The sequence below is a fragment of the Mobula birostris genome, unplaced genomic scaffold, assembly GCF_030028105.1.
Source record: "Mobula birostris isolate sMobBir1 unplaced genomic scaffold, sMobBir1.hap1 scaffold_672, whole genome shotgun sequence".
Lineage (NCBI taxonomy): Eukaryota > Metazoa > Chordata > Chondrichthyes > Myliobatiformes > Myliobatidae > Mobula > Mobula birostris.
In genome coordinates this window covers 89,820-150,767 of record NW_027278391.1, presented here as the reverse complement: position 1 = coordinate 150,767, position 60,948 = coordinate 89,820, and the positions used below count along the sequence as shown (strand labels likewise).

The 60,948-nt window shown below is 43.1% G+C and overlaps 1 long non-coding RNA gene across 1 annotated transcript; it reads right to left on the bottom strand.

Moving 5' to 3' along the window:
- Positions 1–2,378: 2,378 nt before the first annotated feature.
- Positions 2,379–12,743, bottom strand: LOC140193649 (uncharacterized). The gene is made up of 3 exons (XR_011884907.1): positions 12,462–12,743; positions 11,797–11,941; positions 2,379–4,114 (listed from the first exon to the last, which is right to left on the bottom strand). It is a non-coding gene; the product is annotated as an uncharacterized lncRNA (long non-coding RNA).
- Between the last annotated feature and the right edge of the window lie 48,205 nt (positions 12,744–60,948).

The window sequence follows — 60,948 nt, the reverse complement described above, 5'->3', positions numbered from 1 at the left end:
AACACATGATAACTTATGAAGGTAAGGATAAAAATCTACAGATGAATCACACATAAATAACAAACTAAAGTGCTTTAATATTAAATATTGTAAGATACCAAACAGATGAACCAGTGACACTTTGAATATGATGTAGCAGGGAATTCAAAAAGAAAATGGCCTGGGGGAAAGAGCTGTTTCTCATCCCAACTGTTCTTGTTTTTATGCATCAGAGTCTCCTACCTGATGGTAGAAAGTCAAAGAGGATGCTGGATGGATGGGTGGGATCCTTAATAATGTGTACTCAGTATTCCTGATAAATGTCCCCGATGGATGTTAGGGAGACTCCTGTGACCCCCTCAGCTGTTCTCATAGACCTTTGTAGGGACTTCTGGTTTGATGCTTAGAAATTGCCCAGGACATTGCTTTTAAAGTAGCTTGTGGTCAAGCCCTCTGGGGAAAAGGCAGTTCTGGATTGGGTGTTCTTTGATGAACCAGATTTGATTAGGGAGCTTAAGGTAAATGAAAATGTAGGAGGCAGTGATCATAATATATTAAAATTCACCCTGCAATTTGAGAAGGAGAAGCTAAGATTGGGTGTATCAATATGAGTAAAGAGAGCTACAGATGGATAAGAGAGGAGCTAGCCAAAGCTGATTGGAAGGGGAGACTAGTAAGGTTGCCAGTGTGTTCGTCCATCGTCATCATCGATGAGGACCTCAACACCATTTGATGGTGTCGAGACTAGCACATGATTTGGATTTAAGTGAGGGAGAGTTGCGCAGTGTCAGCCTCACTCTCTCTTCCCAATTCCCATCTGGATCCAGTGGCAAGACAGAGTCGAGACGGCCGGAGATGGGACTAGGCGCAGTGGATGACCAGGACGCCTTCTGTGTCTTGTTGTGCTCTACATGTTCCACGACGCTTGCAGACCGCCTTCTTGACCGTTGGACCTTCCATTGGTCTCGTCCGCTCAATCCGCCGGAGTCTGTCTTCACATGCTGGGATAGACAACTCCCTATCTCACCGAGGGTTTGAGACCCGTCGGCTACCCTCATCTGGTTTAGCTGGCTTGTCGAAGCCGTTGCCCGGGGTGTGGCCACTGTCGCATGCAAACAGCTATGGAGAGCCATAGGTAAGAGCTGAGTGCCAGGTGGGGACCAAAGGTGGACAAATTGCCTGAAAAGGATATGACATGTTCCCACACCAGAGGTGCTACCCCTCCCTGACACCCCATACACCCCAAGTAAAGGTTGCCAGTAAAGGAGCAATGGCTGCAGTATCTGGGAGTAACTCGGAGGATGCAGCATCAGTTCATCCCAAAGAAAAAGAGACATTCCAAAGAGAGGGTGAGGCCACAGTGACTGGGAAGGGAAATCAAAGACAGCATAAAAGCAAAAGAGAGGACATACAATATAGCAAGAAGCTAGAGGATTTGGAAGCTTTAAAAAACAACAGCAGAATACAATTTTTTTTTAAAAGAGAAAAGATGAAACATGAAGTCAGTCAGTAATATTAAAGCAGATATCAAATGTTTTTCAGATATGTAAGGAGTGAAAAAGAGACAAGTGGGCATTGGACTGCTGGTAAATGACACTGGAGAGGTAGTCGGCGGGGGGATAAAGAAATGCAAATGAACTGAATAAATATTTTGTGTTAGTCGTCAATGTGGATGACACCGGAAGTATGCAGAAATTCAAGTGTGTCGGGGAGCAGATGTGAGTGCAAAGACTATTACTACAGAGAAGATGCTTGAAAAATTGAAAGGTCTGATGGTAGAGTAGATATGTCACCTGGATGAGATGAACTGTACCCCAGGGTTCTGAAAGAGGTAGTGGAAGATTACTTGAGGCAGTACTATTGATCTTTTAAAACTCACTAGCTTCTGGAATGGTTCCAGAGGTCTGGAAAATTGCAAATTTTACTCCACTCTATAAAAAGGGAGGAAGGAAAATAACAGCTAATTATAGGTCAGTTACCTTGACATCAGTGGTTGGCAAGATGTGAGAGTCCATTATTAAAGATAAAGTTTCAGGGAACTTGTCGGCACAAGATAAAGGAAGTCACCATCAGCAAGGTTTCATTAAAGGGAAATCTTGTCTGACAAATCTGTTGGAATTTTTTGAAGAACCAGCAAGCAAGATAGACAAAGGAGAATCAGTGGATGTTATTCTTTTTTAAATTATGAGGACACACAGTCCTCTTTTATTGTCATTTAGTAATGCATGCATTAAGAGATGATACAATGTTCCTCCAGAATGATATCACAGAAACACAAGACAAACCAAGACTAAAAAAACTGACAAAAACACATAATTATAACATATAGTTACAACAATGCAAAGCAATACTGTAATTTGATAAAGAACAAGCCATGGGCATGGTAAAAAAAAGTCTCAAAGTCTCTCGAAAGTCCCATCATCTCACGCAGACGGTAGAAGGAAGAAAAACTCTCCCTGCCATGAGCTTCCAGCGCCACAAACTTGCCGATGCAGCACCCTGGAGTATCAGTGGATGTTATTTTCTTAGATTTTCAGAAGGTCATCAACATGGTGGCACATGTGGGGTGGTAAATTAGATAGCAGCCCATAGTGTTATAAGAAAGACACTACCATAGACAGAAGAAGATTAGCTGATCGGCAGAAGGCAAAGAGAGGAAATAAACGGGGCTTTTCTGTTTGGTTGCCGGTGACTAGTGGTGATATGCAGGGTCAATGTTGGGTCTGCTACTTTCCACTTTCTATATTAATGATCTGTATGATGGAACTGATGGCTATATGGCAAGGTGTGTGGATGATACAAAGATAGGTGGAGAGTCAGGTAATGTTCAGGAAGTAGGAAGTCTGCAGAAGGATTTAGACAGATTAGGAGAATGGGGAAAGAAGTGTCAGATGGAATACAATATAGGGAAGTGTGTTGTTATGTACTTTGGTGGAAGGAATTAAGGGATAGGCTATTTTCTGAATGGGGAGTGAATTCAGAAATTGAAGATGCAAAGGGACTTGGGAAGCCCATTGAAAGGTTCCATAAAGGTTATCTTGCAGTTTGAATCGGTAGTGAGGAAGGTATATCCAATGTTAGCATTCATTTCCAGAGAACTAGAATAATGCTGGGTATGTAAAGCCAGAATGTAATGCTGAGGTTTTATAAGGCATCGGTCAAGCTGCATTTGAAGTATTGTGAGCAGATTTGGGCCTCATATCTAAGAAAGGGTGTGCTGGCATTGGGAGGGTCCAGATGAGGTTTGCAAGAATGATTCCGGAATGGAAAGGTTAAAGTATGAGGAGCATTTGATGGAGCTGGAACAGTACTCACTGGAGTTTAGATGAGGGAGGATCTCATTGAATCCTACCAGATATTGAAAGGCCTAGGTAGATAGATAGTACATACTAAGGATACTTCCTATGGTGTGGAAGTCTAGGAACAGAGGGTACAGACTCAGAATAAAAGGACATCCCTTTAGAACAGGGATAAAGAGAAATTTCTTTAGCCAGAGGGTGGTGAATCTGTGAAATTCATTGCTACAGATGGCTGTGGAGGCCAAGTCATTAGGTATATATAAAGCAGAGGTTGATAGGTCTTGATTAGTAAGGCTGTCAAAGGTTATGGGAGAAGGCACACAATGAGGTTGAGAGGAAAAATAAATCAGCCATGATCAAATGGCAGAGCAAATTTGATGGGAGAATGGCCTAATTCTCCTCCTATGTTTTATGGTCCTTCATGTCAGCCTATTTTATTTTCATTAGAAGTTAGGAAAGAAAGTAAATAATTCAGGATAATAGATCTCAGCCATGGTTGTGAATTTTATCAATGTGTTTTATAATGTATTCATTTTTTTAATTAGTTTGCTACAGCAATCTAATTTACACAATTAATTGCAAAGCCTCTAAAAGTGATGGAACTTCTTGATTTATAAACTTTTTATTAAATTATCACCATTTAGTAATCTGACTTTGGGCTACCCTCTAAGTATTTAAGCTGATTTATATCAAGACGTTTAAAATCTTATCATTAAGCGTTCTTCAGATTCACTCTTGGCTGGGAGGGTCTATGTTTGAAGGTTCAGTCAGATAAACTTGTTTGAAATATAAATGACAATGACCTTAGAGGAAAGGCTGGAATTGTCCTCCAAAACCTGAAATAGGTAAACAAGAAATAAACTTTGTGATAAGTACTGCAGTTCAAAAATAGTGCAGAATCTGCACGAAGGATTGTTTGCAATATGTAAGGGAACAGTACATTGATAAAACAGGCCCATGTACTTACTAAAGACAAAACTTTTCACATGTGCTAACATAATTAGAATCAAGTTATTATCTCTGTCTTATAAGACTGAAATTTTGGTTTTGAGATAGCAGTATAGTGCAAAGACATAAAATTATTATAAATTACAAAATAAATAAATACTGCAAAAAAAAGAATAACAATTTCACGTTCAGATTGTTAAGAAATCTGATTGCGGAGGGGAATATACTGTTCTTGAATCATTGAATGAGCTTTGATCATTGTGGCAAGACAACAATGAAGAAGCATGGGACAGGTAGAACAACCAGTATTCCATGTAACAGCAGAGCACGGCCAAGGTGACCAATGAGGAAATGGTGATACAGCTGACCACATGGCCATAACTGTGGGTAATTAAAATAAACATCCATAAATATGCATATTAGTACTGGAGTTAGAGCAGGATCCAATCTAGTCAGGCAACTCAATTAAGTGCCTTAAGGCTAGAATGACTGTTTGCCAAGTTGGAATTGTTTAAATGTATTGAAATCATAATAGTAATTTATAAAATTGTAAAATTTTTGGAAATATCTGTAAAGAGTACAACACACATCTCTACTTTGTTACAAGATTCTACTCAACTATATTGCCTTAATTGCAAAACCGCCCCTCTTTAAGAGACAGAGGGTTTGACATATACTGTTCTATCAGAAAAAACAAAAGAGTGCACTATACTAGTTCCTTGAAGATTGCAGGAGAGATCAATAAGATTGTTAAAATATATATATTTTTTAAATTCTTTTATAAACTGTGCCATATAATGTATAAGCAGGGAGATTATGACAAAATTATATATAACATTAGGTAGATCCTTGCTTGACTACAATGTAAATCTGCCTTCTGTTCCCTCCTATGAATGGTCACCACATTATAAGAATGATGTGATTACAAAAGATAGAATGCAAATGAGATTTACAAAGGTTTACAAAGAAAAATTGTATCTATCGGGAAAGAATGGATAAACTCGAGTTGTTTTCTTTAGAAGCTGAGGGGAGACTTAATTGAGGAGTATAAGGTTTTGAAAGACCTAGATAAATAAACAGAAAGGATCTATTTCCCACAGCAGAGGGCTCTGAAAGAAGGATTAAATAATTGCAGAAGGATTAGAAAATGTAGGCAGATTTCGTTTCACCCAGAGGGTAATAGGGATTGTCTGAAAAGTGATAGAGGCAAAAATTCTCATTAAGCATTGGACTTGTACTTGAAGTACCATGAGCTGAAAGGCTACAAACCTGGTGCAGAAAGTGGAATTAGGTTGAGTAGTTCTTTATTGATCAGCACAAGCAGAATAGGTTGAATGGCCTCCTTTTGTGTCATTTGTTTTCTCTGACTCTTTTATTTCTTTGAATTTAGTATGACCTCTGTATCTAAGGGGAACTGGAAGATTCTAGTTTGTAGCTCCTCAATTTTAACCACAGCTTCCCTCTGCACTCAGTCTGGCCCAATTGATTAAATGTGGCCAGTTCATTCCCTTAACTCCTCTTTAACTTTAATTTCCTCCTCCTGTACCCTGCCAAACCTTTTGTTTATCATAGCTTCTGCAAATTTCTCTTCCACTATTCAGAGCACTTACAGAGACAGGTATGTAAAAAGGGCACGAAGGATCATTGAGGACCTGAGTCACCCCAACCACAAACTGTTCCAGCTGCTACCATTCGGGAAATGTTACCGCAGCATAAAAGCCAGGACCAGCAGGCTCTAGGACAGCTTCTTCCACTAGGCTAACAAACTGATTAATTCATGCTGGTACAAAATTGTATTTCTATGCTATATTGACTGTCCTGTTGTACATACTATTTACTACAAATCACTATAAATTGCACATTGCACATTCAGACAGAGTTGTAACGTAAAGATTTTTACTCCTCGTGTATGTGAAGGATGTAAGAAATAAAGTCAATTGAATTCAATTGTAAACACTCGTGCAGAGTCCTCATTTAGTACTTCACATATGCTTTATTCCTTCACAATCTCATTACTGACTCGAACAAATAACACCGTTTTTTTACTCAATGTGCCTACATATTTAGGTCTCCTTTAAGTTAGGTGCCAATCGATTTTATTTGATTTTTCCACTCCACATTTTACTTTCTTACATCTTCTATAGACTTTTAACATGTAGCCTGTTGTTTTCAAGTATCATGAAGCTGACATCTGTCTTATCTAACATGGTTCTGCTTAATCCTACATTTTATCTCCTTTATCATACTGGGAACTCCACTTTTATTTGCCCTCCCTTTTCTCTTTTCAATGAAAATAGCCAGACTGTAGACAGATCATCTCTTCAACGGTGGACCATTGATCTACTGTATTTCTCCTTGGCTGCTCTTTGACTATTTATCTGGATCAAAGGTTTAGTCAATTTGCTGAAATTGGGTCTGCTCCAATGAGCAATTTTTAAAATTCTGGAACACTCATCATCCTTGCCATTAACCAATCTAAATGATATGATGCTGCAATCAAAATCCTAGAGATCCTCCCCACTCTTATATCCTCCATTTGACCCACAGAAATTCTCAGACCTAGATCCCACAAATATCTTCCCCATTTGGCAGAAAGTACATTAATTTAAATAGTGTTCCCGAACACACATCTTTCTCTGCCTCTTAAATATGACCACAGCCCTTTTTTAATATGGAGATTGTATAAAATATAGGTGTTATTTCCTATTATGATTATTCTATAACCACTCCATGTACTTGTTCCTTTCATATAGAGCGTTGTAGTTCCACTACTTTTCTTAATTCCATTTTTGAACCCCTCAAAGGAATTTTCTTCTCCTAAATGAGTATTTTCACCACTGCTTATCTTTCCTTTACTTTCTTTAATACTTCATAATACAAATATGAACCATCCAAACTATGTTGAGCTAAACTTCCATTCCTACCATTGCCAATGTGTTTTATGTCACTGTTTTCATTTGCGGCTTATCAACCATTTTAAACAAACTGTGCAGATACACAGCTACATTTCAAGAGACTACGACCTCTGTATTGTCTATAATCACATGCAGCTCTACATTATTTCCATGCGAATTCTCTGTACCAATTGTCTATACGCCTTGTTGACATCCAATGCCCAGCTCTCTTCCAGCGTGAACCTTTCCCCTCTGCGCAGAATCAAAAGAAGTTGGACAAGAGCCCCCCACCGTCGAGGGCATCTTCAAAAAGCAGTGCCTCAGGAAGACAGACTCTTGCCAGCTAGGATATGCTCCCTTCTTATTACTACCATTACCGAGGAAGTTCAGAAGCCTGGAGTTGCACACTCAACATTTCAGGAAGAGCTTCTTCCCCTCTGTCATCAGATTTCTGTGCAGTCCATGAACGCTATCTCACTGTTCCTCCTTTGCAGAATTTATTTATCTTACCTTTATGTCTCACACTGTACCACAAAACAGCACATTTCGCAACATATGTTAGTGATAATAATCTGATTCTGATACTGACTCCCAGCTCACCAGTGCAGTGTTTCCAGCTTGGGTAGAAGAGACCTGTAGAACACATCCAATATGTACAGGTCTCTTCTACCAACTAAATATTACAATATACCAAACCCTCTCCTTGTGCACTATGTTTCTACTGATATATTAACCTTTTAAAACTCTCGCCGGCTCATCTGAAAATTACGTTGTCTCATTAAATTCTCCACATCTCCTTGAACTCAGATTGCAGAAATCCACCTTGATTCTCTTTGGAACTGGACCACGAATCTATCCTTCCCCCTCCAGTTCTCGGAACCCTGCACCTTTTCCAGAAGGTTCTGCAGTTTATCCAGGCACTTTAAGATGCTGTCACCTAAAACTAGTTAAAGAGAGCTGTTGTTCCGAAGGACTCCTTTTGTATTAACATCTTTCAACCCAGTTGCTATTGTGAACTGCTCCTTGATATAAAAACCGCACCTCCTGAAACCTGTGATCTGGGTTAAACCCCGCACGAAATCCAGCTTTCCTCAAATTCAGAAACCCACGTTTTGAACATTAGGTTATATATAACATTAGGTAGATCCTTGCTTTCTCACTTCGAGCGATCACCTTTGTGCAAGAATTGTAGGCTAATATTTCACAGCTGTCTCCCCATTCTGATTACAAACTTCCAAAAAGCTTTTGTAAAGTAGATCTACACTTTAAATTACGCTTGTTACTTTTCCGTATATCTCTAAACATAGGAACCATTTTAATCACGAAACAAAATAAACCATTTATTTGTTAACTGCTGATTTATAATCATCGGGTTCTGCCTACAGGACGTAAAACCGCGGGCATCGTTCCAGCCAATTTTCACTCTCGCCGGATTCTCAGCTTCTGATCCGCTTGCGATCCACAATTGTGATCATTCCAGCTGCGTCCAAGTTCACATTGAAAAATCCACATGGCCCAAGTTAAATGAATAAATACTTAGCGTAATTATAATTACTTACGAACAAATAGTTATTAAATATTCTCAGTAAACATTTTCCAATTAGACTAAAAAATACAAAACGTGTTGTTCGTGGCGGTTGGCAGGAAAGTAAACAGTTATTGTTCTCCCCATCTCTGGTTCTACCACCAGACAAAATGCAGATGCTATGTGGAAGTGCTTTGAAATATGAAAAAGACGTTGCCATTAATCGGGTGTCGACGGGCACGAAGTGAACTTCTAATCTAAGTACCTCAGTGTGGACAAAGCGCGTTTCGACAGTGGTTGAATTTTGATCCTTCCGGCCACCCGTTTCAAAACTCCAGCTGCTACGAGCAGAACCTACCAAAGGCGAAGGGGAACCCGCGAAGCAAAATAAACTCAATGACCACCCGGGGTATTTGCCTCCTGAGCCGCTCTCCGTTTTCCAAAGGGGAAGGCTTTTTTGCGCGGCAGGGCGAGTACGGGCACCTGGCGCCGGGCTGCGGTAAGGGCGAGAGTGTGCGCGACGAGTGCGGGTGCGGCCCCGCGTCGGGCGGTGGGCCGGTCCCGCGGGGGGAATGCGGCAGATCGTGTTGTCGGCGCTGGAGCACGGTCGGTGGGAGAGCCGGGGGAGCGGCGCTGCTGGCCTGGCCTGCCCTGCCCGTCGGAGCCACATTGACACGGAGGACAGGCACACTACCATCGCCACCGCCGCTCTTCGGGGTTTGGCTGTGCGGGGCCCGGCGGCACCTTGCAGCGGGGTTTGAGCACCGGAGACACTGCCTTTTTCTTTGCGCAGGTCCCTGTTGTAGAGGATGGTGAATTGATTGTGTGATTCTCCTCAAGTTTGTAGAATAAATGATAGAAGATACAATGACTCTGTTGTCTCTTTTAGGCCGCATCATGCGTTATTTTCTTCTGAGACCGGAAACTTTATTTCTATTGTGCATCAGCTTGGCTCTTTGGAGTTATTTCTTTCACACAGATGAAGTGAAGACCATAGTGAAATCGAGCCAGAATGCGGTGAAAATGATGAAAGGGAAAGTGGTGGAAATCATTCAGAATGATCGGTTCGGGGGGTTGGACGTTCTAGAAGCAGAATTTTCCAAAACCTGGGAATACAAGAGCAACAATGTGGCCGTTTATTCCATCCAAGGCAGGAGAGATCACATGGAGGATCGATTTGAAGTCCTTACTGATCTGGTCAATAAAAGTCATCCTTCTATTTTCGGGATATTTGATGGACACGGAGGAGAGGTGAGTCCCTATATATTCCCAGAGATGTGTTATTTGAATGGCTCTTCTATCAATGTCAAACAAAACGCTAGAATGATTTAAACTTGGGGAGAACAATATGGTAAAGTATTAGACGCTGATGAGAAAGTGACTTGTTAAAGCGGCATCATCATTGAAGTTAATGCATTCGCGGGATTGTGACATCCCCTCTGCCTTAAGCACTAAGATCACCAGTTGATTTGCCCTTAAAAGTACAGAGGAAAGCGACAATGTTTGCATACGGGATTTGGAGCCGATCATGGTTTGGAAAAATCACGAGATGAGTCTTGTTTAAGATAGTTGTCATTTCATTATGGCGGTGGCGATATATACTTCACATTCGGTTATTATATATGTACCATTGCTTTTTTTGATGCGGTAAGTGTGAAACACACACAGGAGAAAATCTTTTGGACTCGTGCAGTAGTATCTGTGATGCTTCTGTTAGATACATGCGAATTGCTGTGTTGTGAACGTGCGGGCAGTGTGATTAATCGGATGGAAGAAGGTTGTATGTTTAGGAAGAGCACGGGGATTTAGGCATTCGGTTTCACACAAGATTAGAATAGTGTGAATGCACAAGTACACAGAAAAAAAAATGCTGGGATACTTCAGCATAAACACTACAGAATACCGGGTCTATTCTCGAGAGTCATAGAAACAAAAGGCTGCAAGCAAAAAAAAATGGATTTGTTGGGATGTCAGCTGGCAATGGGGAATACAAATAAAGAAAGCTGTAAATGTAAAAGGGCAAAATGCTGAAAACCTGAAGCAAAAAAGAAACAAGTTGTTGAAAACACTCGCATGTCGTGCAGCGATTGTGCAGAAATAAGGACTTAACTTTTCAGAGGATGACCTTTCATCTCAACCGGGGGAAAGCAGAAATAAGATAAATCGTAAATTACAGAGCAAAGAGGGGGTGGGGTAGTGCGGTGTAGATGGGATGGCGATCAAGAGAGAAAAAATATTACATTCATTGCGCACTATACAGTTTCTGCTACACAAAAACAGATTGGATGGTCTAAATCAAACGTGTTCAATCCACAGGGATGACCCACACCTTTCATCTGGCTGCCCTTAACTCACGAGCCTGCCATCTCTTCTAACCACTCTTTCATAAGTTCAAGTGCTACATTTTCCTGATCCAACATTGAATTCACCAATCTCAGATAATCAACCTGTTCAACCTTAAAATATTAAATCTGCATTCTATTCCTGTCCTCTCCTGGTAATTTCGGAGTTCAATGTTCCCTACACCCCTCTCCCCATACACACACTATGCTTTTCACCACATTTTGCACCTTCAGCTCGCATAAACATCATTTGTCTAATCTAGACTTGCCCTCTTTTGCACTCACTCACTCTCCTCCTTCCCACAAATTTTAACTTGCTTTATTTGTACTATTTCATAGTTTTAGTTAAAGGTCACCGATCTGTTACTCTCTCCGCAAATACTGCCTAAAATGTATTTACAGCATTTTCTCTTTTTTCATATATATGAAAGTATAATGCTATTTTATTAGAAGATGAAGTATGTGTTGAGGCGTTTTAAATTTGTTAGACTGAACAATGAGCAATTCTCTGCAGGCGCTTGCGTGTGTTAAATAGGGCAAAGAGCAGGGAAGTTTTATATTCATAAAGGATTTTTTGTTAGTGATAAAGACCGAGCCATTGTGAACGTTTAAGAATGGTTTAGAAAACTGGTTGAGGGAAATATGAGCTGGTTGGTTCAATCGAAGGGAGGGGGGGAGGAACCTGCAGATACTGGAGATTTGAAATGGACGCAGTAAAAAAGGCCATTCAGCGGGCCTGGCAACTTCTCAGGAGGGAGAAAAAACAGTTGACGTTTGAATTGACTTTATTTCTTACATCCTTCACATACATGAGGAGTAAAAATCTTTACGTTACGTCTCCGGCTAAATGTGCAATGTGCAATTTCGGGTCGATCGTTCATCAGAATTTCTCCGTGTTGCGTTGAGTTTCCCACTTTTCTCAATTTTGTCATGTTCAGATGTTGGTATTCGAATCTGCAAAAAAAAGGTAAATGTTTGAAATGCTTCATAGGATGAACTGCTAATTTGCCTTTTGATGATTGATTTTGTATCACAAGAGCCTATATTGTTGCCTAATAGTTTGACGAACCCGCAGTGGGGTAAAAACGATTGCAAAGCCCTTTTCCCCGTTTAAAAAAAAGACTAATAGTTCACTTCCTATAAAGAAGCACTCCATTATTTTTCTTCGGATCTATTTAGAAAGTTTTTTGGAGTAGAAACAATTTGTCCTGACGAAGGGTCTCGGCCTGAAACGTCGACTGTACCTCTTCCTAAAGATGCTGCCTGGCCTGCTGCATTCACCAGCAACTTTGATGTGTGTTGCTTGTGACAATTTGTGCCTGATGGTAATTTATAGGTCTTCTAACACACGAACTACATTTGTTGAACTGAAATCCAAATGTAATTTCCAAATCAGAAAATGTACGACTGTAAAATGAAATTCTGCATGAAATAATGTTAGATGTTTGCGGTGGATCGAAACTTCGAAACTCACGTTGTCCCTGTGCGCCTGATGTGTCTGTTTAATCAAGACCCTGCGCAGGGTCAATGTGCGCTCGCGGTCGTCCTCCTCACAAAAATAAACACTACGTTGCCATGATTTTGAAGGCTGCTATCTGTGCTGCAGAATGCTTTTATTTGCTTGTGGGCGAAGTAAATAATAATAAAAAAGACTTCTCTGGAATAGCCGGGGTGACCTTTTTCGGTCAGTCTGGGGAATTGTATTTATCGTGTTTTTTTCCCCCCTGTGGGTTTTGTTTCCTGCAGCATTGTTGGTCATCAGTTACGATCGCCTTCTACCGTGACTACTTTAATGGATTCTATTATTATCTCATTTGAATTTCTGTCTTGAAGTTGAATGATTTTATTTTTAGAGGTTGTAAAACAAATTCCAGAATTCTCGTCAACCTTGAAATAAGCTCGTGTGTTGCCGAGTGAAATGGGAGAACGCGCCTGTCCTGATCTCGACCTTCATGAGTGTTCCACTGTGAATGTTTAACCACAGCAGACGAGACAGTACAGAAGTGTAACCTTCATGGAGGCTAACACGCCTCTTGGTTCGTCACCACGATTTTGAGGAGATGGCAGTGATGGGAGAACTAGTCACGTTGGCAGGGGATTTGGGAGGTGGAATAGCAGCAGGTAGATACAGCTGTGTGTAGCTTGTGTTAGTGTTTAGGGGATGGCTGTTTTGGATAGATGGTGCACCTCTGTTCTGACTTCATCGATTGAGCTCAACATATGCGACCTTGCATTTCACAGTTCTGCAAGCAGCTGTGCCCTACAACCAGATTAAAACGTGTTCGGATTACTAAATAATATCTACACTATCAATCACCTCTGCCCTGCTCCTGCCTTTCCCACTGAGCTTTAATTTAACTTGCTTTTCGATAGCTCAGTAGAATGCCCCTTAGGGTACAAGTGCGCTTTCTGATAACTCCTTCACTATTAAAAGAATTGCGTGTTAACTGTAATCTTTATGCACGCAGCGTCTTTCGTTTTACAACGCTTTTAAAATGAAATAGCAGTTTATGCTTTTGCAACCAACATTGATTGCCCGTGATGTGACAAGGAGCAAGCATTTAATGAAAGATGATGCCTCCACAAGGATTACCACCCTCCTGTAACATCTTCAGACGGATACAGGGGATGGTAGGATTTAATTATAATTACTGTTAGAGTCCTTGAGCGTTTCAATTTTGCATTTACTATCATGTTGCCAAAGGGAAATAGATAAAACAGTTTTGTCAACGGTAAGGGATACTTTAAATGTTAAACAAGAAAAAAACTTTTTTGAGAAAAAAATGACAAAGGTAGCGCCATTGTACTAATCCCAACATGGTAAAAATGTGACAGTATTCTACTTGGAATCAAAGCTTCATGAATGTATTGCAGCCAGTATGACATTTTTAAAATTATATTACAAACTGAGTATTTCAGCAAGATTAGAATCCTAACTTTTTTATGTACAATACACGTACATTAATAACTCTCAACAGTTTGCTGACAGTACAGGAATAGATAGGAGAGTACGTTGAGAGGACCCAGAGAGACAGAATTCATTGGGTAAGTGGAGACAAAAAGACAGCAAAATAAACATGATAAGGGAAGTGAGGTTATGCACTTTGGTAGGAAAATTAAAAAGGCAAAATGTTATTTAAATAAAAGCAACACACATAAAAGTTGCTGGTGAACGCAGCAGGCCAGGCAGCATCTCTAGGAAGAGGTGCAGTCGACGTTTCAGGCCGAGACCCTTCGTCAGGACTAACTGAAGGAAGAGTGAGTAAGGGATTTGAAAGTTGGAGGGGGAGGGGGAGATCCAAAATGATAGGAGAAGACAGGAGGGGGAGAGATGGAGCCAAGAGCTGGGCAGATGATAGGCAAAAGGGATACGAGAGGATCATGGGACAGGAGGTCCGGGAAGAAAGACGGGGGGGGGGGAACCCAGAGGATGGGCAAGGGGTATATTCAGAGGGACAGAGGGAGAAAAAGGAGATTGAGAGAAAGAATGTGTGTATAAAAATAAGTAACAGATGGGGTACGAGGGGGAGGTGGGGCATTAGTGGAAGTTAGAGAAGTCGATGTTCATGCCATCAGGTTGGAAGCTACCTAGACGGAATATAAGGTGTCCTATGATCCTCTCGTATCTTCCCGGACTTCCTGTCCCATGATCCTCTCATATCATCCTCTGGGTCCCCCCCCACCCTTGTCTTTCTTCCCGGACCTCCTGTCCCATGATCTTCTCGTATCCCTTTTGCCAATCACCTGTCCAGCTCTTGGCTCCATCCCTCCCCCTCCTGTCTTCTCCTATCATTTTGGATCTCCCCCTCCCCCTCCAACTTTCAAATCCCTTACTCACTCTTCCTTCAGTTAGTCCTGACGAAGGGTCTTGGCCTGAAACGTCGATTGCACCTCTTCCTACAGATGCTGCCTGGCCTGCTGCATTCACCAGCAACTTTTATGTGTGTTGCTTGAATTTCCAGCATCTGCAGAATTCCTGTTGTTTATGTTATTTAAATAAATTTATTTTATGTAAAAGCAGTTGCTGGGATATCTGAGAGATACAACAGGTTATCATGCAGACACAGCAAGTAATTAAGAATGCAAATGGGATCGTGCTTTATTGCCTGTAGATTAGATCACAAGTGAGAATGTGCAGAATGATTGAGCAGTGTGACCACACTGTATGGTTTTGGTATCCTTCACAAAGGAGGTATAGTCTTGGGATGAAATGTAGAAGGTTCTGAAGGAATTTGACAGAAGAGATGTTGTGAGGATGTCTTCCTTGGTGGCAAAGTCCAAAACCAAAAAGCATGGTATCAGAGAGGAGTAGGCCAGTGAGGATTGAGATGAGGAAGAATGAGTTATAAATGTTTGGAATTCTGTATCAAGTGAGCTGTGAGTGCTGGGTTACTACTACATGCATATGTTCAAAGTTTTGATGGCTGGACTTTCAGACCATGGGAGGGTCAGGGATTATAGAGTTCTGATTGGAAATGAGTTATCCTATGAATAGCGAAAAGGGTTCAGTAGTGGAATAAATGAGATTTATTCCAGAGTTCAGAAGGTTATTTTTGAACTATGAGTGAACTTTAGAACATTCCCTTGTTAACTGCATTTAAAACCTGTGACTTGAGGGAAGTAGGGTAGGATGTAGCAACAGAATCACAAACACAAAAAAAATCTGCAGATGCCAGTAATCCAAAGCAACACACACAAAATACTGGAGGATCTCAGCAGGCTAGGAAGCATCTGTGGAAAAGAGTAAACAGTCAACATTTCAGGCCAAGACCCTTCATGATCTCAGCCTGAAACATCGACTGTTTACTCTTTTCAATAGATGCTGTGGCCTGCTGAGTTCCTCCAGCATTTTGTGTGTGTTGCTTAGGATGTAGCAAACTGATTTTTGTTTTGAGGCCAAGAACACAGAATTTCGCCAAGACCTCATCATAATTATTGTTGTGACTTCCCATTAAGCTATCAGTTGAGCTAATAAGCCCACATCTGTTAAACAGAACAGCAACAAGAGATCCCAGTAATTAGAAAGGCTGGAGGAGTGGGTTGCTGTATAGAGCTGGGGAATCAGGGCTGGGAGTAATGAGGGAGACAATAGTGAGAGTGCATTGCATGGTGTTGAATATATTTCTGTTGAGCAGTTGTGAGAGAGTTAGATGATTGGCAGGGTGGAGTTTATTGGAGCTGCTCTTTTTCTCCTGTTGACCAACAAGGAATGCTTTTAAGGCATTTAATCTTCTTCAGGTAGTTGTATCTCTCTCTGTACATCTTGTTGCCTCAATAAAGCAACCAGCATAGTCAAAGACCAACCCTGACATTCTCTCCTCTCCCCTCAGCCATCAAGCAGAAGATGCAAAAGCCTGAAATCATGTACAACCAGGCTCAGTGACAGCTTTTACCCCACTGTTTTAAGACTATTGAATGGTTCCCTAGTTTGATAAGATTGCTCCTGATCTCACTGTCTGCCTTGTTATGATTTTGCATCTTACTGTCACCTGCACTGCACTTTCTCTGTAGCTATTATGTTTTATTCTGCATTATGTTACTGTTTTACCTTGTGCTATCTCAATACACTGCATAATGAATTGATCTGTACAAACCGTATGCGAGAAAAGTTTTTCACTGTGTCTTGGTACACATGACAGTAATAAATCAATTCCACTTCCAGTTCTGCTTCCTTTTGTAGCTGAGATTCCTGAGGCTGGGGCAGTGTACACATCTACGGTTGGATTTTAAATCAAGTTGTAGTGGTGCATTGGAAATCCAATACAAGTACAGTGTGTCATTGATATGTTCCATCCCTCTTTGGTGAGATACTTGCCTCAAAACTGTATTAATGGGCTGTGAATACATTCCCTAATTTTACATTTTTGACATTCCTGATGCTTTCCCACATATTAGTATGATTAATATTAAGGTTATTTATCATATCCAAAACTAATGTTTTCTCATTGGAAATTAGATGATGTATCAGATAGTTCAGTACCTTATTGCAAGGTTTTGTAGAAGTGAACCACATACTTCATAAGCATTCATACCTATTGTTGGCAATGTGATCAGTTATTTATTTTGCAATACATCAAAGTGCTGTTACTGAGCAGGTATTCCTTTCATTTTGCTGTAAAATGAGATATATAGAGAAAGGTGCCCTATCTAATAATTTTATTTTCAGTTAGCACAATGTAAAATATAGGATTAATTTTAGCTTTTGTGTATATCCTATGAAAGGTTCTGTTGCTACAATACTTAGAGCAATCAATTGAAAATGCATGCACCATTTAAATAAAAGAATATTTTTGGTCTGCCAAAAACCTGTTTCATCCAGTGTTTAAATGTTTTTTATTTGCAGTACCTGATTAAATTCACTGTTTGCATAAGGGCTGTGTATGATTAGGGAGCATTATATCTTGGAGCTGTGGTATTGAATTGTGCTACCCCATGGATCGAAACAACACAAGTAATTAGGTGGCTTGCGTTCAAGTGCATATTTTTTATTTGATTTATTTTTGTTTTTATAATGCCCCCTACATAGAAGAACAAGATAAAATATGAAATAACAAAATGAGGAAACGGGGTTTTCAAAGTGCTTTTGAAGAAAGCCAATGAATGGAACACATTGTGAAAAGGTCATTGGCTTTGGGATTAAAAAAATAGTTCAGGCTAATTACTTAACAAATTCTGCCCCATCTAGACATTTTGCATTGAGGAGGTGCCAGTCAATATTAGGGAAGTTGAAGTCACCCGTGATAGCATCATTGTTATTTTGGCATCTTTCCAAGATCTGCCTCCCAAACTGCACCTCAATGTCTGTTGGGTGGGGGGGGGGTCTATAGAATACTCCCAGTAGAGTGATTGCTCCCTACTTGTTTCTTACTTCCACCTACACTGACTCAGTAAACGATCCTTCCTGGATGTCCTCCCTTTCTCTAGCTGTGATACTATTCCTGATTAGCTATGCCACTCCTCCACCTCTTTTACCTCCCGCCCTGTCCCTTTTGAAACACCTGAACTCTGGAATATCCAGCAGCCATTCCTGCTCTTATGACAGCCAAGTCTGTAATGGGCACAATGTCATATTTCCATGTACTGACCCATGCTCTTAAGTTCATCTCCTTTGTTTCTGATACTTCTCACATTTAAATAGACCCATTTCAACCCATTCAACTGACTGTGATTATGCCCTTTCCATTGCCTGCCCTTCCTCACAGTCTCTCTACGGGCTGCATCTTCCTTCACAACAACTGCCCCATTCTCTGACCTATCCTTCTGCTTCCCACCCCCCTGCCAAACTAGTATAAACCTTCCCCAAAGGTTTTATTCTTGGCTGGAAATTCTAATGCATAGAGTTCCTCAAGCACTGGTGAAAGGTTGTTGCTTTTTTCCTTCATGGAAAAAATTGTAAACTGGAACCGAATCTGGATCTGGGAATTTTGGGTGGAGGGAGGGGTGGTGAAGTATGAGGATTCAAACAGAGGAGAAGGCTGGTGGCTGAAGCCCAAGGTTAGGGTCTGTGATTGGTTCCTAAGAAAGGTAGGTGGCCAGTTGGTAATGGGGTTGGAGTTGCCTTCAAGGACAGTGAGGATTAGTACTGGGATTGTGGTTGGGAGGGAAATTACGAAGATTGCCAGGGCTGGTAAAGTGGTCTTCAAATATGGTGCTGGCTACCAGTGCTCCCGAAACTTCAGAACATCAGGGGACCAGGGGAACTTTGAACATCAGTAGGGTTAGAGAATGGGGAATTCCTGAACATCTGGAGGTTGGGGCCTGGGTTGCGTGGAGTCAGTAGTGAAATTGGGGAAGGAATATATTGGTGCCATATGGGAAGGTTCAAACTTATCTGACAGGATCCCAATCCTGTTATGTCATGGTAAAGCATGGTTTTCCTAGGAATAACAATGATGTTGGATCATACAAGAATTGAATTAAATTCAGTAACCTTAAAAATTAGATCTATGGCACTTCACCTGTGACAGGAATATGGTTCACCCAATAATGTCAATACATGTGAGTAACAGGATTAAAGTCAGATTTCAATTACATGACATTCAAAGGAATCTGATATTTGCTTGAATTTCTAGGCCTTTAACTCTATGCTGATACTGTCTACTAAGCAAAGCAGATTTAAATTAATTGTGTCCAAATCTAGTACTGTGTGAAGAATTCAGATCTGTACTGAAAAATGTACTTTTGTAGGAAGTACAGGCTCTTGGGATAAAATCTGTAAATGTTGGAAATGTTCAGCAGCCCAGGTAGTATCTGTGGAAAGAGAAACGGAGTTAATAGTTCAGGCTGCCAGTCTTTCATCAAGTTAGTTCTTGAAAGTCAACCTTGCCAGTTAGAGTTTATCTTTCAAAATAGTTTGCAAGTGTGCTTTTTTCTAGTTTGAATATGACAGAAAGAAAGTAATTTCCTAATTTGTATGTACTTTCCAATGCTCTTTGGTTGATAATACATGTTATCATATATTTTAAACACTAATGCTGCAGGATTGTTGGTTGCCAGCCCCTCCTATCTGTAAATGAATATCATCTGCTTGCTGAGAGATTCAGTAGAAACATACAGTCTTTAACATCTAGGCCAGGTAAACATTGCAGAATATTTGATCACATAGGATACAGAGAAACTGCCAAATATATTTTTGGTGTTTAGCCTAGTGCTGCTTTCAGGAATCTAGCTGGTTATTTCTACTGTAGTAAACTCATTTTAGTTCATGTACTGATACTTTTGCAATCCAGTGTTACTTCAGAAGCCTAGAATGAAGAATAAAATTTATTGCTAGCAATTTTATTAAATGTTACATGAACAAAGAACGAACAAAGAAAGGCAAGACAAAAATTTGTTGTGGTTGTCTCATATTCGGAATACAGATAACAAAGAATTCCAATGATAACAATTAACCTATAAGATAGCCGAATTCAAGTGGTGTGACACTGGCTATGGAAAGCAAAGAAGTTTCTAGAAATATACAGAAGCCACTATACTGTTATTGCTCGATAATTAACTGAACGATTAAATGTATGGCAAATAGGTGATTGTATAAAATTACAAACAAGCACAGGAAAACTAAGCTACAAGAAAAATAACACTACAGTACATCACACCCCAATCCAACATTAAACTGCTGTTGATTTGCAAATCTGTGCCCATCTTTCCGTGGCTCCATTTTTGAATTTATTCGATTCTATTTCTACCCTTACCAAAGCAAGGAAATTTCTCCAATAAAATTGTCAAGTGCCAAGCCCTGTGATTGATATTTGAGTGTACTTATAGAAAATGGAAATGATCAAGCACTACATTCACTTCCAGTTCCTTTCTTGACTGGCTGAATGGAATTGACCTAATCATCTTATATATTCAACCAGAGTCAGAGCATTGACATTCATGCCTTCTGTCTGTCATACACAGTAGTCTATGTCTTCCTCTTGTTCCTTATCTGCACATCACTATTAAGAAACAACACCTAAGAACTTTGCTCCACATGTACGCATGATGCAGACACTAACCTCAAATTTTCTACCTTCTCTCTTACCCTTTCTTTTATTCTTGTGTGTTGCTTGGATTTCCAGCATCTGCAGATTTTCTCTTGTTTGTCTCTTATTCTTCTGCTTTTGTTATTTTCCAGTGGAATTATTTCATTGTTCTCTTCAAGTATCTTTCATCTCAGATTCAGTATCATGTTTAATATCACTAGCATATGTAAAACGTAGTGGTTAGCACAACGCTTTATTGTACCAGCAACCTGGGTTCAATTCCCTTTGCTGCCTGTATGTTCTCCCCGTGAAGGCGTGTGTTTCCTCCAAGTGCTCCGGTTTCCTCCCACAGTCCAAAGACGTACTTGTTGGTAGGTCAGTTGGTCATTCTAAACTGCCCCATGATTAAACTCAGATTAAATCAAGAGAATTGCTGGGCAGCTTGGCTTGAAGGGCAGGAAGTGCCTATTCTGTGCTCTATCTCAATAGATTTTTAATAAAGTCATGATATATGTTTTGAGGCAGCTGTAGATTGCAATATAAAATTTTAAAAACTGTAAATTACAATAAGAAATATAAATTTTAATTAAGTACTGCAAAAAGAGAGCAAAAAAAAACAGTGAGGTAGTGTACATGAGTCATTGCCCATTCAGAAGTCTGATGACAGTAGAGAAGAAGCTGTTCCTAAAATATTGAGTGTACCTCCTCCTTGATACAGGCAATGAGAAGAAGTATGTCCTGGGTGATCGGAGTACTTAATGGCAGATACTGCATCTTTGGGGCATCACCTTTTGAATATGTCTTTGATACTGGAGAGGCTAGTGTCCATAATGGAGCTGGTTGAGTTTGCAGCTTTCTGCAGCTGTTTCTTCTCTCTTTTATAAACTTCCGCCCTTCCAATACTCTGCAGACCCAGTACTTCTAATGTCTTCAAGGCTTCATCAACCACCACTACCTCCTTCATTTTCACTGTAACTTCCTCTGAGAATTCTGATGTTTCTGGGCTGTAATGCCCTACATAAGCTCTGTTTGCTTGGTAATTTGTAATTTTTCTTTTTGCAGTACGGACCATTGGGTCCAGAATTATATTCTGCCTCACTACCTCATTCGTTAACTTTAAAATATCCCTTTAAATCTGTTTCTGATGGCTGTCCTAATGTCTCCTCATTCGGCTTGAAACCATTTTTTGTTGCAGTGTGCATCTATGGGGTATTATTCCATGTTAAAGATGCTCTATAAATGGAAAGTGCTGTTCTACTTGGCATTGAGATGAATCATTAAGGCAGGCTCCTTTCTGGTTCCTCTGGTGGGCATGATGAATTGTATGGAAAGAATAGCAGAGTTACCTCCAGTGTTTTAGCTAATTGACTGTAAATGGCTTTGGGATGTTCTAAAAAGGGTGTGAGAAGTACATGCAAGTTTTCCGTTCTTTAACAAAATTTGCAGAGAACAGATTTCAATCCTGTCAATCCTATTTGGTTCTGATTCAGATTCAACAGATTACCATTGCTGCGGAGCTTTCTCTGCCCCGGATTGCGAGCTGCCCATTCCTGAATCATATAGTTTCTTCCAGCATGATCACGGGGTGTGGTTCCTAGTTTATCAGTGTAGATGAGCTGATGAGATGACACAAGTACAGTACAAGGCCTCCATCAGTATAGGTGGCGGACTGCATTAAGAGAATGGCCTCAATAGCCATTCATTATCTTTGATTTTACAAGCTGTTGTTGAGTGTTAGCATATTTCCTTGAATTTTAAATAACATTTTTCTCATTAAAAGACTGAAAAACCACAGGCATACACACACAAGAATAATTAAACAGACAATAAAATCATATATATAAAAAAAACCCAATCACAAACAAGAGAAAATCTGCAGATGCTGGAAATCCAAGCAACATACACAAAATACGGAATGAACTCAGCAGGCCAGGCAGCATCTATGGAAAAGAGTATTGTCGACTTTCCGGGCCAAACATCCTGTTGAAGGGTCTGGGTCCAAAACATCAACTATACTCTTTTCCATAGATACTGCCTGGCCTGCTGAGTTCCTCCAGCATTTTGTGTGTGTTGCATTAAAAAAAAACTCCAGTTACCTTTCCCCTGGCAACCAACTTCTCCCATTCATTATAATGGATCTACTTTGTTTCTGCCAGGCATAACTTGGCATAGGCTCCACAAGCATTTCACCTACCTTGAGAAGTGAGAAATTTGCACTGCTTCTTTGGAATCCATAAGGTGTCTAATGGTACAGTGCTCATGTCCAAGTGCCAGAATCCTGCTGAACAGAAGGCTGCACTTCATCCTGTGCTTGAGAGTAGCAGAGTTAAAGGTTTATTTGATAATAGATCTGGATGACAGACAATCTTCCCCAAAATTCACTGTTTCATAAACAAGAGTTTTTATATTGAGACACAAGAGACTGCAGATGCTGGAACTGGAGCAACAAACATCTGGATCATCTGGAGTTTTTACACGTTACTTTATTATCAGAGAGAATATGTGAGAAATGAGGTGATTTGTGATGGAAAATTAATCAGTTTGAGAACCATAAAATAAATGTCACCATTGATATACTTTATACTTTTTTGTCACCAAACAATTGATACTAGAACGTACAATCATCATAGTGATATTTGATTCTGCGCTTCCCGCTCCCTGGATTACAAATCGATAGTAAATATTAAAAATTTAAATTATAAATCACAAGTAGAAAAATTAGAAAAACGGAAAGTAAGGTAGTACAAAAAAAACCGAGAGGCAGGTCCGGATATTTGGAGGGTACAGCCCAGATCTGGGTAAGGATCCGTTCAGCGGTCTTATCACAGTTGGAAAGAAGCTGTTCCCAAATCTGGCCGTACGAGTCTTCAAGCTCCTGAGCCTTCTCCCGGAGGGAAGAGGGACGAAAAGTGTGTTGGCTGGGTAGGTCGTGTCCTTGATTACCCTGGCAGCACTGCTCCGAGAGCGTGCGGTGTAAAGTGAGTCCACGGACGGAAGATTGGTTTGTGTGATGTGCTGCACCATGTTCACAATCTTCTGCAGCTTCTTCCACCTTGGACAGGATAACTTCCATACCAGGTTGTGATGCACCCTAGAAAAATGAGAATAAATTTTGGTAACATTTGACACAGAGCTTTGTGCCATTTTATACTAATGATGGCATGTACAGTATGAAAGAGTTAACTAAAAATGCATAATAACCACAGTACGTTGTGTAAGAACATGAAATACACTTAACAAAATTTAGTAGTCTTCTGGTAAAAAGGTATAAGGAATGCTTAATGTGAAAAATCTCTGCTTTTGTACGGAAGAATTGCCCAGAAAACAGTATTTTCTTTAACAAGTAAAAAAATTGTATAAGTAGATAATTATCTGTTTATATTTAGTAAGTATTCTGAATTTTTGTGTTAATTAGCAGTAATCGATTATCGTAATATCTATCTGGCAAGAAGTTGAAATCAACTTGTTGAAATATTGTTGCATGTAGTACTATTGCCAAGTTAATTACCCCTCAAGACATGGGAAATTGACCAAAACATGTGTATAGCATATTTTCCACTCATAAAAAATTGCTAAAATGTGACCTGGTAATTTCCTAATGGGGCCAGCCTTAATCTGTAAGGCATTGTCTTCTCGCAACCATGCATCAGCAACACATACTGTGCCTATCTTGGACAGAGAGAAGCTGCCTGGTAGGGGCAGTGAACTTCTGAACTATCTGTAAGTGACAAAGTTACGCATCAGTGAGATCTTATATACCACTAGGGGATCTGGGAAGAAGAGTGAGAGATGTGGTAGGAGATACTGCCAGCATCACACCATCTTAGCAGAAGGTGGCTCTGGGGTGAAGATCCCCACACATTGGAATAGTATCGGAAGAAATGTAATAACTGTTCTCTCACACTGAAATGCTTACACAAACACACAGACACACACAAATTGTTAGTCACCAACACAACCCCACCTATGTGTCAATAACTTCCCTGTACATGGGACGATGTAAAGGTTATTCAGTGTCCATTTGCTCCATTTAGCTCAACAACGAAGAATAGCAGAGAGGCCACCTGGATAGGTGAGATACTCTCTCAAGTGCACTGTCTCACCAAGCTGGAGGAGATGATCCACCTCCTCATGTGAAGCCTCATGGAGAGGCAGTATGAAGTGTGCCAGGTATGTACATTAACTCTGATTCATTGTGATCAGTGCATCACCTTTGTAAAGATCAATAGCATATATCTTTATTACCATGCATACATTTCTGCATCACCAAAGTGCACTGCTTATATATGCAACTCTCTTCTGTTTTGTCTGTGCAGGATATGAGGATATCTCTTCTGTTTACCCCTTCACTACAACATCAGGACCAAGTGGAAACAAGAAGATGAAGGAACAGGAAGGAAGGAAAAGAGAGGAGGAACTTGATGAGGATGAGCACAGTGCGTCATTGCACCTGATCACACAGCACCATCTCAGAGACTGGCACTGCGGGGATGAGAAAAGTAGGTTAGAGGGGCATTCGACTGGTAGAGGTGCCAGGTCTAAGCAGGGCACTGTCTTTCAGAAGAGGCATAGGAATCTGATGTGGGTACTCCCGAGGTTGAAGCAGTTGGAGGGAGATGGTTTACACATCAATACTTCCCCCAGAAGACTCAAGTGAAAACTACATTTGGGATACTTTAATGAGCAAGCTGATACAGATGAACAGTGAGGCGGTGGGAACATTGTCAGGCTTACCTATTCAAATTTAGGATACAACAGGAAGCTTGTCCTCACAGGGGAGATTTAGGTACATTCTTCCCATCATTTATCTTGGTGTACTCAGTTGTTTCAGGGCTTTAAAATAAACCTTTTGACTTCAGTTGAATGAGTCTAGATTTTACTAGCATGAAATACATCTCCTTACCCATTGCATAGCAGCCTGCACAATATATTGTGATGTACATTATTGTCAGTTGCATTGCCGTAAGTATCTACCATTGGCACTGATCAGCTTGTCAGAGCGTGAAAGATTTTGTTCCTTGTTAGCATCTGCAGATCGGAATTGCGCCAAGTTTTTTTTGTTTCATCTGGAGGTTGGAGTGGTTTAAACAGAAAACCATTCACCAAGATAAACAGAGATGTTGTGCCAAGGCATTTTAGTAGCAACAACAGGGATTGTAAATCATTGTGGTAGTCCCACAAAGCAGCAAATATGGAATATTGTGTGTCTTTTGGATTCTCACTCATGCTTTTTGGTGTACTGTGATCATGTTTATGGAAGGTACTTGTACAGGGTCACTTGTTTTGATAGGGAGACTCACTGAGGCCCATAAGAATTATTGTTCAAAAGTAAACCAGTTATGAGATATTGCCTCCCTTCTTTGCTCAGCAGGATGCTGAAGCTCATGATATTGAAAAGGAATATCCTCCTTGTCCTGGTGCTCCTGTTGATTTTCTAATTGTGGTTTTTGATGCTCAGTATGTGGGGTTTCTGACTAGTGAATCAGTTGTTCTCTCCGGTTGGCCAGGTTATGCAGCCTGCACCACACCACACCACAGGAAGACCCTCCATCAGTTAGGCAAATTCAGCCCTGGACTGCTGACAACATTGTAGTCTCATTTTCAGCATAATAGTAGTATTCTACACTACTACTCTTCTTCTTTTGAATTGGCACTCAGCTAGAATGGGAGGAGAACAAAGTGATGTCGATACCAATTGGATAGAATAACCTTTGTTCCCCCTTTATTGGCAGTGTTGTTCATTAAGAAGGCTGGCAAAATGGATTCCTTGATAATGATTAAGTTGGGGGAGCTGCCAGGAAAAATGGAAGTGGTGTGTGAATATTCTTCTTTGATACACAGCAACTTGAACATCAGGAAGAAACCCTATAAAACTAGATTCTTCCAGGGAGCCTTCATGAAACATGAGTGTACTAGATGGCTGCTTGCACCTTGGGAAAGACAACAATCCTGGAAAATCCCTGTGCACGAGATGTTGCCTTCTATTCTTCACAAAAACCAAAGGCCACAAAGTTGTTCCTCTATGTATACAAAGCCTGGATGACTTCTCTCCTGCTCTGATGGGTAATAAACTGAGAGATATGCTAAAGCTCTCTAACAGCCACCAGACGCCTGGAAATTGAAAGCAGTTGACCTCCATGGTAAGAGTGCTCCATACCCAAAGGTCACCCTGCTAAATGTCGAAGATCTCATTTATCACATCTTGACAACCTGAGCTAATATTGCTCATTTGAGAGGACCAGGCATGATCCCCTATCTGTAAAGACCCTTTGGGAGCAAGGGTCTGAGGACATCGGTATAACTGTGACCTGTGTGCTGACTGTGACCCTCCAGATTTGCCTACAATACTTGCAAAGCTTCCAGTAATAAAAATGTTGCTAACATTGAAGTATCCATCAACGAGTCGCTCAGCTGTTAAAGGTTGCAAGGAGCACACACTACTGGTTTGAGTACACTCTGAGGACTCTGGGAGATGTTTCAAACGTCTACAATCTATTCTGGTATCATCTTACGATGTGTTTCAATGACAGGAGAATAGTCCATTAATCTACAAATAAATTAAGAATGCTGCAGGTTTTAATCATTATTCTGAAGTGACATTCTTCAATGTCACTTCGAGGAACTTCCAATTTATGTCAGAACCAGTTATAATTGTGCTGTGTAATGATTGACATCAGGAAGTTCACAAGTAATGCTGGAAGAATGTCAAGTGCATTAACAGGGATCATGAATGAAGGTGAAGGTGCAACTCATTTTGCAATGAGTATAATTTCATCTAGAAATTATAATTTACATTCAGCAAACCCAATTTCTGAAAGAAGCACCACCAAATAATCTAATTCCTTGGTTCAAGTCTCTGGAACCTTAGCTTAGGCTATGTAACAGAATATATTGTGTCCAAAGTTGATTGAAGTTTGGGCAAAATGAATTTAGAAATTTAGAAATTTATATTGTATAAATCAATTGTATCTTTAAAGTTATTTTCTTATTTTCGATGTGCTTTTATTCTGATGATAAAGGCTTTAAATCTGTTAGTTTCTATAATTTTGAAGTTTATTTAAAATTTATGGTAAATATTTCTATAGCTTGTGACTTTATTATCAAAAGAGAGCACTGCAGCTTACTTAAAAATCTTTCTCACAGAAATATTCATTAGCACTCAATGAGAATCAGAATCAGGTTTAATGTCCCTGGAAGAGAATGTGGAGGTATTAATAGAGATCTTTCTAGAATCACTAGAGTCTGGAAAGGTTCTGGAGGACTGGAAAATTGCAAATGTCACTCCACTGTCAGGTCTGCTCCCAGTGACGCTTCCCAGCCTGCACATGCGGGCACCTCCCAATCTGCACCCAGCTAATAGGATTCATCTACAGCTCGTTCCAGACGCATCACCTGCAGCCTATTTTTCCCCAGCTGCAATCCACAGTCCTTGTTCTGACTCAATCTGTTGCTCCTAGCTTTTTACCCAGCCTAAAGTTTACCTTGCTGTCTGTTGTGTTTAGTTCCTGTTCTCTCTTGTTTTGTGGCCCCCTTGTGGTTTATAATTTTGTGCTCTATTATTAAAGTTATTGTTCACTGCTCTGCTTCTCTGCTCTTGGGTCAAGTCTCCTCTACATCTCCAGACATCCACTCAATAAGAAGGGAGAGAGGCAAAAGACGGGAAATTATAGTACAGTTCGGCTAAATTCAGTGGTTGGCAAGATGTTAGAGTCCATCAGTAAGGATGAGGTTTTGGGGAACTTGGAGGCACATGACAAAATAGTCTGAAGTCAGCATGGTTTCCTTAAAGGGAAATCCCACCTAACAAATCTGTTGGAATTCTTTGAGGAAATAATAGGCAGGCGAGACAAAAAAGAATCAGTGGATATTGTTTTACTTGAATTTTCAGAAGGCTCTTGACTAAGTACCACACATAAGATGCTAAACATGATAAGAACCCATGGTATTACAGGCAAGATACTAGCATTGACAGAAGATTGGCTGGCTGGCGGAAGGCAAAGAATGGGAATAAAGGAGGCGTTTTCTGGTTGGTTGTTGGTGATTAGTGATGTCCTTCAGGGGTCAGTGTTGGATCTGCTACTTTTCGCACTATATGTTAATGATCTGGCAGATAGAATCAATTGTTTTGTGGCCAAGTTTGCTGATGATATAAAGGTGGGTGGAGATATATTTTTTGTGGAAGCAGGGAGTCTGCAGAATTTGGACAGATTAGGAAAATGGGTAAAGAAGTGGCAGATGGAATATAGTGTAGGGAAGTGTATGGTCATGCACTTTGGTAGAAGGAATAAAAGCGTAAACTAAAATGGAGCAAATTGAGAGAATGGAAGTGCAAAAAGGACTTGGGAGTACCAGTGCAGGATTCCTTAAAGGTTAACTTGCAGGTTGAGTTGGTGGTACGGAAGGCAAAAACAATACTAACATTCATCTCCAGAGGACTAGAGTATAAAATATGAACATAATATTGAGGCTTTATAAGACATTGGTCAGACTACATTTGGAGTATTGTGAGCAGTTGTGGGCCCCATTTCTAAGAAAGGATGTGTGGAATTGGAGAGAGTCCAGAGGAGGTTTACTAGAATGATCCTGGGAATAGAAGGGTTAGTGAATGAGGAGCATTTGATGGCTCTGGCCCTGTACTTGCTAGAGTTTAGAAGAATAAGGAGGGACCTCATTGAATCCTGTGGAATATTGAAAGACCTAGATAGGGTGGATGTGCAGAGGATGTTTCCAATATTTGGGAAGTCTAGAACCACAGGGAACCATCTCAGAATAGAAGTGTGATCCTTTAGAAAACAGATGAAGAGGAATTTCTTTAGCCATGGAGTGGTGGGTAAAATCATGGAGTTCATCGTCACAGATGGCTGTGGAGGTCAAATCATTGGGTATATTTAATAGGTATGGATGTCAAAGGTTATGCGGAGAAGGTAGAAGAATGAGGTTGAGAGGAAAATAAATCGGTCATGATAGAATTGCAGATCAGACTCCATAGTCTGAATGGCCTAATTCTGCTCTACATCTTATGCTCTTATTGTGTTATGTCGTGAAATTTGTTTTGTGGCAGCAGTACTGTACAATACATAAAACATACTTTAAATTGAAATATTTATGTACAAAACCATATCAATTGTACATAATGTTAGCATGTTTTAAAATATCAAGTATACTCAAGTAGTGAAGACATAAAAATTAAGATCATGGCAATACAGGTCTATTACCAACATTGAACAACAGGAATTCTGCAGATGCTGGAAATTCAAGCAACACACATCAAAGTTGCTGGTGAATGCAGCAGGCCAGGCAGCATCTCTAGGAAGAGGTACAGTCGACGTTTTAGGCCGAGACCCTTCATATCCTCTCATATCCCCTTTGCCAATCACCTGTCCAGCTCTTGGCTCCATCCCTCCCCCTCCTGTCTTCTCCTATCATTTTGGATCCCCCCTCCCCCTCCCACTTTCAAATCTCTTACTAGCTCTTCCTTCAGTTAGTCCTGACGAAGGGTCTCGGCCTGAAACGTCAACTGTACCTCTTCCTAGAGATGCTGCCTGGCCTGCTGCGTTCACCAGCAACTTTGATGTGTGTTGCTATTACCAACATCATTCTTTTCATATTAGTCATACATGAATGTGTAGAATAATACAATAGTAAACCACTTGTTTTGTCAGTCTCAATCCCAGAAGAGTAAAAATGATAGTTGCCCAGATTTTGTTGTGGCTGGGTCTGCATCAGAAAAGCACATTTAGATTTTAATCTTTTTTCTTATCAAGTGCCTTAAGGTCAGAATCTGAAACAGGTTTAATATCACCAGCATATGTTGTGAAATGTGCTGGTTTGTGGCAACAGTGCATTGAAATATATATTAATAAAAACTGTAGATTACAATAAGATTATTTTAAGAAAATAAATAATTAGTTCAAATGAGAGTGAAAAAATACTGAGGAAGTATTCATGGGTTCATTGTCCATTCAGAAATCTGATGGCGGAGGGGAAGAAGCTGTTCATGAAACGTTGACTGTGTGTAATCAGGCTCCTCCTTGATGGTAGCAATGAGAAGAGGGCATGTCCTGGGTGAAGGGAGTTCTTAACGATGGATGTCACTTGTTTTGAGGCATCGCCTTTTGAAGGTGTCTAGGATGCTGGGGAGGCTAGTGCCCATGATGGAGCTAGCTGAGTTTACAACTTCCTATGGCTTTTTCTGGTCCTATGCAGTGGCCACACTAGATGGTGATGCAACCAGTTAGAATGCTCTTCACGGTATATTTGTAGAAATTCGTGAGTGTAACATAACCAATTTCCAAATGAGTATAGTGACTGTTCTGCCTTCTTTGTAATTGCATCAATATGTTGGGCCCAGGATAGATCCTCAGAGATGTTGATACTCAGGAACTTGAAACTGTTCATCCTTTCCACTTTTGATCCCTCAAAGAGAGTGTGTTCCCTCGAGTTCCCCTTCCTGAAGTCCACAATCAATTCCTTGGTCTTAAGGACATTGAGTGCCAGGTTGTTGCTGCAACACCAATGAACCAGCTGATCAATCTCGTTCCTGCATGCCTCGTCAACATCTGAAATTCTACCAATAGTTGTGTCATTGGCAAATTTATGGATGGCATTTGACCTTGCTTAGGCAGGAGTTGATTCTAGCCTTGACAAACCTCTCAAAGCACTTCATTAGGGTAGATTCAAGTGCCACTGAGCAATAGTCATTGAGGCAGCTCACACTCTTTTTGGACACTGGTAGGATTGTTGCCCCTTTGAAGCAGGTGAGAAACTTCAACTGCAGCAGTGAGAGATTGAAGATGTCCTTGAACACTGTTGCCAGTTGACTGGCACAGGTTTTCACAGCCCTACCAGGTACACCGACAACGTCTTGAAAGATGTTCTGATATTGACCTCTGAGACAGATCACAGGTTCTCTGGATGTTGCAGGGATTTGCATAGTCATAGTTCTATTCTCTCTTTCAAAGCATATATGAAAGATGTTGAGCTCATCTGGGAGCGAAGGATCACATGCCATTCATGATGTTAGGTTTTGCTCTGTATGAAGTAATGGCCTGCAAACCCTGCCAGAGCTGCCGTGTATCGGATTGCATCTCTGACCTCAATTGGAATTGTTTTCTCATTCTTAAGATCACCTTCCATAGTTCATACCGAGACTTCTTGTATAGTTCTGGATCTATACTAGCTCTTGTATAGATCTAGCCCTCAACAGACTACGTATCTCATGGTTCATCCACAGCTTTTAATTTGGGTACGTCTGGTGTGAACTGATTAAGTACAGCAGGAAAAAGCCAGTATTAATCACTCTAACCAGGCTTTGTGGCAAGTTATCTTCATTGGTATGTGCCAATAAGTATTGATTCATTTCATACATGTAATTTTGTGTGACATATTTTAATTGTTAAAAATCTGAGTTTGCTAACATTGACCTTCAAGCAAATTTTAAAATGTAACAGTCCTGGGAGATCAGGTTTCCCTGACCTAGCAAAACTATGCACACTCGTGAGTATGACAAAAAACCTGAGACAATTTTTTTTTTCATTTTGTGCAAAATATACCTGTTAAATGATAACAATAATTTAAAAATTTAAAACTACCACAATTACTGCTCATGCTTTACAATTGGAGATAATATTGCCTAAAAATAAACATCAATTTTAGCTGTCAAAATTATTGAAAGTGAAAATCTAATTTTGACAAGCTTTAACTAATCAGTTTGAGAGTTTATGAAACAGCATGAGTGTTATGAAAGAATGTAAATGAATGTAGGTGTTCAAGATACTTCAATTATGTAAGAGAAAATAAAAAGAAAGAATAAATCAATTAAGGGAAAAAATACAGAAAGGAGAAAAGTAAATTTTAAATCACATTTAAATTTTGCATTTTTCAGTACTCAAACATTAAATAATTCCTGAAAGAATGATACTTCTAGGGGCCTGGATAGAGTGGATGTGGAGATGATTAGATTATGAGGACTCTCAGTCCTTGTTTATTGTCATTTAGAAATGCATGCATTAAAAATGATACAATGTTCCTCCAGAAAGATATCACAGAGACACAGGACAAACCAAGACTAAAACTGACAAAACCACATAACTATAACATATATTTGCAACAGTGAAAGCAATACCGTAATTTGATAAAGAGCAGACCATGGGCACGGTAAAATAAGTCTCAAGTCTCGATAGCCCCATCATCTCATGCAGAGGGTAGAAAGGAGAAACTCTCCCAGCCATGAACTCCAAGCGCCACAAACTTGCCGATGCATTGGAAGCACCCAACTCTGAGTCCACCTGAAAACTTTGAGCCTCCGACCAGCCCTCCAACACCGAGCACCATCCCTGCCGAGCGCTTCGACCCCACCCCAGCCGCCAAGCAACAAGCAAGGCCGAGGACTCGGGGCCTTCCCCTCCGGAGATTCTGGATCACAGAGTAACAGCGGCAGTGAAACAGGCATTTCAGAAGTTTCGCCAGATGTTCCTCCGTGCTCTCACGTCTGCCTCCATCAAATCAGGATTATGCACAGCACCCTACTTGATAGATAACAGACATCATCACCAGAGTGGCCGCTGCAAGCTGCGTCGCGCCGCCATGTTTCCATTAGCAGGCGAGTCTGTGATCCAAGGGCTCAACCTCAGAGTAAACGGATATCCCTTTAAAACTGAGATGAAGGGGAATTTCTTCAACAAGAGGGTAGTGAATCTCTGGAATTCAGTGGCACAGAGGGCTGGGAAGGCCAGGTCATAGGGTGTATTTAGGGCAGAGATTGGTAGGTTCTTGAGTGGTAAGAGGTTATGTGTGATGGGAAGAAGGTGGTAGAATGGAATTGATTAAAAAAAATATGAGCCATAAGCAGATGGGCTGAAAAGCCTAATTTTGCTCCTATATTTTATAATCATAACACATGCAAGACAGAATGTTTGGGAATGATTAGTATTTATCATTATCATGATCATTAAATGAGAAATTGAAATGACCAAACATTTTCTTGGAATTGAAGTTTGTATCCACTGTTCAAATACAGCAACTTCACTGCAAGCCAGGGCCTCACCATTGAGAAGACAAGTAAGATACTTAAAAGAGGACATAACTACCAGATGATGAACACTGGATTTTAAGGCGTTAGAGCTTTTTGTCCCTTTTAATATGCACAAACAGGGCATCTATCTCCACTCGGCTGGATTCGTTAAGAGTTGACTACACCCAATATGTTTTAAAATTCAGACCATATTGATGCTCCAGTGTGCTGAGTAATAATGCTGCAGAGCAAGATGTTTTTATAAATTGTTAATATCAAGTGAATTAAAAAACAAGTTAGCAATTAAGTCTGTCATCTAATACTGTGTAATGTAAAAACAGATACCAGACTCTGCCATAGTATTTCTGATTATCATTGTAACATGAAACAGGATTGTTATTGTTCACATTGTTCAAATGTGTATGGATTCAATTGAATAGGTGTATGATCAATTGAGGTACCAGTGGGAATTTTTAGAACCTGGTCGAGAAAAATACTATATTTGTACTCTCCTTTTAAAATATAATAAAATAGGATTTAAAGCTTGGAAAAATTACATTGATTGGAAAAAAACCTTTTAAACATATTGATTATAATTGTTCACAATGAAAATAATTTATTTTGGAAAACAGAAATGAATTAATAAAGATGAGCACACTTTTTACTTGATCACAGATGTGTATATTTGGTCTGGGATAGTTTTTCTTCGTAAAATGTAATTGCACCTGATCTAGAATCTGGTGCAAAACATGACAATATTTCCAAGGGTCCTTCACATAAACACCATTAAACTCACTACCTTGCATCTATTGTCTACCCGCACTACATTTTCTCAGCAATTGTCGCACTACACTCTGCATTCTGTTACTGCTTTTCCTTTGTGCCACCTCAGTGTTATGAAATTGTCTGTATGAATGGCATGGCATGCAGAACAAGTGCAAGTTCACGTTTAATTGTCATTCAGCCGTATGCATGAATACCGCCAGAAGACACAGCATTCCTGCGGGGCCAAGGTGCAAAATGCAATACACTGCCGACAGTCACACACAGCACAAGGCACATATATTGTAATTATGATAGCAGTAAAACATAAAGTCACAAAATTTTTTTAACATTCATTAATTAAACCATCACAATTCTCTAGGGACAGAGTAATACAAAGAGTTATAGTCCCCTGAGACAGGAAATTTCTCCTCTGTTCCATCAATTAGAGCAGGACAATAAATTATTACAGCGAAACACCAATAGCAAACTATATGTAACATAGCATGACTTTTACCTACTTTTCTGTAAATGTTTTAGGGTCCATTCAGGTAGGGCATGCAATGGAAAGTATCATGAAACTGGTGGAGTTCAGCTGGACCCTGCTTGGGTTAGGTTCAGAGACATTTTTAATTTTGTATCCAACCAGTCCTCTATTCAGACAGTGTTCTTGTGATTGCTACATTTCATTGCTCTTTGGTGAAATCAGCTCAAGGAGAATTTATACAATTACAAAATCTGTGAAAATAAACATTGATTTGCAAATAGCTGTGGGATTCATAAGATGTGATTGGTGGGGATTGAAGGTGCCAAAATTGTATGTTCTTTTTAAGAGACAGTTCTGGTAAGTTGACGTAGGATCCTTTGTCTATATTGTAAGTGGAAGTTGCAATATGAATGTGTAAAAAGAACAAGGGAAATGAGAAGAAATTAAGCATATCTTTTTCAAAGTTTGTGTGCAATTTGTCCTTTCATCTGATAAGTAAGGTCTTGTGAATATATTTCTCTTCTCTTCCCAAAGGTAACAGTGAAAGCTAGATAATTTCACCTGAAGTGTTGTAGTATTGAACATTGACTATTTGTATTAAAATGTCATGTTTAACACAGGAAATGATTTTGGGCCAGAGAGACAGGATCAGAATCAGGTGTATTATCACCGGCATGTGTCATGAAATTTATTAACTTAGCAGCAGCAGTTCAATGCAATACATAATGTAGAAGAAAAAGAATAAATAAATAAATTATAGTATATGTTACTGAATAGATTTAAAATCGTGCACAAAATAGAAATAATATATATTTTAAAAATGAGGTAGTGTTCAGGGGTTCAAAGTCCATTTAGGAATCGGATGGCAGTGGGGAAGAAGCTGTCCCTGAATCTCTTGAGTGTGTGCCTTCAGGCTTCTGTATCTCCTACCTGATGGTAACAGTGAGAAAAGGGCATGCCCTGGATGCTGGAGGTTCTTAATAATGGACACTGCCTTTCTGAGACACCGCTCATTGAATATGTCATAGGGACTTAGTAGGCTAGTACCCAAGATGGAGCTGACAAAATTTACAACCCTCTGCAGCTTCATTCGGTCCTGTGCAGTACCCACCCCTGCCCCCATACCAGACAGTGATGCAGCCTGTCAGAATGCTCTCCACAGTACATCTATAGAAGTTTCTGAGTGTATTTGTTGATACACCAAATCTCTTCAAACTCATCTTTATGTTTTTCAATAAGTTCTTATTAACTTCATTGAATTATGGATGTTGTCATCTCCTATAAGACTGTTACAGGCAAAAAGAAAATTTGACTCCACAGCCAGATGCATATTAGGTAAGGAATTTATATGGCAACAGCCAAAGGAATCAATTATTGCTCACTTGTAAAATCTTCTAGTCCAAAAATACAGAAGTTACAACACTCAGCAGATTATTTATTAGAATCAAATCTTGCTTACTCAGCTTCCCACTCCATCTTCAAAAGCAAATGCAGAGAAAAGCAGAAGAGCATAGTCTGCATTTTGTTGATAAATTAAATATCAATACCTTTAATTCTATTTACATCAAGTTACTTGAAATTTTTTCTCTCCTGAAAGTCATCTCAGGCTGTTAGCTGCTTCAGTTCAGCATTTTTACAAACTATTAATAATTGATGGTGCTGCAGCCAACAAAATACTTTTGAAATTTTTAGTTTAAACATTGAATACACAACTGGAAAAAAAACATTTGGCAAAACATTTTTCACATGAAAAATGAGCCAGGAAAACCATGGGAAGGTTCTGTTACTTGCTGACAATTGTACATACTTTCTTTCTGAATAACTCTTATGGAAGGGTTATTTTGCATCTACTCCATAGAGATCCTTTTACTTTTTCAGAGTTGAGAACAGTTTATAAGTTATTAAATTATTATTCTTACTGGAAGATGCACCTCAGCTGTTTTGTTCCCTCCACACTGCATAAAATTAGAATTTTTATTGCAATGTTTTGATTTTGTTTCACCAATCAATTAGAAGGAATTTATTTTCATCCCCACCCTATCCATTTTAATATTCGATACTAGCAGCTATAACCCCAGATCATCATCTCAGTTACTTTCTGCGTTGCAAGAGCTGGTTACGAATGGTGCAACACTGTGGTACTAAAAATCAGTTAGTGGGCATTGATCAACATGCTCGGGATAATGGAGATGCAAAAGACTAAATATCAGGGACTTAAATGAGTGAGAGGGCATAAAGATGAAGCTAATTGCTTCACTTGCCTTGAAGGCCTTCCACTGGAGCACTGTGATATGTCAACAAGTGTTCCCGGATTAACTTGGTCCAAGTTCTCCGGTGATGCACCAGAAACAGTGATGCATGAAGAACAAGTTTTTTGTCATTTGACTTTACATACATGCAACCAAATGATTCAATGTTCCTCCAGATCACAGTGCGCCCACAGAACATATATCACACACAACACAGAAACCAAAATATTATTCTATAAATAAGTTAATAAAATATAATTCAAAATGCATGTAGTAAAGTGCAGCACAGGTAAATAGTAAACAGTACAATAAACATCTTGCTAGCCTAGTGACGAGACTTTGGTGGGGCAGGGTATTCATTAGTCTCACAGCTTGAGGGAAGAAGCTGTTACCCAGTCTGGCGGTCCTAGGCTACGTCCACCCTAGACTGGATAATTTTGAAAACGCCAGTTTCACGTAAAAACGATAGGCGTCCACACCAGGCGTTTTTGAAAATACCTCCGTCCACATTAAAACGGGTACTTGGGCGAATCTCCTCCTACTGGGCATGCGCAGGACATACCTACAGAATTAACCCGCTTCGACGAATACGTCCGACTCCGACAGTTTGGACCAAGCAACGCTAATGTGCGTTTGTCCATTTACAGACTAGAAAAACTTAAAAGGAAATTGCCAAATGACGGACAACTGTTGGCTCTTGCGCAGGAGGACTTAGAACTAAAAAAACTAATACTGGAGCGTATGGATGCAACTGACAGGGAGTTCATGGACAGTATGATCCAGCTGACGACAAACATTGAAAAACTGACTAACTCTGTTGCAGAGGAATTTTCAATGATGAGGAATATGATGGCTCCCCTCCACCCCCTCCCCCCGTACTTTCACCGCCACAATACCAGCCTCTCAATAGCTACGCATAGAGACACACAGACCCCGGGTGGCCCCACCAACATCTTCTCCACTCCCACAGAGGGGTCACCCTGGAAACATTTACTACAGCCATAGTCTCTTCACCGATGAAAGCGATGACAGCTACAACTAAATGCAATAAGGCTTGTTACTGGGCAAAAGTGAAATTTGCTGTTACCTCATTTGTTTGCCTTTACTTTTGCCACGTCTTTCTGTATTATTTTGTTGTATTTAACGTGCAATAAAATGAGTTACTGGGCAAAAGTGATTTTATTTTTACCTGAGTAAAAGTGAAACTTACAATTTTCCTTTTTTGGCCTGAACATTTTCACGTCTGTGCCAAACATAAGCTACTACTTAAAAATGACATTTTGGAAGTAGTGACATTTGCATCTATTGAATGTTTGCACAAGCAATACATTAATAAAGCACCTTGTTAAATGTATAAAACATGTCTGCATCACTGTTATCTTGTATTTCTGTACAACGTTACATTAGGCTGTTACACATCTATTGTCAGAGAAGTACTTGCATAAATAGGTAAACCACCTCCATACAAGCAAGGGCAGAAAACAGGGCAAAGTGAGTATACTTATTTATTCAGTATTCAGTAAGTTATGGGTCAAAGTATTTGGTGAAGACATTTCTAATTCTTCTGGCTTCAGTCTCATTGCCGTCTGTTCTGAAATTGTTAGGTTGTTCTGAAATTGAAATTACGACACATCTGGATAGCAGTAACAGCATCGGTCCGAGTCAGCATGGATTTACGAAGGGGAAATCGTGCTTGACCAATCTTCTGGAATGTTTTGAGGATGTAACTATGAAAATGGACAAGGGAGAGCCAGTGGATGTAGTGTACCCGGACTTTCAGAAAGCCTTTAATAAAGTCCCACATAAGAGATTAGTGGACAAAATTAGGGCACATGGTATTGGGGGCAGAGTACTGACATGGATTGAAAATTGGCTGGCTGACAGAAAACAAAGAGTAGCGATTAACAGGTCCCTTTCGGAATGGCAGGCGGTGACCAGTGGGGTACCGCAGCTGTTTACAATATATATTAATGATTTAGATGAGGGAATTAAAAGTAACATTAGCAAATTTTCTGATGACACAAAGCTGGGTGGCAGTGTGAAATGTGAGAAGGATGTTATGAGAATGCAGGGTGACTTGGACAGGCTGGGTGAGTGGGCAGATGCATGGCAGATGCAGTTTAATGTGGATAAATGTGGGGTTATCCACTTTGGTGGTAAGAACAGGAAGGAGGATTATTATCTAAATGGAGTCAAGTTAGGAAAAGAGGAAGTACAACAAGATCTAGGTGTTCTTGTACATCAGTCACTGAAAGCAAGCATGCAAGTACAGCAGGCAGTGAAGAAAGCTAATGGCATGCTGGCCTTCATAACAAGGGGAATTGAGTATAAGAGCAAAGAGGTCCTTCTGCAGCTGTACAGGGCCCTGGTGAGACCACACCTGGAGTACTGTGTGCAGTTTTCAGGGCAGGTGTTTCAGTGCAGGAGTTTCAGGGCATGAGATTCAGGGCATGAGATTCAGGGCATGAGTTTCAGGACAGGAAATTCAGGGCATGAGTTTCAGGGCATGAGTTTCAGTGCAGGAGTTACAGGGCATGAGATTCAGGGCATGAGTTTCATGGCATGAGATTCAGGGCATGAGATTCAGGGCATGATTTTCAGGGCAGGAGATTCAGGGCAGGTGTTTCAGTGCAGGAGTTTCAGGGCATGAGATTCAGGGCATGAGATTCAGGGCATGAGTTTCAGGACAGGAGATTCAGGGCATGAGTTTCAGGGCATGAGTTTCAGGGCATGAGATTCAGGGCATGAGATTCAGGGCTTCATTTTCAGGGCAGGAGATTCAGGGCAGGTGTTTCAGTGCAGGAGTTTCAGGGCACGAGATTCAGGGCATGAGATTCAGGGCAGGAGTTTCAGGGCATGTGATTCAAGGCGTGAGTTTCAGGATATGAGATTCATGGCATGAGTTTCAGTGCAGGTGTTTCAGGGCATGAGATTCAGGGCATGAGTTTCAGTGCATGAGTTTGAGGGCAGGAGTTTCAAGGCATGAGATTCAGGGCATGAGTTTCAGTGCATGAGTTTGAGGGCAGGAGTTTCAGGGCATGAGATTCAGGGCATGAGTTTCAGGGCATGAGATTCAGTGCGGGTATTTCAGCGCATGTAATTCAGGGCATGAGTTTCTGGGCACATGAATCAGGGCATGAGTTTTAGGGCATGTGATTCAGGGCATGAGTTTCAGTGCATGAGTTTCAGGGCAGGAGTTTCAGGGTATGTGATTTAGGGCATGAGTTTCAGGGCATGAGATTCAGGGCTTGAGATTCAGGGCATGAGTTCCAGAGCATGAGATTCAGGGCATGAGATTCACGGCATGATTTTCAGGGCAGGAGATTCAGGGCAGGTGTTTCAGTGCAGGAGTTTCAGGGCATGAGATTTAGGGCATGAGATTCAGGGCTTCATTTTCAGGGTAGGAGCTTCAGGGCAGGTGCTTCAGTGCAGGAGTTTCAGGGCACGAGATTCAGGGCATGAGATTCAGGGCATGAGTTTCAGGACATGAGTTTCAGGGCATGAGTTTCAGGGCAGGAGTTTCAGGGCATGTGATTCAAGGCGTGAGTTTCAGGATATGAGATTCATGGCATGAGTTTCAGTGCAGGTGTTTCAGGGCATGAGATTCAGGGCATGAGTTTCAGTGCATGAGTTTGAGGGCAGGAGTTTCAAGGCATGAGATTCAGGGCATGAGTTTCAGGGCATGAGGTTCAGGGCAGGTATTTCAGGGCATGTAATTCAGGGCATGAGTTTCTGGGCAGATGATTCAGGGCAGGAGTTTTAGGGCATGAGATTCAGGGCATGAGATTCAGGGCATGAGTTTCAGGGCATGAGATTCAGGGCAGGTATTTCAGGGCATGTAATTCAGGGCATGATTTTCTGGGCAGATGATTCAGGGCAGGAAATTTAGGGCATGTGATTCAGGGCATGAGTTTCAGTGCATGAGTTTCAGGGCAGTAGTTTCAGGGTATGTGATTTAGGGCATGAGTTTCAGGGCATGAGATTCAGGGCTTGAGTTTCAGGGCATGAGGTTCAGGGCATGAGTTTCAAGGCATGAGTTTCAGGGCAGGAGTTTTAGGGCATGTGATTCAGGGCATGAGTTTGAGTGCATGAGTTTCAGGGCAGGAGTTTCAGGGTATGTGATTTAGGGCATGAGATTCCGGGCATGAGATTCAGGGCTTGAGTTTCAGGGCATGAGGTTCAGGGCATGAGTTTCAGGTCATGAGATTCAGGGCATGAGTTTCAGTGCAGGAACTTGAGGGCATGAGATTCAGGGCATGAGTTTCAGAGAATGAGATTCAGGGCTTGAGATTCAGGGCATTATTTTCAGGGCAGGAGATTCAGGGCAGGTGTTTCAGTGCAGGAGTTTCAGGGCATGAGATTCAGGGCATGAGATTCAGGGCATGAGTTTCAGGACAGGAAATTCAGGGCATGAGTTTCAGGGCATGAGTTTCAGGGCAGGAGTTTCAGGGCATGTGATTCAGGGCGTGAGTTTCAGGATATGAGATTCATGGCATGAGTTTCAGTGCAGGAGTTTCAGGGCATGAGATTCAGGGCTTGAGTTTCAGGGCATGAGGTTCAGGGCATGAGTTTCAGGTCATGAGATTCAGGGCATGAGTTTCAGTGCAGGAACTTGAGGGCATGAGATTCAGGGCATGAGTTTCAGAGCATTAGATTCAGGGCATGAGATTCAGGGCATGATTTTCAGGGCAGAAGATTCAGGGCAGGTGTTTCAGTGCAGGAGTTTCAGGGCATGAGATTCGGCGCATGAGATTCAGGGCATGAGTTTCAGGACAGGAAATTCAGGGCATGAGTTTCAGGGCATGAGTTTCAGGGCAGGAGTTTCAGGGCATGTGATTCAGGGCGTGAGTTTCAGGATATGAGATTCAGGGCAGGTGTTTCAGTGCAGGAGTTTCAGGGCATGAGATTCAGGGCATGAGATTCAGGGCATGAGTTTCAGGACAGGAGATTCAGGGCATGAGTTTCAGGGCATGAGTTTCAGGGCATGAGATTCAGGGCATGAGATTCAGGGCTTCATTTTTAGGGCTGGAGATTCAGGGCAGGTGTTTCAGTGCAGGAGTTTCAGGGCACGAGATTCAGGGCATGAGATTCAGGGCATGAGTTTCAGGGCATGAGTTTCAGGGCATGAGTTTCAGGGCAGGAGTTTCAGGGCATGTGATTCAAGGCGTGAGTTTCAGGATATGTGATTCATGGCATGAGTTTCAGTGCAGGTGTTTCAGGGCATGAGATTCAGGGCATGAGTTTCAGTGCATGAGTTTGAGGGCAGGAGTTTCAAGGCATGAGATTCAGAGCATGAGTTTCAGTGCATGAGTTTGAGGGCAGGAGTTTCAGGGCATGAGATTCAGGGCATGAGTTTCAGGGCATGAGATTCAGGGCAGGTATTTCAGGGCATGTAATTCAGGGCATGAGTTTCTGGGCCGATGATTCAGGGCATGAGTTTTAGGGCATGTGATTCAGGGCATGAGTTTCAGTGCATGAGTTTCAGGGCAGGAGTTTCAGGGTATGTGATGTAGGGCATGAGTTTCAGGGCATGAGATTCAGGGCTTGAGATTCAGGGCATGAGTTTCAGAGCATGAGATTCAGCGCATGAGATTCAGGGCATGATTTTCAGGGCAGGAGATTCAGGGCAGGTGTTTCAGTGCAGGAGTTTCAGGGCATGAGATTCAGCGCATGAGATTCAGGGCATGAGTTTCAGGACAGGAGATCCAGGGCTTGAGTTTCAGGGCATGAGTTTCAGGGCATGAGATTCAGGGCATGAGATTCAGGGCTTCATTTTCAGGGCAGGAGATTCAGGGCAGGTGTTTCAGTGCAGGAGTTTCATGGCACGAGATTCAGGGCATGAGATTCCGCGCATGAGTTTCAGGGCATGAGTTTCAGGGCAGGAGTTTCAGGGCATGTGATTCAAGGCGTGAGTTTCAGGATATGAGATTCATGGCATGAGTTTCAGTGCAGGTGTTTCAGGACATGAGATTCAGGGCATGAGTTTCAGTACATGAGTTTGAGGGCAGGAGTTTCAAGGCATGAGATTCAGGGCATGAGTTTCAGTGCATGAGTTTGAGGGCAGGAGTTTCAGGGCATGAGTTTCAGGGCATGAGTTTCAGGGCATGAGATTCAGGGCAGGTATTTCAGGGCGTGTAATTCAGGGCATGAGTTTCTGGGCAGATGATTCAGGGCATGAGTTTTAGGGCATGTGATTCAGGGCATGAGTTTCAGTGCATGAGTTTCAGGGCAGGAGTTTCAGGGTATGTGATTTAGGGCATGAGTTTCAGGGCATGGGATTCAGGGCTTGAGTTTCAGGGCATGAGGTTCAGGGCATGAGATTCAGGGCTTGAGTTTCAGTGCAGGAACTTGAGGGCATGAGATTCAGTGCACGAGTTTCAGAGCATGAGATTCAGGGCATGAGATTCAGGTCATGATTTTCAAGGCAGGAGATTCAAGGCAGGTGTTTCAGTGCAGGAGTTTCAGGACATGAGATTCAGGGCACGAGTTTCAGAGCGTGAGATTCAGGGCATGAGATTCAGGGCATGAGTTTCAGGGCAGGAGATTCAGGGCAGGTGTTTCAGTGCAGGAGTTTCAGGGCATGAGATTCAGGACATGAGATTCAGGGCATGAGTTTTAGGACAGGAGATTCAGGGCATGAGTTTCAGGGCATGAGTTTCAGGGCATGAGTTTCAGGGCAGGAGCTTCAGGGCATGTAATTCAGGGCGTGAGTTTCAGGATATGAGATTCATGGCATGAGTTTCAGTGCAGGAGTTTCAGGGCATGAGATTCAGGGCATGAGTTTCAGGGCATGAGATTCAGGGCAGGTATTTCAGGGCATGTAATTCAGGGCATGAGTTTCTGGGCAGATGATTCAGGGCATGAGTTTTAGGGCATGTGATTCAGGGCATGAGTTTCAGTGCATGAGTTTCAGGGCAGGAGTTTCAGGGTATGTGATTTAGGGCATGAGTTTCAGGGCATGAGATTCAGGGCTTGAGTTTCAGGGCATGAGGTTCAGGGCATGAGCTTCAGGGCATGAGATTCAGGGCATGGGTTTCAGTGCAGGAACTTGAGGGCATGAGATTCAGTGCACGAGTTTCAGAGCATGAGATTCAGGGCATGAGATTCAGGGCATGATTTTCAAGGCAGGAGATTCAGGGCTGGTGTTTCAGTGCAGGAGTTTCAGGGCATGAGATTCAGGGCATGAGATTCAGGGCATGAGTTTCAGGGCATGAGATTCAGGGCAGGTATTTCAGGGCATGTAATTCAGGGCATGAGTTTCTTGGCAGATGATTCAGGGCAGGAATTTTAGGGTATGTGATTCAGGGCATGTAATTCAGGGCATGAGTGTCTGGGCAGATGATTCAGGGCAGGAATTTTAGGGCATGTGATTCAGGGCATGAGTTTCAGTGCATGACTTTCAGGGCAGTAGTTTCAGGGTATGTGATTTAGGGTATGAGTTTCAGGGCATGAGATTCAGGTCTTGAGTTTCAGGGCATGAGATTCAGTGCAGGAGTTTTAGGGCATGTGATTCAGAGCACGAGTTTGAGTGCATGAGTTTCAGGGCAGGAGTTTCAGGGTATGTGATTTAGGGCATGAGTTTCAGAGCATGAGATTCAGGGCATGAGATTCAGGGTATGATTTTCAGGGCAGGAGATTCAGGGCATGAGTTTCAGTGCATGAGTTTGTGGCCAGGAGTTTCAGGGCATGAGATTCAGGGCATGAGTTTCAGGGCATTAGATTCAGTGCAGGAGTTTTAGGGCATGTGATTCAGAGCACGAGTTTGAGTGCATGAGTTTCAGGGCAGGAGTTTCAGGGTATGTGATTTAGGGCATGAGTTTCAGAGCATGAGATTCAGGGCATGAGATTCAGGGTATGATTTTCAGGGCAGGAGATTCAGGGCATGAGTTTCAGTGCATGAGTTTGTGGCCAGGAGTTTCAGGGCATGAGATTCAGGGCATGAGTTTCAGGGCATGAGATTCAGGGCAGGTTTTTCAGGGCATGTAATTCAGGGCATGAGTTTCTGGGCAGAAGATTCAGGGCAGGAGTTTTAGGGCATGAGATTCAGGGCTTGAATTTCAGTGCATGAGTTTCAGGGCATGAGATTCAGGGCATGAGATTCAGGGCATGAGTTTCAGGACAGGAGATTCAGGGCATGAGTTTCAGGGCATGAGTTTCAGGGCATGAGATTCAGGGCATGAGATTCAGGGCCTCATTTTCAGTGCAGGAGTTTCAGGGCACGAGATTCAGGGCATGAGATTCAGGGCATGAGTTTCAGTGCATGAGTTTGAGGGCAGGAGTTTCAAGGCATGAGATTCAGGGCATGAGTTTCAGTGCATGAGTTTCAGTGCGGGAGTTTCAGGGCATGATTTTCAAGCCAGAAGATTCAGGGCAGGTATTTCAGTGCAGGAGTTTCAGGGCATGAGATTCAGGGCATGAGATTCAGGGCATGAGTTTCATGGCATGAGATTCAGGGCAGGTATTTCAGGGCATGTAATTCAGGGCATGATTTTCTGGGGAGATGATTCAGGGCAGGAATTTTAGGGCATGTGATTCAGGGCATGAGTTTCAGTGCATCAGTTTCAGGACAGTAGTTTCAGGGTATGTGATTTAGGGCATGAGTTTCAGGGCATGAGATTCAGGGCTTGAGTTTCAGGGTATGAGGTTCAGGGCATTAGTTTCAGGTCATGAGTTTCAGGGCAGGAGTTTTAGGGCATGTGATTCAGGGCATGAGTTTGAGTGCAAGAGTTTCAGGGCAGGAGTTTCAGGGTATGTGATTTAGGGCATGAGATTCCGGGCATGAGATTCAGGGCTTGAGTTTCAGGGCATGAGGTTCAGGGCATGAGTTTCAGATCATGAGATTCAGGGCATGAGTTTCAGTGCAGGAACTTGAGGGCATGAGATTCAGGGCATGAGTTTCAGAGCATGAGATTCAGGGCATGAGATTCAGGGCATCATTTTCAGGGCAGAAGATTCAGGGCAGGTGTTTCAGTGCAGGAGTTTCAGGGCATGAGATTCAGGGCATGAGATTCAGGGCATGAGTTTCAGGACAGGAAATTCAGGGCATGAGTTTCAGGGCATGAGTTTCAGGGCAGGAGTTTCAGGGCATGTGATTCAGGGCGTGAGTTTCAGGATATGAGATTCATGGCATGAGTTTCAGTGCAGGAGCTTCAGGGCATGAGATTCAGGGCATGAGTTTCAGAGCATGAGATTCAGGGCATGAGATTCAGGGCATGATTTTCAGGGCAGGAGATTCAGGGCAGGTGTTTCAGTGCAGGAGTTTCAGGGCATGAGATTCAGGGCATGAGATTCAGGGCATGAGTTTCAGGACAGGAGATTCAGGGCATGAGTTTCAGGGCATGAGTTTCAGGGCATGAGATTCAGGGCATGAGATTCAGGGCTTCATTTTCAGGGCAGGAGATTCAGGGCAGGTGTTTCAGTGCAGGAGTTTCAGGGCACGAGATTCAGGGCATGAGATTCAGGGCATGAGTTTCAGGGCAGGAGTTTCAGGGCATGTGATTCAAGGCGTGAGTTTCAGGATATGAGATTCATGGCATGAGTTTCAGTGCAGGTGTTTCAGGGCATGAGATTCAGGGCATGAGTTTCAGTGCATGACTTTGAGGGCAGGAGTTTCAAGGCATGAGATTCAGCGCATGAGTTTCAGTGCATGAGTTTGAGGGCAGGAGTTTCAGGGCATGAGATTCAGGGCATGAGTTTCAGGGCATGAGATTCAGGGCGGGTATTTCAGGGCATGTAATTCAGGGCATGAGTTTCTGGGCAGATGAATCAGGGCATGAGTTTTAGGGCATGTGATTCAGGGCATGAGTTTCAGTGCATGAGTTTCAGGGCAGGAGTTTCAGGGTATGTGATTTAGGGCATGAGTTTCAGGGCATGAGATTCAGGGCTTGAGATTCAGGGCATGAGTTTCAGAGCATGAGGTTCAGGGCATGAGATTCAGGGCATGATTTTCAGGGCAGGAGATTCAGGGCAGGTGTTTCAGGGTATGTGATTTAGGGCATGAGTTTCAGGGCATGAGATTCAGGGCTTGAGTTTCAGGGCATGAGGTTCAGGGCATGAGTTTCAGGGCATGAGATTCAGGGCATGAGTTTCAGTGCAGGAACTTGAGGGCATGAGATTCAGTGCACGAGTTTCAGAGCATGAGATTCAGGGCATGAGATTCAGGGCAGGTATTTCAGGGCATGATTTTCAAGGCAGAAGATTCAGGGCAGGTATTTCAGTGCAGGTGTTTCAGGGCATGAGATTCAGGGCATGAGATTCAGGGCATGTGTTTCAGGCATGAGATTCAGGGCAGGTATTTCAGGGCATGTAATTCAGGGCATGAGTTTCTGGGCAGATGATTCAGGGCAGGAATTTTAGGGCATGTGATTCAGGGCATGAGTTTCAGTGCATGAGTTTCAGGGCAGTAGTTTCAGGGTATGTGATTTAGGGCATGAGTTTCAGGGCATGAGATTCAGGGATTGAGTTTCAGGGCATGAGGTTCAGGGCATGAGTTTCAGGGCATGAGTTTCAGGGCAGGAGTTTTAGGGCATGTGATTCAGGGCATGAGTTTGAGTGCATGAGTTTCAGGGCAGGAGTTTCAGGGTATGTGAGTTAGGGCATGAGATTCCGGGCATGAGATTCAGGGCATGAGTTTCAGTGCAGGAACTTGAGGGCATGAGATTCAGGGCATGAGTTTCAGAGCATGAGATTCAGGTCATGAGATTCAGGGCATGATTTTTAGGGCAGGAGATTCAGGGCAGGTGTTTCAGTGCAGAAGTTTCAGGGCATGAGATTGAGGGCATGAGATACAGGGCATGAGTTTCAGGACAGGAGATTCAGGGCATGAGTTTCAGGGCATGAGTTTCAGGGCAGGAGTTTCAGGGCATGTGATTCAGGGCGTGAGTTTCAGAATATGAGATTCATGGCATGAGTTTCAGGGCATGAGATTCAGGGCATGAGTTTCAGGGTAGGTGATTCAGGGCAGGAGTTTCAGGACATGAGATTCAGGGCATGAGTTTCACTGCAGGAACTTGAGGTCATGAGATTCAGTGCACGAGTTTCAGAACGTGAGATTCAGGGCATGAGATTCAGGGCATGAGTTTCAGGGCCGGAGATTCAGGGCAGGGGTTTCAGTGCAGGAGTTTCAGGGCATGAGATTCAGGGCATGAGATTTAGGGCATGAGTTTTAGGACAGGAGATTCAGGGCATGAGTTTCAGGGCATGAGTTTCAGGGCAGGAGTTTCAGGGCATGTGATTCAGGGCGTGAGTTTCAGAATATGAGATTCATGGCATGAGTTTCAGGGCATGAGATTCAGGGCATGAGTTTCAGGGTAGGTGATTCAGGGCAGGAGTTTCAGGACATGAGATTCAGGGCATGAGTTTCACTGCAGGAACTTGAGGTCATGAGATTCAGTGCACGAGTTTCAGAACGTGAGATTCAGGGCATGAGATTCAGGGCATGAGTTTCAGGGCCGGAGATTCAGGGCAGGGGTTTCAGTGCAGGAGTTTCAGGGCATGAGATTCAGGGCATGAGATTTAGGGCATGAGTTTTAGGACAGGAGATTCAGGGCATGAGTTTCAGGGCATGAGTTTCAGGGCATGAGTTTCAGGGCAGGAGTTTCAGGGCATATAATTCAGGGCGTGAGTTTCACGATATGAGATTCATGGCATGAGTTTCAGTGCAGGAGTTTCAGGGCATGAGATTCAGGGCATGAGTTTCAGGGCATGAGATTCGGGGCAGGTATTTCAGGGCATGAAATTCAGGGCATGAGTTTCTGGGCAGATGATTCAGAGCAGGAGTATTAGGGTATGTGATTCAGGGCATGAGTTTCAGTGCATGAGTTTCAGTGCAGGAGTTTCAGGGCATGAGATTCAGGGCATGAGTTTCAGGGCATGAGATTCAGGGCAGGTATTTCAGGGCATGTAATTCAGGGCATGAGTTTCTGGGCAGATGATTCAGGGCAGGAGTTTTAGGGCATGTGATTCAGGGCATGAGTTTCAGTGCATGAGTTTCAGGGCAGGAGTTTCAGGGTATGTGATTTAGGGCAAGAGTTTCAGGGCATGAGTTTCAGGGCATGAGATTCAGGGCATGAGTTTCAGTGCAGGAACTTGAGGGCATGAGATTCAGTGCACGAGTTTTAGAGCATGAGATTCAGGGCTTCATTTTCAGGGCAGGATATTCAGGGCAGGTGTTTCAGTGCAGGAGTTTCAGGGCACGAGATTCAGGGCATGAGATTCAGGCCATGAGTTTCAGGGCATGAGTTTCAGGGCATGAGATTCAGGGCAGGAGTTTCAGGGCATGTGATTCAAGGCTTGAGTTTCCGGATATGAGATTCATGGCATGAGTTTCAGTGCATGAGTTTCAGGGCATGAGTTTGAGGGCAGGAGTTTCAAGGCATGAGATTCAGGGCATGATATTCAGTGCATGAGTTTGAGGGCAGGAGTTTCAGGGTATGTGATTTAAGGCATGAGTTTCAGGGCATGAGATTCAGGGCTTGAGTTTCAGGGCATGAGGTTCAGGGCTTGAGTTTCAGGGCATGAGATTCAGGGCATGAGTTTCAGTGCAGGAACTTGAGGGCATGAGATTCAGTGCACGAGTTTCAGAGCATGAGATTCAGGGCATGAGATTCAGGGCATGATTTTCAAGGCAGAAGATTCAGGGCAGGTATTTCAGTGCAGGAGTTTCAGGGCATGAGATTCAGGGCATGAGATTCAGGGCATGAGTTTCAGGGCATGAGATTCAGGGCAGGTATTTCAGGGCATGTAATTCAGGGCATGATTTTCTGGGCAGATGATTCAGGGCAGGAATTTTAGGGCATGTGATTCAGGGCATGAGTTTCAGTGCATGAGTTTCAGGGCAGTAGTTTCAGGGTATGTGATTTAGGGCATGAGTTTCAGGGCATGTGATTCAGGGCGTGAGTTTCAGGATATGAGATTCATGGCATGAGTTTCAGTGCAGGAGTTTCAGGGCATGAGATTCAGGGCATGAGTTTCAGGGTAGGTGATTCAGGGCAGGAGTTTCAGGACATGAGATTCAGGGCATGAGTTTCACTGCAGGAACTTGAGGTCATGAGATTCAGTGCACGAGTTTCAGAGCGTGAGATTCAGGGCATGAGATTCAGGGCATGAGTTTCAGGGCCGGAGATTCAGGGCAGGGGTTTCAGTGCAGGAGTTTCAGGGCATGAGATTCAGGGCATGAGATTTAGGACATGAGTTTTAGGACAGGAGATTCAGGGCATGAGTTTCAGGGCATGAGTTTCAGGGCATGAGTTTCAGGGCAGGAGTTTCAGGGCATATAATTCAGGGCGTGAGTTTCACGATATGATATTCATGGCATGAGTTTCAGTGCAGGAGTTTCAGGGCATGAGATTCAGGGCATGAGTTTCAGGGCATGAGATGCGGGGCAGGTATTTCAGGGCATGTAATTCAGGGCATGAGTTTCTGGGCAGATGATTCAGAGCAGGAGTATTAGGGTATGTGATTCAGGGCATGAGTTTCAGTGCATGAGTTTCAGTGCAGGAGTTTCAGGGCATGAGATTCAGGGCATGAGTTTCAGGGCATGAGATTCAGGGCAGGTATTTCAGGGCATGTAATTCAGGGCATGAGTTTCTGGGCAGATGATTCAGGGCAGGAGTTTTAGGGCATGTGATTCAGGGCATGAGTTTCAGTGCATGAGTTTCAGTGCGGGAGTTTCAGGGCATGAGATTCAGGGCATGAGTTTCAGGGCATGAGATTCAGTGCAGGTACTTCAGGGCATGTAATTCAGGGCATGAGTTTCTGGGCAGATGATTCAGGGCAGGAGTTTTAGGGCATGTGATTCAGGGCATGAGTTTCAGTGCATGAGTGTCAGGGCAGGAGTTTCAGGGTATGTGATTTAGGGCAAGAGTTTCAGGGCATGAGATTCAGGGCTTGAGTTTCAGGGCATGAGTTTCAGGGCATGAGTTTCAGGGCATGAGATTCAGGGCATGAGATTCAGGGCATGATTTTCAGGGCAGGAGATTCAGTGCACGAGTTTTAGAGCATGAGATTCAGGGCTTCATTTTCAGGGCAGGAGATTCAGGGCAGGTGTTTCAGTGCAGGAGTTTCAGGGCACGAGATTCAGGGCATGAGATTCAGGCCATGAGTTTCAGGGCATGAGTTTCAGGGCATGAGTTTCAGGGCAGGAGTTTCAGGGCATGTGATTCAAGGCTTGAGTTTCCGGATATGAGATTCATGGCATGAGTTTCAGTGCATGAGTTTCTGGGCATGAGTTTGAGGGCAGGAGTTTCAAGGCATGAGATTCAGGGCATGAGTTTCAGTGCATGAGTTTGAGGGCAGGAGTTTCAGGGCATGAGATTCAGGGCATGAGTTTCAGGGCATGATATTCAGGGCAGGTATTTCAGGGCATGTAATTCAGGGCATGAGTTTCTGGGCCGATGATTCAGGGCATGAGTTTTAGGGCATGTGATTCAGGGCATGATTTTCAGTGCATGAGTTTCAGGGCAGGAGTTTCAGGGTATGTGATTTAGGGCATGAGTTTCAGGGCATGAGATTCAGGGCTTGAGTTTCAGGGCATGAGGTTCAGGGCATGAGTTTCAGGGCATGAGATTCAGGGCATGAGTTTCAGAGCAGGAACTTGAGGGCATGAGATTCAGTGCACGAGTTTCAGAGCATGAGATTCCGGGCATGAGATTCAGGGCATGATTTTCAAGGCAGAAGATTCAGGGCAGGTATTTCAGTGCAGGAGTTTCAGGGCATGAGATTCAGGGCATGAGATTCAGGGCATGAGTTTCAGGGCATGAGATTCAGGGGAGGTATTTCAGGGCATGTAATTCAGGGCATGATTTTCTGGGCAGATGATTCAGGGCAGGAATTTTAGGGCATGTGATTCAGGGCATGAGTTTCAGTGCATGAGCTTCAGGGCAGTAGTTTCAGGGTATGTGATTTAGGGCATGAGTTTCAGGGCATGAGATTCAGGGCTTGAGTTTCAGGGCATGAGGTTCAGGGCATTAGTTTCAGGTCATGAGTTTCAGGGCAGGAGTTTTAGGGCATGTGATTCAGGGCATGAGTTTGAGTGCAAGAGTTTCAGGGCAGGAGTTTCAGGGTATGTGATTTAGGGCATGAGATTCCGGGCATGAGATTCAGGGCTTGAGTTTCAGGGCATGAGGTTCAGGGCATGAGTTTCAGGTCATGAGATTCAGGGCATGAGTTTCAGTGCAGGAACTTGAGGGCATGAGATTCAGGGCATGAGTTTCAGAGCATGAGATTCAGGGCATGGGATTCAGGTCATGATTTTCAGGGCAGGAGATTCAGGGCAGGTGTTTCAGTGCAGGAGTTTCAGGGCATGAGATTCAGGGCATGAGATTCAGGGCATGAGTTTCAGGGCATGATATTCAGGGCAGGTATTTCAGGGCATGTAATTCAGGGCATGAGTTTCTGGGCCGATGATTCAGGGCATGAGTTTTAGGGCATGTGATTCAGGGCATGATTTTCAGTGCATGAGTTTCAGGGCAGGAGTTTCAGGGTATGTGATTTAGGGCATGAGTTTCAGGGCATGAGATTCAGGGCTTGAGTTTCAGGGCATGAGGTTCAGGGCATGAGTTTCAGGGCATGAGATTCAGGGCATGAGTTTCAGTGCAGGAACTTGAGGGCATGAGATTCAGTGCACGAGTTTCAGAGCATGAGATTCAGGGCATGAGATTCAGGGCATGATTTTCAAGGCAGAAGATTCAGGGCAGGTATTTCAGTGCAGGAGTTTCAGGGCATGAGATTCAGGGCATGAGATTCAGGGCATGAGTTTCAGGGCATGAAATTCAGGGCAGGTATTTCAGGGCATGTAATTCAGGGCATGATTTACTGGGCAGATGATTCAGGGCAGGAATTTTAGGGCATGTGATTCAGGGCATGAGTTTCAGTGCATCAGTTTCAGGACAGTAGTTTCAGGGTATGTGATTTAGGGCATAAGTTTCAGGGCATGAGATTCAGGGCTTGAGTTTCAGGGTATGAGGTTCAGGGCATTAGTTTCAGGTCATGAGTTTCAGGGCAGGAGTTTTAGGGCATGTGATTCAGGGCATGAGTTTGAGTGCAAGAGTTTCAGGGCAGGAGTTTCAGGGTATGTGATTTAGGGCATGAGATTCCGGGCATGAGATTCAGGGCTTGAGTTTCAGGGCATGAGGTTCAGGGCATGAGTTTCAGGTCATGAGATTCAGGGCATGAGTTTCAGTGCAGGAACTTGAGGGCATGAGATTCAGGGCATGAGTTTCAGAGCATGAGATTCAGGGCATGAGATTCAGGGCATCATTTTCAGGGCAGAAGATTCAGGGCAGGTGTTTCAGTGCAGGAGTTTCAGGGCATGAGATTCAGGGCATGAGATTCAGGGCATGAGTTTCAGGACAGGAAATTCAGGGCATGAGTTTCAGGGCATGAGTTTCAGTGCAGGAGTTACAGGGCATGAGATTCAGGGCATGAGTTTCATGGCATGAGATTCAGGGCATGAGATTCAGGGCATGATTTTCAGGGCAGGAGATTCAGGGCAGGTGTTTCAGTGCAGGAGTTTCAGGGCATGAGATTCAGGGCATGAGATTCAGGGCATGAGTTTCAGGACAGGAGATTCAGGGCATGAGTTTCAGGGCATGAGTTTCAGGGCATGAGATTCAGGGCATGAGATTCAGGGCTTCATTTTCAGGGCAGGAGATTCAGGGCAGGTGTTTCAGTGCAGGAGTTTCAGGGCACGAGATTCAGGGCATGAGATTCAGGGCATGAGTTTCAGGGCAGGAGTTTCAGGGCATGTGATTCAAGGCGTGAGTTTCAGGATATGAGATTCATGGCATGAGTTTCAGTGCAGGTGTTTCAGGGCATGAGATTCAGGGCATGAGTTTCAGTGCATGAGTTTGAGGGCAGGAGTTTCAAGGCATGAGATTCAGGGCATGAGTTTCAGTGCATGAGTTTGAGGGCAGGAGTTTCAGGGCATGAGATTCAGGGCATGAGTTTCAGGGCATGAGATTCAGTGCGGGTATTTCAGCGCATGTAATTCAGGGCATGAGTTTCTGGGCACATGAATCAGGGCATGAGTTTTAGGGCATGTGATTCAGGGCATGAGTTTCAGTGCATGAGTTTCAGGGCAGGAGTTTCAGGGTATGTGATTTTAGGGCATGAGTTTCAGGGCATGAGATTCAGGGCTTGAGATTCAGGGCATGAGTTCCAGAGCATGAGATTCAGGGCATGAGATTCACGGCATGATTTTCAGGGCAGGAGATTCAGGGCAGGTGTTTCAGTGCAGGAGTTTCAGGGCATGAGATTTAGGGCATGAGATTCAGGGCTTCATTTTCAGGGTAGGAGCTTCAGGGCAGGTGCTTCAGTGCAGGAGTTTCAGGGCACGAGATTCAGGGCATGAGATTCAGGGCATGAGTTTCAGGACATGAGTTTCAGGGCATGAGTTTCAGGGCAGGAGTTTCAGGGCATGTGATTCAAGGCGTGAGTTTCAGGATATGAGATTCATGGCATGAGTTTCAGTGCAGGTGTTTTCAGGGCATGAGATTCAGGGCATGAGTTTCAAGTGCATGAGTTTGAGGGCAGGAGTTTCAAGGCATGAGATTCAGGGCATGAGTTTCAGGCATGAGGTTCAGGGCAGGTATTTCAGGGCATGTAATTCAGGGCATGAGTTTCTGGGCAGATGATTCAGGGCAGGAGTTTTAGGGCATGAGATTCAGGGCATGAGATTCAGGGCATGAGTTTCAGGGCATGAGATTCAGGGCAGGTATTTCAGGGCATGTAATTCAGGGCATGATTTTCTGGGCAGATGATTCAGGGCGAAATTTAGGGCATGTGATTCAGGGCATGAGTTTCAGTGCATGAGTTTCAGGGCAGTAGTTTCAGGGTATGTGATTTAGGGCATGAGTTTCAGGGCATGAGATTCAGGGCTTGAGTTTCAGGGCATGAGGTTCAGGGCATGAGTTTCAAGGCATGAGTTTCAGGGCAGGAGTTTTAGGGCATGTGATTCAGGGCATGAGTTTGAGTGCATGAGTTTCAGGGCAGGAGTTTCAGGGTATGTGATTTAGGGCATGAGATTCCGGGCATGAGATTCAGGGCTTGAGTTTCAGGGCATGAGGTTCAGGGCATGAGTTTCAGGTCATGAGATTCAGGGCATGAGTTTCAGTGCAGGAACTTGAGGGCATGAGATTCAGGGCATGAGTTTCAGAGAATGAGATTCAGGGCTTGAGATTCAGGGCATTATTTTCAGGGCAGGAGATTCAGGGCAGGTGTTTCAGTGCAGGAGTTTCAGGGCATGAGATTCAGGGCATGAGATTCAGGGCATGAGTTTCAGGACAGGAAATTCAGGGCATGAGTTTCAGGGCATGAGTTTCAGGGCAGGAGTTTCAGGGCATGTGATTCAGGGCGTGAGTTTCAGGATATGAGATTCATGGCATGAGTTTCAGTGCAGGAGTTTCAGGGCATGAGATTCAGGGCTTGAGTTTCAGGGCATGAGGTTCAGGGCATGAGTTTCAGGTCATGAGATTCAGGGCATGAGTTTCAGTGCAGGAACTTGAGGGCATGAGATTCAGGGCATGAGTTTCAGAGCATTAGATTCAGGGCATGAGATTCAGGGCATGATTTTCAGGGCAGAAGATTCAGGGCAGGTGTTTCAGTGCAGGAGTTTCAGGGCATGAGATTCGGCGCATGAGATTCAGGGCATGAGTTTCAGGACAGGAAATTCAGGGCATGAGTTTCAGGGCATGAGTTTCAGGGCAGGAGTTTCAGGGCATGTGATTCAGGGCGTGAGTTTCAGGATATGAGATTCAGGGCAGGTGTTTCAGTGCAGGAGTTTCAGGGCATGAGATTCAGGGCATGAGATTCAGGGCATGAGTTTCAGGACAGGAGATTCAGGGCATGAGTTTCAGGGCATGAGTTTCAGGGCATGAGATTCAGGGCATGAGATTCAGGGCTTCATTTTTAGGGCTGGAGATTCAGGGCAGGTGTTTCAGTGCAGGAGTTTCAGGGCACGAGATTCAGGGCATGAGATTCAGGGCATGAGTTTCAGGGCATGAGTTTCAGGGCATGAGTTTCAGGGCAGGAGTTTCAGGGCATGTGATTCAAGGCGTGAGTTTCAGGATATGTGATTCATGGCATGAGTTTCAGTGCAGGTGTTTCAGGGCATGAGATTCAGGGCATGAGTTTCAGTGCATGAGTTTGAGGGCAGGAGTTTCAAGGCATGAGATTCAGAGCATGAGTTTCAGTGCATGAGTTTGAGGGCAGGAGTTTCAGGGCATGAGATTCAGGGCATGAGTTTCAGGGCATGAGATTCAGGGCAGGTATTTCAGGGCATGTAATTCAGGGCATGAGTTTCTGGGCCGATGATTCAGGGCATGAGTTTTAGGGCATGTGATTCAGGGCATGAGTTTCAGTGCATGAGTTTCAGGGCAGGAGTTTCAGGGTATGTGATGTAGGGCATGAGTTTCAGGGCATGAGATTCAGGGCTTGAGATTCAGGGCATGAGTTTCAGAGCATGAGATTCAGCGCATGAGATTCAGGGCATGATTTTCAGGGCAGGAGATTCAGGGCAGGTGTTTCAGTGCAGGAGTTTCAGGGCATGAGATTCAGCGCATGAGATTCAGGGCATGAGTTTCAGGACAGGAGATCCAGGGCTTGAGTTTCAGGGCATGAGTTTCAGGGCATGAGATTCAGGGCATGAGATTCAGGGCTTCATTTTCAGGGCAGGAGATTCAGGGCAGGTGTTTCAGTGCAGGAGTTTCATGGCACGAGATTCAGGGCATGAGATTCCGCGCATGAGTTTCAGGGCATGAGTTTCAGGGCAGGAGTTTCAGGGCATGTGATTCAAGGCGTGAGTTTCAGGATATGAGATTCATGGCATGAGTTTCAGTGCAGGTGTTTCAGGACATGAGATTCAGGGCATGAGTTTCAGTACATGAGTTTGAGGGCAGGAGTTTCAAGGCATGAGATTCAGGGCATGAGTTTCAGTGCATGAGTTTGAGGGCAGGAGTTTCAGGGCATGAGTTTCAGGGCATGAGTTTCAGGGCATGAGATTCAGGGCAGGTATTTCAGGGCGTGTAATTCAGGGCATGAGTTTCTGGGCAGATGATTCAGGGCATGAGTTTTAGGGCATGTGATTCAGGGCATGAGTTTCAGTGCATGAGTTTCAGGGCAGGAGTTTCAGGGTATGTGATTTAGGGCATGAGTTTCAGGGCATGGGATTCAGGGCTTGAGTTTCAGGGCATGAGGTTCAGGGCATGAGATTCAGGGCTTGAGTTTCAGTGCAGGAACTTGAGGGCATGAGATTCAGTGCACGAGTTTCAGAGCATGAGATTCAGGGCATGAGATTCAGGTCATGATTTTCAAGGCAGGAGATTCAAGGCAGGTGTTTCAGTGCAGGAGTTTCAGGACATGAGATTCAGGGCACGAGTTTCAGAGCGTGAGATTCAGGGCATGAGATTCAGGGCATGAGTTTCAGGGCAGGAGATTCAGGGCAGGTGTTTCAGTGCAGGAGTTTCAGGGCATGAGATTCAGGACATGAGATTCAGGGCATGAGTTTTAGGACAGGAGATTCAGGGCATGAGTTTCAGGGCATGAGTTTCAGGGCAGGAGCTTCAGGGCATGTAATTCAGGGCGTGAGTTTCAGGATATGAGATTCATGGCATGAGTTTCAGTGCAGGAGTTTCAGGGCATGAGATTCAGGGCATGAGTTTCAGGGCATGAGATTCAGGGCAGGTATTTCAGGGCATGTAATTCAGGGCATGAGTTTCTGGGCAGATGATTCAGGGCATGAGTTTTAGGGCATGTGATTCAGGGCATGAGTTTCAGTGCATGAGTTTCAGGGCAGGAGTTTCAGGGTATGTGATTTAGGGCATGAGTTTCAGGGCATGAGATTCAGGGCTTGAGTTTCAGGGCATGAGGTTCAGGGCATGAGCTTCAGGGCATGAGATTCAGGGCATGGGTTTCAGTGCAGGAACTTGAGGGCATGAGATTCAGTGCACGAGTTTCAGAGCATGAGATTCAGGGCATGAGATTCAGGGCATGATTTTCAAGGCAGGAGATTCAGGGCTGGTGTTTCAGTGCAGGAGTTTCAGGGCATGAGATTCAGGGCATGAGATTCAGGGCATGAGTTTCAGGGCATGAGATTCAGGGCAGGTATTTCAGGGCATGTAATTCAGGGCATGAGTTTCTTGGCAGATGATTCAGGGCAGGAATTTTAGGGTATGTGATTCAGGGCATGTAATTCAGGGCATGAGTGTCTGGGCAGATGATTCAGGGCAGGAATTTTAGGGCATGTGATTCAGGGCATGAGTTTCAGTGCATGACTTTCAGGGCAGTAGTTTCAGGGTATGTGATTTAGGGTATGAGTTTCAGGGCATGAGATTCAGGTCTTGAGTTTCAGGGCATGAGATTCAGTGCAGGAGTTTTAGGGCATGTGATTCAGAGCACGAGTTTGAGTGCATGAGTTTCAGGGCAGGAGTTTCAGGGTATGTGATTTAGGGCATGAGTTTCAGAGCATGAGATTCAGGGCATGAGATTCAGGGTATGATTTTCAGGGCAGGAGATTCAGGGCATGAGTTTCAGTGCATGAGTTTGTGGCCAGGAGTTTCAGGGCATGAGATTCAGGGCATGAGTTTCAGGGCATTAGATTCAGTGCAGGAGTTTTAGGGCATGTGATTCAGAGCACGAGTTTGAGTGCATGAGTTTCAGGGCAGGAGTTTCAGGGTATGTGATTTAGGGCATGAGTTTCAGAGCATGAGATTCAGGGCATGAGATTCAGGGTATGATTTTCAGGGCAGGAGATTCAGGGCATGAGTTTCAGTGCATGAGTTTGTGGCCAGGAGTTTCAGGGCATGAGATTCAGGGCATGAGTTTCAGGGCATGAGATTCAGGGCAGGTTTTTCAGGGCATGTAATTCAGGGCATGAGTTTCTGGGCAGAAGATTCAGGGCAGGAGTTTTAGGGCATGAGATTCAGGGCTTGAATTTCAGTGCATGAGTTTCAGGGCATGAGATTCAGAGCATGAGTTTCAGTGCAGGAACTTGAGGGCATGAGATTCAGTGCACGCGTTTTAGAGCATGAGATTCAGGGCTTCATTTTCAGGGCAGGAGATTCAGGCAGGTGTTTCAGTGCAGGAGTTTCAGGGCAAGAGATTCAGGGCATGAGATTCAGGGCGTGTGATTCAAGGCGTGAGTTTCAGGATATGGGATTCATGGCATGAGTTTCAGTGCAGGTGTTTCAGGGCATGAGATTCAGGGCATGAGTTTCAGTGCATGAGTTTCAATGCAGGAGTTTCAGGGTATGTGATTTAGGGCATGAGTTTCAGGGCATGAGATTCAGGGCATGAGATTCAGGGTATGATTTTCAGGGCAGGAGATTCAGGGCAGGTGTTTCAGTGCAGGAGTTTCAGGGCATGAGATTCAGAGCATGAGATTCAGGGCATGAGTTTTAGGACAGGAGATTCAGGGCATGAGTTTCAGGGCATGAGTTTCAGGGCAGGAGTTTCAGGGCATGTAATTCAGGGCGTGAGTTTCAGGATATGAGATTCATGGCATGAGTTTGAGTGCAGGAGTTTCAGGGCATGAGATTCAGGGCATGAGTTTCAGGGCATGAGATTCAGGGCAGGTATTTCAGGGCATGTATTTCAGGGCATGAGTTTCTGGGCAGATGATTCAGGGCAGGAGTTTTAGGGCATGTGATTCAGGGCATGAGTTTCAGTGCATGAGTTTCAGTGCGGGAGTTTCAGGGCATGATTTTCAAGCCAGAAGATTCAGGGCAGGTATTTCAGTGCAGGAGTTTCAGGGCATGAGATTCAGGCATGAGATTCAGGGCATGAGTTTCATGGCATGAGATTCAGGGCAGGTATTTCAGGGCATGTAATTCAGGGCATGATTTTCTGGGGAGATGATTCAGGGCAGGAATTTTAGGGCATGTGATTCAGGGCATGAGTTTCAGTGCATCAGTTTCAGGACAGTAGTTTCAGGGTATGTGATTTAGGGCATGAGTTTCAGGGCATGAGATTCAGGGCTTGAGTTTCAGGGTATGAGGTTCAGGGCATTAGTTTCAGGTCATGAGTTTCAGGGCAGGAGTTTTAGGGCATGTGATTCAGGGCATGAGTTTGAGTGCAAGAGTTTCAGGGCAGGAGTTTCAGGGTATGTGATTTAGGGCATGAGATTCCGGGCATGAGATTCAGGCTTGAGTTTCAGGGCATGAGGTTCAGGGCATGAGTTTCAGGTCATGAGATTCAGGGCATGAGTTTCAGTGCAGGAACTTGAGGGCATGAGATTCAGGCATGAGTTTCAGAGCATGAGATTCAGGGCATGAGATTCAGGGCATCATTTTCAGGGCAGAAGATTCAGGGCAGGTGTTTCAGTGCAGGAGTTTCAGGGCATGAGATTCAGGGCATGAGATTCAGGGCATGAGTTTCAGGACAGGAAATTCAGGGCATGAGTTTCAGGGCATGAGTTTCAGGGCAGGAGTTTCAGGGCATGTGATTCAGGGCGTGAGTTTCAGGATATGAGATTCATGGCATGAGTTTCAGTGCAGGAGCTTCAGGGCATGAGATTCAGGGCATGAGTTTCAGAGCATGAGATTCAGGGCATGAGATTCAGGGCATGATTTTCAGGCAGGAGATTCAGGGCAGGTGTTTCAGTGCAGGAGTTTCAGGGCATGAGATTCAGGGCATGAGATTCAGGGCATGAGTTTCAGGACAGGAGATTCAGGGCATGAGTTTCAGGGCATGAGTTTCAGGGCATGAGATTCAGGGCATGAGATTCAGGGCTTCATTTTCAGGGCAGGAGATTCAGGGCAGGTGTTTCAGTGCAGGAGTTTCAGGGCACGAGATTCAGGGCATGAGATTCAGGGCATGAGTTTCAGGGCAGGAGTTTCAGGGCATGTGATTCAAGGCGTGAGTTTCAGGATATGAGATTCATGGCATGAGTTTCAGTGCAGGTGTTTCAGGGCATGAGATTCAGGGCATGAGTTTCAGTGCATGACTTTGAGGGCAGGAGTTTCAAGGCATGAGATTCAGCGCATGAGTTTCAG